Genomic DNA, 64779 nt, shown 5'->3' with positions numbered 1-64779 from the left:
GATGGTTTTATATAGTTAAAAATTTACCACACAAACGACATCATGATAAATTATGAATCCTCACTGTTGGGATAATTGTGAAATGAGTCTCTTCTGCTCACCAAGGCTTTTTTTTTTTTCTTTTTTTTTTTCTTACCAAAAATACAGTAAAATCAATCATTTTGTGCCATTTTAATACAGTTTAACTGGTAAACTGCTCTCTTTTGTAATGCAGTTTATAATGTAGTTTATTCCTGTGATGGTAAACCTTGTTTAGTTGTGTTTATTGTTTTTAGAATGAAACAGTCTCTTTATTTCGTTGTCTTGACTAACGTGTGCTCTCGATCAGAACTGGACTGATGTTCTCCTGAACTGAGAACTGATCAGAGCAGCAGATGGACGAGGCAGGTGTGTGTGTGTGTGTTTCTGGATATCTGTCCACATCTGCTGCTGGACCATGAGCTGAGTCTCATTAACATATGCTAATGAGCTTGCAGAGGCCACAGCAGGAAGCCCATCAGTCACTGTTTGTCTGGATGAGATTGAACAAGAGCAGAGCAGATCTGCCACCTGTGTGTGTGTGTGTGTGTGTGTGTGTGTGTGTGTGTTCTCTCCTCAGTTCACTCCATGCAAATGAGCAGTGAGCAGTGGTCAGTTATTATGCTGCAGAAACACCCACGAAGGCCATCCTCACAGCCCTCAACTCTCCAGAAATAACATCACGGTCAGTGTCTGTTCCTCCAGTGTGTGTGTGTGTGTGTGTGTGTGTGTGCTGCAGGTCCATCAGCTGTAGATGGTCAGAGTCTGATTCGGTCTGTCTGTCTCGATTTACTGTGACATGATAATGGTTCAGTGTGAGTGTGGTCGACTCTGCAGTCATTTATCTCTAATGGTCTCGTCCTCTCTCTCTCTCTCTGTGTGTGTGTGTGTGTGTGTGTGTTCATCTGACCTTAAGCTGATCGATCGATTGTATGTCAGAGTTACTGGAGTTTTGATTCTGAGATTTATCTCAGTACAGATGACTCATGGAGTCTCAACAAGGTAATATTGAGTTTTACAGACATTTACAATAAGAGCTCAGTTAACTTCTATAATTACAGATCTCTGCCGAGCGCTTTAATTAGACGCTGGCATGATGGCGCTCAAACCCGCTGGAAGCCGACAGCTCATAACACTCACATACACCAGTCCACAGATTCACAATTAATATTGTTGCATGCAATGTCTGCACTTATAAGAGAGTTATTATTTTAACACGGCAGAACGGCATCCCTGAACCAGGAGAGAATGAAGGAGCTGATTGGTTTCTGCGACAGTCCAAATTCAGATGTTCAGATTGATGTTTTGTTGAAGAGGTTGTTAGAAAAACACAAAAACAGCTCATCGCACACACATGATTCATGATGAATGAGACGATCTGCCCAAAACCACACTATAATTACTGCAGTTCAGTGAAGTCGAGCAGTGGATCAACATCAGTCTTTTAGTAAGTTGTGACAGAAAATGTGATGATGCCAAATTAAACTAATTTAAAATAGTACTGCAGGGGGAAATTAAATAAGACATTTTGCAGAATGTTCACACTTTTTAAAATCTAAAATGCACAAAAGTACCATTTAAAGTTGAAAAAAGTCCTTTAGATTATTAAAATGTTCTCTTCTGTTAAGAACTGATCACTGACCGGTTCTTTGAGGAACCTTAAATGGTTCTTCTATGACATTGCTTTGAAAACCCATAAAATCCTAAATGTCGAATCCTGATCTTCCAGTGAAATATCTATTAATATAAAATCCTTCTTATTTTGTTCTACTATTCACTCGTATCGGCTTTGTTACAATACAGAAGATCTGCTGCTTCTTACACTGTATTCACGTGATTAAGAGTCTTCCTGAAGTCTTGTGATGTTTATGTGAGGATAAGACCCAAACATGAGATATTAGCTGGTAATCTTCCTCTCCGAGGTGGTCATCTCTACATATCTTTATGCTGTTTGATAATGCTGACATAAAAGCTGAACATGAGCCACCTTTATTTTGCAGGATTGGAAAGTTATGAAAGTTGCAAATTGCGACTAAAGTTTAGTGTTGTTCCTCTCACAAAACATCATTACACAGCCACTTTCCACTTCATACAATTCTAAAGCCAATCAAACTCAAATCGTCTTGAATTAGTGTCTTTGAAATGTGAGTTTATGATTTATTGTTTGAGCTTCTTTAAATATTCTCTCTGTGCCTCTGAGGTCTGTGTTAATCCATGAAGTGTCTGCCCTGTCACGTGTGTGTGTGTGTGTGTGTGTGTAGATGAGTGATTGATATGCACGTTGTGAGTCAGTAGAAAGTGTGTCGTGTCAGTTCGTGATAAAAGAAAGAAACACAAAGAAAGTCTGTTTGATCTCCTGTCAGTTCCTCTCAGGAGCGGGTCATTATTTGCTTGTTGTCACTGTCAGCCGTCAACACACCAACATCATCAGCTTTCCTCGTGTTGTCAGCTCACGTCCCGTCTGTTTGAGGTTTACAGATTGTGGGTTGTGTTGGATGTGTGTGTGTGTGTGTGTGTGTGTGTGCAAAGTTGCATATCATCAGTGACAACTAGAGATTCACCAGTAGTCTACACGTAATGCTAATACACACTACATGAACTTAGTCACACAATGCTGTTGTTTGTTAACATGAACATTTTGAGAAAAAAAGTATATTATGTGATATGAGATAAGCGCTCGTTAGATTTAATCATCATTTGTAGCATAATGTATTCTAATGTTTTGTTTTTCTCTCAGTTGGTCAGAACAAAAGCGTCAGACGTGATTCTTGTTCTGATGACACTATCAGGTGAAAATTCTTATTCGGGTCATACAAGATGAGAAGGAAATTTTATTCAACGATTTGTTTTCTTCCGTGTCAGAATTCTGTGCGCATTTACATTTCTGAATATTTCTGCGGAAACTGTGATTCATTTTTATTTTTCCGGATTGACAGATGAATGGAAAGTTCACAAAAACAGCATTTATTTAAAATTGTAATATTTTACAACATTGTTTACTCTTAATCAATATTTTACTGCTTTCAAAACAACCCCAAAGTTTAATCATTGTTTAATCATAATTGTATTTCAGGATTTCTGAGATGATCTATTAACCAATCAGCATCCATCCTTTTTGTAATAAATGTTCAGTCCCCCATTTTCTTGTGCACTGGCTGTAAAGGTTTCTAGTTTATTCTGCTTAAATCTCCTTCATCCGTCCTCTGCTGCTCTGATGATGTCGGCCGTGTGTTTGCGTGTGATGATTGAATGAGTTGATTACATGAGGCAGATATTAATTGTGTTCAGGTCACGGTGAATCGTGTCGTTCACTGATACAGATAACTGGATCTGAACAAAAGCCTCCGTCTGATTTTCTTCCCAAAACACAATTTGTCTGTCAGCGTTTGAGTAAAAACAAACCACAATCCGGTTTCGTTGTTCGTGCAGTTAAACCTCACGACGGGCCGCCGGCGGCTGTTTGAGGAGTGTGAAATTGAAAAGTGTCTCGGGCCGTTGTTGATTTTAGCCTCAGTAATTGAAAGTGTTTGGGAGGACAGGTGTGCTTTCCTTCAGTGTTCGGTGGGACGTCCTCATTATCCGTCCTGTGACTACGCAGTGTGTGAACGTCAAGGTCGTTTAAGAGTTTTAGTTTGATATGAAATGCACTGCGCCATCGGTAGTGTAAAAAGTGATAGTCCAAACCTTTCTTTTTGCAAAGCACACATGCAAATATTTTTTTTGAATTGTGAATAAATTTTAGTAAAAGTTGACTTTGACTGCATCCTTATTTTCAATCTCTGTGAAAAAGTGTTTATTCAGTTTAAAGGTGCTTTTTTTATAACGTGGTACCTCTGGGTTTAGTGCTGGGCCCGATCCTCTTCTCAATATACACAGCAAAGCTGTGACCAAGCATCCAGGTACATTGGTTTTTCTACCTTTACAGCTTGACACACAGCTCTGCTTCTCATGTGTGTGGATATGTACTGATTTTTATTAGCATTGCTCACATTGCAGCAAAAACTCTCATATGTGTAAATATCAAGAACCTTTGAATCTCCATTTCATGATCCCTTTAATGCTTTCATAACACTTCAATAGCAGATGTATGAAAAGTGATACAAGTGCACCATTGTATGAGCTTTAAATGCTGGTGTGTGAATTTCATGTGTCACTGAATATAAAGTGAACACACTCTCCATCATCATCATCATCCTCCTTACGAAGGGTTACAGTCCATCTCTTGTTCTCTGTGTTTTGAGTCAGCATCACTGTGCAGAGCGTGACAGAAACACTTATTATAGTAAAGACTGATCTCCTCCTGTGATCCATCATTCATAAACCTCAAAAGGTAAATTCAAACAAGGCAGTTCATGGTTCACAGCTGAAGTTCAGCAGCTTAATCGCGTCACCCTGAATCTTTGGCTAATTGGTGCCTCGCTGTCTCTCGTCGATCTCTTAAACTCGGGGCTGATTTCTGTGGTTTCAGGTGAGATTGTGATTTCAGCTGGCAGCAGTGCAGCTGTGAGCGATGCTGGAGAGTTTCCCCTCATCAATATTAAAGCAGCCACTGCTCAAACACTCAGTTTGGTATCAGGACTGAGCAGAGAAACAATTATAGAAAATATTACAACAGTAGAGAGACGATGATCAGCAGCACCACATGAGCTCACCAACACACTGAAACTGCTGCAGTGCTCAGTTAGACACGTGTATACTTCTGAGGGAAATTAATACTTTTAGTCATCAAGGATGCATTAAGTTGATGAGAAGTGAGAGTAGAGACATTTATCATGTTACGAAAGATTACGAAAAAAATATCAAAATATATAAAAATATTGTGCAGCACTGTGTTCAACTTTGATAATAATGAGAAATGTTTCTTGAGCAGTAAATCATCATATTATTCTGATTTCTGAAGATCATGTGACACTGAAGACTGGAGGAATGATGCTGGAAATACAGCGGAGCATCACAGAAATACATTACTGTTTAACATTCACAACAGCTTTTTTTTTTACTGTAATGTTATTTCATAATTTATAATGTATTTGTGATCAAATAAATGCAGCCTTGGTGAGTTTCATTAAAAACATTTTAAAATCATAAACCATTTCTAAACTGCTGTGGACTTTATATTCATGAATTATGGTTGCATATGATTTATTGCTCTTAATAATGTTGATTTCATTATTATTGTTATGTTTCAATTGTATCTGAACAGGACAGTTTATTTTATTATAATACAGTAAAGAAATACCCAAAAAGGACACCTGGACTTTTCTAAGTAATGCAAACCATCTTAAGAATTCTAAAATAGATGTTCTTCATAAACAAATAAAATAATAATAATAAAATAAATTAATAAATATAAATTATGAAAACAAATTTGGGATGAAATTCGCCTGATTTTATAAGAGTAACCCATGTATTCCACTGAAAACAACACTTTCATTCATACAACTACATTTTTGGGAACAAAAAGTTTAAGTTGATGGTGAGAATTGGCCCTCAAAGTAATGCGTCATTCAACTTTGTTGTGCATCATGTTATATTGTGTTCATATATTAGAGTATAGTTATATTGTGTCATGTGTCCACTGTCAGTAACCTGTATATCGAGGACTAGAAGCAGGAACCAGGGTCAAAATCAAATTTTCCCCGTAATATCAGACAGATTATTCATATCACACCTTTGCAGACTTTCTCCAACAGGTGCATCAGGAGCATCTCCTCAAAGATTCACAGTTTCCTATTCATCAGCTGAACTCCTGGTGCTCAGATCGGCTCTGTGACGTGTGTGTGTGTGTGTGTGTGTGTGTGTGTTTGCCCAGAGCGGCTCGTGCGGTGAACGTCGGGCACCGTTTCAGCAAACAGCCGCCCTCCGACTCAGATCAAACGCCTCCACTGCGACGGCAAGCGGCCGTTAGGACCAGAGAGCGCAGCCGAGACTAAATCTGCCAAGACGAGACAATCCACAGCCACACTGAAGAACTACAATGTGATGGGGATTATGGGAGAATTCACTCCCAATTCCTTCATTGACTTTTAAAGCGTTAATGACAAGTGTTGATGTTCATCTGTGTGACACCAGAAAGCTGCAAACAAGTCCTTTCTGCAGTTTAGTGCATGTTAATACACTCAAAATAAAGGTTCTGTGTTATCATTGATGGTTCCAGAAGAACTGTTAACATCCATGGAATCTTTCTGTTCAATGACTGGTTCTCCTGTGCATGGCTTCACTGTGAAAACCTGCTTTTGAAACTTGAATTTTTGAGAGTGCACGTGCATAACAGACTGAGGAAGGTTTACCTTTTTAAAGTTGCAGGATGTTTTAGTATAATGGAGTTTTTATTTGTGAAGATCAAGTAGATCTTTGGTCGTGATGAAGGCAAAGTGAATCCAAGAAATAAACAAAGCACATACAGAGTGAAGCTTCAGGTGTGTGTGTGTGTGTGTGTGTGTCTTCAGCTGATAAGTAATGATGAATTACAGTCTAAAGGTCAGGATGTGAAGCTGCTGGTTAATGTGCTGATTTCTTGAAGCATCATCTCGTGGCCTCTTCTCACTCTTTCTATTCGTCAGTTCTTCCTCAATCTTGTTTCTCACATGCGTGTTTGCTGAATCTCTTCCTCTATTTGTTCAGTGGTTCAGGTTCCTTTCTGTGAGTGAATCAACAAAAATCTGCTAAATCAAAATGATTTTTTGAATTAACTTGGGGGGAACATAACGGACTGTATTTAAACATGGTACAATGTGTTAAAGGCAGCTGAGAGTTTACTGAGCCATTTTCAAGTTGCTATATTTGAGAGAACTTCAATAGTGGTGAACAGAATCTAGAACAAATAATAAAAAATGCTGTCTTTCACTTTTGCTCTAAAAAAAAAATAAATAAATCACACATTACCATTCTAAACATTTAGCAAGTTTTCAGTTTGTAAACTGTCATGCATTTTTGTTTAATCTAATGTTTATCTTCAACAAAAGACAACAATGATTTCATTCTAAATATGGTGATTATCTCTTATATAGACACCTGGCATAATATGTGATATTTACCATCTGAATGCAACCATTTCATGTCAATAAATGGAAAGGTCAGCCATCTGATAATTAACATGTTAATTACTGTGCCTTTAACCCCAACAACAGGGGCACTTTTTCCCCAAATACCATTCTTTTACACATTCTTTTGTTCAGAGGCTCACAAACCATCGCATCATCCCTGCTTTCGTTATTCAAGGCTGTTGCTTTAATTTAATCTTAAAACTGAAAATCATTGAGATCGTTGTCTCAACATATGTGCATTAAATTGAGCATTGTGCTACTTAAATCTACAACATTTTAGAAAACATCAAATGTTAGAACAAGTAAGCACAGACTCAACCAAATTTGCACATGCATGTTGTAAAGCGAATGTTTTGGAAAGTGTTTTTATACCATCTAGTGGTATAGAGGAAATGAATGGAGATTAAAATAAGATTAAAATGAATCATTGTGTGAATGTGATTTCAGAGGAAGACTGCAGGTGTCTGACACAAACTGATGAAATGTGATGTGTGAGGTCAGGCTGATGAGCTGGACCGTCACCACTCTGGACACACAACACATCTTAATGGACCGTGTCACTTCTTTAATCATTCATTCAGACACACAGAGCTTCAGTCTGCCAGCCTTCATCTGCACAAATGATGAGTGAGCAGTGAGAGTCTGCTTCATTATCCTTCGATCTGCTGGGATGTCTTCGAGGAAGCCTGCGTGTTCTTTATTTATTCGAGCTATTTCGGTGGTCGTTGTGGCAGCATCATTTGGGGTTGCCATGGAGACAGTGTTACAGTCACATCACATCTGATGTACTGTATCAGTGCGATCGGCCAATCAGATGCAGCGCTGCTGAACTCAGAGGACTGATGCTCTGTTAGACTCATCTCACAAACACAGATCCACCTGCAGCTCCAGCGAAGAGTGTTCGGTGACTTCACTGAGAACCTGTTATAATACCTGATATAATAAAGCAACATTCTTCAGAATTCATAAACTGTGAGGAATCCGACTGCAGATTCAGAGCCTCCTGTATCTCTCTGTTGTGATGAGTACAGATGATTATTTCAGCTGATCAGATGCTTGTCTGGTCTGTTTCAGTGAAGAGCTGATTCACAGTGAGCTGCCTCCACTGTGTGGACAGATAGTGACAGTGAAACATGTGAGTCGTGTATGATTATTAAAGCCTTTTATGCATTTTATTTTTGCATTAAAATTAAAATTCTCTTTTCACCTGTGCTCTAATCTTTTCCCTCCATCGCAGTTCTCTAATTAACGGTGTCTCATTACTCATGAATATTGGTGTGTCCTTGTGAAGAATTGCTCCTCTATTGTTAGCCACTTTGGATAAGTGTGCACTGAATGCATGAATAGAAAAATCTAAGTTATATACATTTTTATATGAAGCTGAGATAAGCTTACTGGGTGGTTTCTCACATCTGCTAAATAAATGTTTGGTATGTGTTTATGGAGAGTTTCCAGGTTGGAGCAAACTGTCAGGATTTTTATTTTTATTTGCTGTTTAAATGTAACCAAAATGACATTAAACGTATAGATTGATTGCCCTAATAAAAATGAAGGGAAATAATAAATAAATTGGTAAAAAGTACAAAATAACTAAATAATTAAATTAAAAGTCCTTTCAGTCATTCTTTTTTTTTTCAGATTTGGTCTTCCTAGCTGTTACTATTCTATGATTATTTTATGTTAGTAGGGTATCTTTCAGCTGGAGTAAGTTTTGTGTCCAGTACATCTGCGTTATTTTTATGTAGGTTCTACATTATAACGTGTAGTAAATAATAGGGGTTTAATCATATGTGAGAAATCATGAGAGTTTGAAATGTATTTGATGTGGTGTGGCTTTGGAGCGCGCGCACACACACACACACACACACACACACACACACGCAAGCACACACGCACGCACACACACACACGCAAGCACACACGCACGCACACTGTGGCGTTTATGATGCGGAACAACAAGTCTGAACAAACTCTGCCACTCCACTTCCGAATGTTTGAAGCACCTCCATCAGACGAGCGCCTCCTCCTGCTCCTCCTGCTGCTCCCGGGGAGACACAGATCCGCTGCACCGGACCGATGACGGAGAACGAGCGAGCCGCCAGAAGCCTCAAACACGTCCTGCAGAAACCGGGGAACCGCAGCTGCGCGGACTGCGGCGCCGACAGTAAGTTACTGCTCTTTACACGCATCGAACATTCACCGATCGACCGGAACCGAACCTGCGCGAGCGGAGGACAACTCACCTGACTCACCTGAGACACTGCGTCACGACGGCTGTTTCACAAAACATAGTACAACCTTATTTTACTGTTCATAAAGTCAGATGGGAAAGTCCCTGTTTTAAATCTGAAAAGAAGCGCGTGCATGCGTTTCCAGACATATGATACACATTGGGTAGGATTAGGGTAGTAGGTGTGTATCATATTGTATTATATGAACCTCAAAGTCCATTTCTGCATATCAAAAGCAGGGTTTTCTGTCTGTATTTGGCATACTATTTATTCTCATGGTGTTTTTGTGCTCGTGTAAGGCAGGGTTTGATTTCAGGAACTCTACAGCAGAACATGTTCCTCATGATTCAGGATGATTCACTCAGGAGTTTAGAGATGATACTCCAGAGCTCAGGACTGAGTTTATCTGGAGAGGAGCTGCTGCTGCTGGACACGGCTCAGATATTATAGACTGAAGGTGTGCCTCTGTGTGAGCTCTGCATATTTCTAGAGAGAGAGAAAGTGTGTGTGTGTGTGTGTGTGTGTGTGTGTGTGTGTGTGTGTGTGTGTGTGAGAGAGAGAGGGGGAGAGAGAGAGAGGGATGTGGGAGCGGTTGAGGAGACTGATGAAGAAACAGGAAGTGTGTTTCTCCACACTGTCCACTGTAACACACGAAGAAAGACAGAAAGAGTCATTCTATAATGGCACTTTCAGCCAAAGTCCCTTTTAAGGAAAGTCCGTTCACTCATTTGTAATGCCTCTGGGCAGCTATTTTCAGGCATGCAAGACCAAAGCTGTGCCTACTTACACTACACCCTAAAATACTTGTTGTTTAGAAAAGGTGTATACGTTTGAGTGTGCAGCAGAAGATAGGCAAGCTTTGAGGCACACTTCTTTCTTATAATTTCATCTGTCATTTAGTTACGTGCATCCCATCACCATTTAAACTAACATTCATTTTTAAGATGTTATTTTTATTCTTTCTATACAGGTTATCTTAAGGGTTTTCCATTGTTTTAATTGCAGTTTTAGTATAATATTCTAAAACAATTTATTATTATTATTATTTAAAGAAGAAACCAGTTCAGTATATGTTTGACATTTGAGGCTACTATAGAAACTACTACTATAGAAAAGCAAAAATACATTTTTCATGGAGAGTGTTTTCAGCGTGTTAATTTTTTCATCTAAAATATGGCACAGGGTTGCTTCAAACAATGGTATGAACATCATTCAATGTAAATTTTGATAATCGTAATTAATGAGCACAATTACAGGTGCTGGTCATATAATTAGAATATCATCAAAAAGTTGATTTATTTCACTAATTCCATGCAAAAAGGGAAACTTGTATATCACATTCATTACACACAGACTGATATATTTCAATTTTTTATTATTTATTTTAATTTTAATGTTTATAACTGACAGCTAAGGACAATCCCAAATTCAGTATCTCAGAAAATTAGAATATTGTGAAAAGGTTCAGTATTGAAGTCAAGTCAAGTCAAGTCATCTTTATTTATATAGCGCTTTAAACAAAATACATTGCGTCAAAGCAACTGAACAACATGGATTAGCAAAACAATGTGTCATAAATGCATGGATTAACATTTCTGCATTTGACATTGAGAGCATAGGCCGTAATTTAGATATATTTTTGAGATGGAAAAATGCAGTTTTACAAATGCTAGAAACGTGGCTTTCTAAGGAAAGATTGCGATCAAATAGCACACCTAGGTTCCTAACTGATGACGAAGAATTGACAGAGCAGCCATCAAGACTTAGACAGTGTTCTATGTTAATACAAGCAGAGTTTTTAGGTCCTATAATTAACACCTCTGTTTTTTTTTTTTCAGAATTTAGCAGTAAGAAATCAGTCGTCATCCAGTTTTTTATATCGACTATGTATTCCATAAGTCTTTCAAATTGGTGTGTTTCACCGGGCCACGAAGAAATATAGAGCTGAGTATCATCAGCATAACAGTGAAAGCTAACACCATGTTTCCTGATGATATCTCCCAAGGGTAACATGTAAAGCATGAAGAGTAGCGTTCCTAGTACAGATCCTTGAGGTACTCCATACTGCACTTGTGATCGATATGATACATCTTCATTCACTGCTGCGAACTGATGGCAGTCATATAAGTATGATTTAAACCATAATGCACTTCCATTAATGCCAACAAAGTATTCAAGTCTGTGCTTAAGAATGCTGTGGTCAATTGTGTAAAACACAGCACTTAGATCCAATAAAACTAATAGAGAAATAGAACCACAATCAGATGATAAGAGCAGGTCATTTGTAACCCTAAGGAGAGCAGTCTCAGTACTATGATACGGTCTAAATCCTGACTGGAAAGAGGCAAGACATAAAAGGTCATTGCAAAAGAGGCTGGCTGTTTACAGAGTTCTGTGTCCAAGCACATTAATAGAGAGGAGAAGGGAAGGAAAAGATTTGGTAGAAAAAAGTGTTACAAGCAATAGGGATAACCTCACCCTGGAGAGGACTGTGAAACAAAACCCATTCAAAAATGTGGGGGAGATTCACAAAGAGTGGACTGCAGCTGGAGCCAGTGCTTCAAGAACCACTACACACAGACGTATACAAGACATGGGTTTCAGCTTCGCATTCCTTGTGTCAAACCAGTCTTGAACAGCGTCAGAAATGTCTTGCCTGGGCTAAAGACAAAATGGACTGGACTTCTGCTGAGTGGTGCACAGTTATGTTCTCTGATGAAAGAAAATTTTTCACTTCCTTTGGAAATCAGGGTCCCAGAGTCTGGAGGAAGAGAGGAGGCACATGATCCACGTTGCTTGAGCTCCAGTGTAAAGTTTCCACAGTCAGTGATGGTTTGCGGTGCCATGTCATCTGCTGGTGTTGGTTCACTGAGGTCAAAGGTCAGCGCAGCCATATACCAGGAAGTTTTAGAGCACTTCATGCTTCCTGCTGCTGACCAACTTTATGGAGATGCAGATTTCAATTTTCCAACAGGACTCTGCACCTGCACACAGTGCCAAAGCTTCCAGTACCTGGTTTAAGGACCATGGTATCCCTGTTCTTAATTGGCCAGCAAACTCGCCTGACCTTAACCTTATAGAAAATCTATGGAGTATTGTGAAGAGGAGGATGTGATATACCAGACCCAAGAATGCAGAAGAGCTGAAGGCCACTATCAGAGACACCTGGTCTCTCATAACATCTGAGCAGTGCCACAGACTGATCGACTCCATGCCACGCCGCATTGCTGCAGTCATTCAGACAAAAGAGACACAACTAAGCACTGAGTGCTGTACATAATCATACTTTTCATGGTCATACTTTCCAGTTGGCCACGATTTCTAAAAATTCTTTCTTTGTATTGGTCTTAAATAATATTCTAATTTTCTGAGATACTGTATTTGGGATTTTCATCAGTCCTAAATCATAAAATAAATAAACATTTGAAATATATCAGTCTGTGTGTAATGAATAAATATAATATACAAGTTTCACTTTTTGAATGGGATTAGTGAAATAAATCTACTTTTTGATGATATTCTAATTATATGACCAGCACCTCTACAGTTTCAAGGGAATAATCAGTAATTATACTTTTTGTCAAAATGTCAGACTCAGACATGTTGATGTGTCTGGAGCAGCTAAATGTACAGAAAACATATCTATGCAGTGACCTCATGACTCTTTTATTCAGAAGGCAGTGTATGTGGCGTAAGTTATAGCTCTCAGAAAATTCCCAGTTTACTAAAGCTGTGTTTATGAGGATGTGAATGCTTTTACAAGTCGTAATCTTGTAAGTACGGTAATTGCAACATTGCATGAATGCACATTTCATCCCTTTGATAAGCAATACACCATCCTTGTATATCCAAAGCCTTTGCTTCAGCTTTATTGTCATGTTTGATATATCATGACTTTACTTTATTTAAATCACATGAGGAACATGTTCAGGTTGATTGTTTTTACAGTAAACAAGAGTTTGCGGTCGTGATGCTGAAGATAGTTTGAAGAATGTTATGACCAAATTTACTTTCATTGTATTTTCAGTGGAATCTAAACAATCTGGTTGCAGTCAAACGCCTTCCAAAGTAATACATGGCAAAACTATAATATATAATTATAAATGTGTCACCCAGCTCTGCACACATACATATGAGCATTTACTTCCTTCCCATCAGAAACTGACACACGTCTATATTTGTGATTAATATAAATGAATGCGGTGCAGTGGATGAAGTATTTGTGAAGTGCGTGATGAGCTCTATCTTTAGTGTTGGGGTCTGAATCTTCTTTCCTGTGCAGAAGTCGATCTGTGAGTCAGATAACGCAGGAATGTCCTCGCTGTGTTTCTGTAGCTTCAGGCAGATGTTAATGATTCTTTATCTGGGTTTCTTAATAAACTCATGTGTGTGTTTAGACTAGAAGAGCCAGACCATGTGTTCATATCTGATATTAATAAAAATATCTGATTTATTTCTGTATGGTCTCTCTGTCTCAGATCCGGAATGGGGCTCCTGTTCTCTGGGCATCTTCGTCTGTCTGGACTGCTCCGGAATCCATCGCAGTATTCCCGACCTCGGAAAAGTCAAATCGCTCCGACTCTCACGCTGGGAGGATTCAGAAGTTCAGGTGTTCATTACGATTTCTGTTCAGGAAATAATCACACTCTGTCCTTTCTTTACGCTTCTTCAAACACGTAGACTGAACTCTGACCTGTGATGTTATATATTAGATTTATTATATTTATTATTGCATATTTTCTGTTTTCGTTTGCTTTAGTAATTTTATTGTGTGGTTTTCTAATGTTTATTCGTTTTTTATAATATTTCTTATAATATTTTTTATATTTTTTTTTTTAGTAATTCACTTTATATAACATTTTTATAATACTATTTTAGCTTTTTTATATATTATTATTATTATTTTAATTGTGAAGCTAAGGTGTTTCATCAAATAGTTATACTTTATTTCAGCTTTATTTAAATTATGAAAAATGATTTTTTTATAGTTTTAGTTTAACAACAATGCTGATCTGTTTGGTGTAATTTTTATTTGTAATTTTTTTTTTATGTTAAAATCATGCAGCTCTTTTCCAGATTGAAACAGTTTATAGTTCCTGTGACTATCAAGCTGAACTTCATTCATTCAGAACTTAATTTTCAGTCTGTTCCTCAAACAAATCATCATATGACTTCTGAAGAATATAGCGCATATGATTCATATAAACCTCTATGACACTGTTATTTCTCTCTGGAACATGTTGACAGTGAAGTGTACAGAAAGACTCATGGTTTCTCGTCCACTGTTGGAAGCAGCACCAGGTGTAAATCATACAGAGCTTTGTGTTTTCTGATGTCTGTGTTTGTAGTTCATGTCTGAGCGAGGGAATGATGCCATGAACGCCGTCTATGAAGCTGCACTTCCTGTTTACTACTACAAACCCACACACAGAGACTGCCAGTGAGTTTCCATCACATTAACACTCATCATATCAGGCCGTGGTTATATTTAGGGTGAGATCAGGGTCACTTAATTGAGTTGATTTAGCTGATCTGAAATCTGTCTTTGAGGCTCTTAGTAAACTGGATATCTCTGGACCTATGTAGTATTATTACACTGTTCGTAATATCTACTATTTATTCATATTAAGGATTAGCTTTCAATTCTATATTTTAGTTTTCATTTACTATATATATATATATATATATATATATATATTTAAAACAAAACTTATTTTGTTCTTATTTAATATCAGTGTTAATTTTTTTTAGTAACTTTTAGTTTTATATTATTTCATATCATTACAGTTTTAGTAATATTATTATTATTATTTTTTACTTAAACTCATTACCAAGGAAATATTTCTAGATTTATTTTAGGTTAAGCTGTCATCTAATATTAATATTTTATTTCAGCTTATTTTGGTTTACAAAAATATTTTAGTTAATGGTAACCCTTATATGAACAGAACTGTCACTTATGTTTCACTTGTTACACAATAATTTATAGCTTTTTATTTTAATATTTCTGGTTTAATATTAGTTCAGTTTTTTGGTCATTTGATTATATGATTGTTATTTATATTAGGTTTTTGGTCTTTTAAAATAGTATCATTTAAGTGTAGTTCATTTTTATTTCAGTTTTAGTTTTTATTTATATGTGTGTGTGTGTGTGTCCCAGCGTGCTAAGGGAGCAGTGGATTCGGGCGAAGTACGAGAGGCAGGAGTTCATGGAGAATGGAAAGAAGCTGATCTATGAGGACGGTGTGTGTGAATCTCAGAATACTCCCAGAATACTTTCTGTGTTCTGCCTGATGATTGACATGCTTGTTTGACCAATCACAGAGACGAGAGATGGCATGCTAATGAAGAGGGGGCGGGACAATGGACAGTTCCTGAGCAGACGATTCGTCCTGTCGCTGAGAGACGGCACACTAAAGTACTTCACTAAACTAGATGTGAGTGTCAGCCCAAACATCACTGACAGAACGATAGAGTTTTAAGATTAGAGTTTTAGATATTTTCTAAGAATAATTGTATATACAAGTTTGATGTGTTTTTGTCCTTTTAATTTGTGGCTATATAGTCTTTATTAATTTTATTAGCACTTATGATACTTTGATACTCTTTAAATCCTTATAATACATTGTGTGTAACAAAATTAACAACAGAATAGCGGGAAATAATGTAGGACTTTCCTTGATTTATTCATCGAGATTAGATTTTATTAAGTTATATCATATACTGTTCATTACATCCTTTTTTAATGGTTTTAGTTTCAGTTTTAGCCTGATGTGATTTTATTTACTACTACCCTACTAAAGTAACAGAGAAACACACCCCAAAGCACTGAGCTCAGACATTATCTGTCAGTGGGGATACACAAATGTGGAAGTACAGTCTGTGGTTTTCACAAAAGACTTTTAATGAAAAACAACCTGGCTGAAAAGAATACACATTGCTCATTTGTTGATAATGGGCAAACTCACCCTTTAACACAGTATCTGCTGCGTCTCTGTAGGCTAAGCTACCCAAAGCTGTTCTAAAGGTGGACACCATCAACGCCTGCTTCCAGCCGGACAAGATCGGAAACCCCAACGGCCTCCAGATCACCTACCTGAGAGACAACATCACACGAAACATCTTCATCTACCACGACAGCAGCAGAGTGAGATATAACACACACACACACACACTGCAAGTCTGTTTCTTTGTCTGTCTGTCTATCTATCTATCTATCTATCTGTTTGTGTGTCTGTCTCTGTGTCTGTCTCTATCTGTCTCTGTCTGTCTCTGTCTGACATCTCTCTGTCTGTCTGTCTCTTCTCCATCAGGAGGTGGTGGAGTGGTTTAACTCCATCCGTGCGGCACAGTTGCACTATCTGAAGGTGGCGTTCCCTGGAGCCACGGACGCTGAGGTGAGTCCTGAAACACCGGCACTCGTTTCACTTCCATGTGTGAGTATGTGACGTCACTAACAGATTCTCTTTCTGCTCAGCTGAAGCCCAAACTCACACGCAGCTTTCGGAAAGAGGGCTACATGGAGAAAACTGGCCCACGGGTGAGACAAGCTCTCAGACTTCACAACGGAACAAAATACAACACTTTATTTAATACTGTAATGAGTATTTATAAGTATGAGTGATATTAATTAGCTACATGTACGTACTGTATAGTTAGGGTTAAGATGCAGGTTTGGCTTAGGGTTACTTGCATTTAATTATATATAATTTATTATTATTATAATAGTAAACACATGCAACATGTGTAAAGTACACAATTAGGTAATAACAATTTCGATCAACCAATTACCAAGTGATGCTTCATTCTGTTCAGTCTGTGCTGTTAAAAGAATGCATTTGCGATTAAAGAAAAAACACTTAAGCAAAACATGGTCAGGTCAAAGTGTCTGAATCATTTTTGGTTTTACTGGTAGTCCACTGTATGAAAAATCTTTGGGTATAAAGAATATATATATATTATTTATTTTGATTTCCTCTCTTACATGAATGAACTAGTGTCCTGCACCCACTAGTTAAAAAAAAAATGGTTTGACTAATATTTAACAACAGCAGGAAAGAGCATTCATAATGCTTTGTGACATTGCACGGCCTGTTCTGATTGACATTGAGCTGGTTTGTGTTTCTGCAGCAAACAGAAGGCTTTAAGAAGCGCTGGTTCACGCTGGATCACCGGCGGCTCATGTACTTCAAAGATCCTCTGGTGAGACGTCCCTCGTCTGCTCATGACGCTCCTGTATCCCACTTAAGACCACTTTAAATAAATGAGTGAAGACAAAATATCATTATAGATCAAAAACTACACACTTTCAGAGTCAATTACTCTTACATAAAATAATTAACATTAAATTAAGAAATTGCATTAAGAAAGGAGAAAAGTATACACAATACAGCCCATTTCATGTGTTATGTGTCACGGTGTCCTTTATCGTAAGAAATAACTCGCTTCTGTTTTTGCCAAAATATCCGTTTGCTGTAAATACACTTACAGACATCTAGAACTGATCTGAAAGTTAAACCACAGAACTAAGTTATGATAGTAATCTAGTACAAAGATAAATGTCTATCAGAGACAGCATCTGCAGAACAAGTGATGCAACAGTTCAAATACAGCTTCAGCCTGAAAGAGGAACGAGAACTTGTCAAATCTGAAAGCAGCAGTGTCATAAACTTGAGTTTGTCTCGTGTGTGTCAGGATGCGTTTGCTAAAGGCGAGGTGTTCCTGGGACACAGAGATCACGGATACCGCATTACGATCGGTCTCCCCGCCGGGACCCACTACAACGGGTCGTGGCAGTACGGCATCACCATAGAAACACCCGACCGCAGCTTCCTGTTCACCTGTGAAACTGATACGGAGCAAAAGGATTGGATGAGCCATTTCAATGCAGTCATCAGCACTCCCATGAGCCCACAGGAGTACACAGGTAACAACACACACACACACACACAGACACACAACACACAACACACTTGCACGCATGCACACACACATACACACATACAGACACACACACATGCATGCACATGAACACACACACACACACACACACACACACACACACACAAGCATGCACGTGAACACACACTCGCACACATGCACAAACACACACACACTTACATGCATGCGCGTGCACACACACTCGCACACATACACAAACACACACACTCACATGCATGCACAAACACACAAACACACACACTCGCAAATATGCACAAACACACACACACGCGTGCACACACACTCGCACACATACACAAACACACACACTCGCATGCATGCACAAACACACACACACATGCATACACACACACATTCGCAGGCATGCACAAACACAAACACACTAACACACATGCACACACACAACCACACACACAAGTGTGAACACCACAACATGAGTGCTGCTGTGTTTTTCAGTGGAGGCCTACTTCAAACAGAAACACTGATGGCCTACGGAACCCTCGGTGTGACCCCTGACCTTTCACCTGTGACCTCTGCAGCTGACCGGCCACAGATCTCACCGCTTGTGCCTCCGATGTTTGTGCTTTTAAGTTGTTTTACACTAAGTATTTGTTTGTATACTGTAATATGATTCTGTATCATTACATCTTTTAAGAATTGTATCCCCATAACGTTACAGTTTATCCCCATATATTATATTTTATCCCCATGACGTTATATTTGCATGTCTGCATTTTCCACAAACTGTTCGCTACCAAATCTTGTTTTTTTTAATCTTATTATTATTATTTTTATATTTTTTAGGATTAGCCGCTCCATCTAGTGGGGAGATTAAGTTATTTAACCACTGACCCTTCACATGAGCATGAATAATTATAATGATTTGCAACACATTTTAAGTGAAAGTCAGCTCTCTAATTCTAAACCTCCTTTTATTCACATATTAAGAGACAGTTCAGTCAAAAAATATAAAAAAAAAATATAATCCTGTCATTATTTATTCAACCAAATGTTATTCCAAACCTCTATGAGTTTCTATCTTCTATGGATTACAAAAGGAGATGTTTAGCAGAATGTTCGCGCTGCTTTTAATCATATAATGACAGGTTATGGTGACCACGTTTAAATTAAAAAAAGCCCAAAAACATTATAAGTGTCATAAAACTATCAATCATGTCTTGCTAAAATGTCTTTAGTTTTTTAGCACATCTTGTCATGTTACTGTTATATATACTGATATGACAAAAAAATAAAGCATTATAGCATAATGTTACATGGTAACGGTAAAAAAAAAAAAAAAAAAAAAGAACTTTTGCAAGACTGTATTTTTGAGGTTTTCCATCATATGATGAACAGATATAAGTCACTGTAAATCTACTGCAGCTTTCAAATCTCATTGGTACTCGTGTGTCACATGACCGTTCAATCATAATATTTCAACACACATGGCCACAAATGAGATTTCAGAGCTACACTGGAAGAGAAGATTCTGAAGCAACATGAGGGGGACTAAACCTTGACAGAACTATCTTTTCCTGTAGTATTACGATCCCTCAGGGTTTGGTGCAGCTTTTCAATAAAGTACTGATCTAACCATGTGTTTGAGGTCTGGTTTTGACTGGTCATGTGAGCTGGAGGAGGATATTAGTGGACATGTGTGTGCTGTGTGTTTGAACGTGAGTGTGAATGGAAGATTATTGACTGCTGCTCATGACCGGGATGTGTGAAACGCTGAACGTCACATCACACTCACCTGAGAGAAAGAGAGAGAAGAGACGGACATCAGAGAAACCTGCAGACACGACAGAAACAAAGACGCATACAGCAACCAAACACAAAGAGCTGAAGACACACGCTCAGAGCTGCATGGATACAGTGAAGAACATCAGAGGAACATCTGCATGGTCCTGAACGGAGGTTTATTTTACCACAGTGCTGAGTCGGATCATGGGTATGTTTAGGACTTGTTACAGAAGGACTTGTCAGTCTGTTGCTCCGTGTTCATTTGGTGCTGTGATGTTTGAAGAAGCTTCTCGGTCTCTTTTCCGTCATAAAACCAATCTTCTAACTAAACGTTCCAAAAGGTGTTTTTCACAGGAGTTCCACAGAAGGACCATTTTGGGAACTTTTCAGTGAACAGTTCTTTATTTAATTTTTTTTTTTCATTTGAAGAACATTATCTAAAGGACCTTTTTCCACTATAAAGTACATTCCATGGATGTTAAAGGATCTTCATGGAACCATCTGTGCCAATAAAGAAGTGAAACAAAGAGCTCAGTTTTACAGGAAACATTTGAATTTATTTCTTCTAGATCCTCGCCAAATAGCAATGATGCCAGAAAAGAATGATTTTGGGAAGCTTTCAGTGATCAGTTCTTAAAAGAACCATTTTTGTCTTCATGTAAAGAACACTTAATAACCTTTATCCGCTATAAAGAACATTTTGATCAATGGAGAAGTTAAATGGATGTTAAAGGTTCTTCTTTGAACCATTGATTCCAGTAAAGAACAAGGTTCAGTTTTATTAGGAACCACTTGAATTGATGTATTTCTCTCGGATCTTCTCACGATAAGTAACTTACCCAACAGCAGAAGAATGATTTTGGGAAGATTTCAGTGATCAATTATGTTTGTCTTCATGTGAAGAGCATCTTTTTCTCTTTTTTTCCACTATAGAGAACATTGGTGCAGTGGAGAGGTTCTTCTTGAAACCATTGAAAACAATACAGCTCTGTTTTATAGGAAACATTTGAATTGATATATTTCCCCCAGATCTTCTTATGATGAGTAACTCGCCCAACAGCAGCACCGCAGCCGGAAGTGTGGGAGTAGTTTGGGTCACTCCGCTCATGGGCGCCACCCTTGTCACCATGTGTGTTTTGGGCATGACGGGAAACCTGTACACCCTCGCCATCATGCGATCGGCCACGTTGCGGCGCGCCGGCTCCATGTATGTCTTCATCCTCAACCTGGCGGCGGCGGATCTGCTCTATCTGGGCACCATCCCATTCGTGGTCTGCACCTACTTCGCCCACGACTGGTTCTTTGGGGAAATGGGCTGCAGGTTGCTGTTGAGTCTGGATCTGCTCACCATGCATGCCAGCGTGTTTGTGCTGGTGGCCATGAGTCTGGAGCGCTACCGTGCCGTGGCCGCTCCCTTCCGAGCCCGCCGCTCGACCACACGTAATCACTGGCTGATGGCGTTGGGAATCTGGGCGGCAGCGTTCGTGTTGACGCTCCCAATGATGGTGATGATCCGTCTCCGCGAGGGACGTCCCAGTATGGTGGGCCTCGTCAAACGCATCTGCTTCCCAACATGGACACCCGAGGCTTTCAAGGCATATCTGACCGCACTGTTCTTCACCAGCATGCTCCTGCCCGGCCTGCTGATGGTGGGACTCTACACTGGTCTCGCCCGGCATTACTGGGCCGCCCAGGCCAACCTGACCCACGGATCCTCGTCGTCCGCTTGCAGGCGCCGACTGAAGCACAAGGTGGTGGGAATGATCTTCTGCATCGTGGTGGCGTACTGGGCGTGTTTCCTGCCGTTCTGGGGTTGGCAGATGGCAAAGCTGTTCTCGTCCGAGTCGCTTCGCTCGCTGTCAGCCGCTGCCCACACCTACGTCAACTTCTTCGTCACCTGCCTGACGTACGGAAACAGCTGCGTCAATCCACTGCTCTATACACTGCTGACACGCAACTACCAGGACTACCTGGCCCAGAGAGGTCAGTCATCAGGGGCGAGTCGAGGGGACCAGGGGTCGGCCGCCGGGGTCAACGCCATCGAAGATCAAATAGGATGAGTTCAGGAGAGAGTTACAAATTCTGGGTCCAGTTGCGTAAACATAGCCACTATGCTAAGACTGAGTCTTTGGGCCTCTCTGGTCACTCTTGACCGAAGAAATTTACGATTTGAATTTTTGCTTCAATGGAATGTGATGATACTTGTGGACTTTTGTCGCATTAGCTATGTGAACATGATATGGATGTGTTAAAGAGTCAAAAAATACAAAGTAACACTTGGTAACCACTTGATATCTTCATGGTCAAAAATGAATGACAGAGGAAACGAATGGTGGAAAATATTGTTTTATCGTAGTGGTATGAAACTTAGGTACTTATTTTCTCACATTAGCTTCTGCATGTGAACCCATAAAAAATAATTAATCAATAAATGTAAGTATGGGCACTATTTGGACAAAGGGTAAAAAAATAAGTAACATTTACCTTCACTGTCAAAAAATGCCCAACATAGGAAAAGAATGGGAAATATGCTCATAAAGAAATTATTAATATTGAATCATAAAATACTCCCAACATAAAAAATAATAATAATACATTTTGATTTTCCTGAAATAGCGGGTAGGACCCACAGATAAAGAGGGTTCAGAGGTTTTTAGGAAATCCTGTCCATCTACAAGTTAGTCCAGTGATTCAAATTAACCCACTCTACATTATATGTAACTGATTTAAAGTTTTGTCCAGTCTTAAAGTTTACATGACTAACTTGTAAAACCAGTTTAAGCGGTTTATGCAACTGGCCACTGTTTTGAGATTTTAACTGGTGTTGCTTCAGTTCTGTATTTAACACATTACTTTACACATTACCAAAACAGTTTTCGTACAAAAATGTGTCCTTTCTGCATCACAAGTGCAACATAATTGCAAAGATAATGACTGTTTTCTGACAGGTTTCTCAAACACTCCACACTGGCTTGTCATTGGCCAGCCAGAGAGATTGGCTTACATGATTGGTTAATACAGCAGTCAACATGATGGGCCGCTAAAACAATCAGATCAATGTTGTGACAGCTTCTCAGAGTCAGTGTTTGAAGTTTAACCAACAAATGAATTATTGTGACTTAATGTTACTTTTTGTATATTAATGCTGATATGTTAAAATTGACCATATAGTCAAGTAACAGAAGTACTGTAGCTGTTTGGACACACACCTTTGACATCAACAGCAGAAGCTATGGGAAGTGTTTCTCTTCCCTTTGAAAAGTTGATCAGGTGCTATATTAGTATATATATATATATTACTGTGTGTGTGTGGAATCTGGTTTCTGTCCGTTACATTCCTCAGCTCCTGCTCTGGTCTTTTCGAGTCGCTCTGTAAATGATTATGAAGATCCTGTAACTCTGAACTGAACTCGTATGTATATCACACGGAGGAGAAATACATTGCTGAATGATTCTCTGAATCGAGGAGTTCTCCGACTGATGTGAAATCACACACTGTGCTCAGACTGAGAGCGTTCAGCTTTCTCATCCGCTAAAACTACAGATTGTTTTCGCAGGAATTCTTTTTATTCAACTTTTTATTCATTTGTAGTCACTGTAAACCAAATAGTGATTTTATGTCACTGTGTATTACAAGTATGTATTTTGCTGTTGATGGTGATAAAGCCTACTTTTGACTTTTTCCATGCATTTATTTTATTTTATTGTATTATTATTTTAAGGCTGCAGCTTCATCATCACTGCACGAGAACCTTCTCAATCCCCAAGAACACACAGAAGAACAGCGAGACACATTCTGTCAGTGCATTTATTTGACTCTCTGGTTTTCTTTGGTACATTCAGTGGAGTGAGGTCTGACACATGAGGAACCACGGGATGACGTCACTTCCTGCTCAGTTGATCTTAATGCTGGTGATCTTCACGTTTCCCATCACGTGGATGTGTTTGAAGACGTCGTCGCCGAAGCGGTTGGGGAAGCTCATCATGGTGCCCCCCGGGAGCTTGATGTTGAAGGTGTCGTTGTTGAAGGTGATGCTCAGCTGTTGGAGGAGAGAGGCGGTGAGATCAGCTTCAGCTGCACTTAGAAACATCTGAACGTCACTGTATCAGATCAAGAGTCTGTGTGAAGGCAGGTGTTGAGAATCACAGTAACTAGCAACTTCATCCACTAACTAAAAACAGACAAACTCAATACAGAACAGAACGCTTTTCACATCTACGAACGTCAGTCTGGAAGATCTGGAAGATTTTTCTACTGTGGGATAAAATAAAAACGAAAAAATAAATAATTGTGACCTTTGATTTATGACTAGATGCAAACTCATAATTGTGAGGAAAATTTACATCTCACTTTTTATTCCCCTCAGAATTCCACCAAAGGTGAAACATTTTTATTTCTCAATTTCAAGGCAAAAATGTGTTTTATATTCCACAGTGCTGTTAATTTCGGATAGGATAAAAAGCTAAAAAAAAAAAAAGATACAAAAGGCAATTACAACTTGTAATACGTCATATAAGAGATAAAACGAATTGCAAGAAAAAAAAAAATCAGATTTGTACATCTTTATGTGTTATAAATGTGTGATCTAATGCAGTGGCATTTATAAATGTGTATTTTGAGACATGAGAAGCTGCAAGTGATTGCAGTGTATTCATCCTCAAACCTCTGACCGGTGGGCGGTTTATTGCTCGAGTGGTCGATACGTCTAAAGAGTGACGCTTTATGGGTCTTTGTGTCATGAGTTACTGTAATCTGTCAAAAGACCAAAGCTGGGAACTAACCCAGATACAGGAATCACTGGAGAACCGGATCAAAGAACACAGATAAAGAACAACTGATGTTTGAAGCTTCATCTGAAGCAGCATAAATGACAACAGCTTAGTGTGTGGATGCCAGATTCAGACCTTAAATATGAAAGTAAATAAGCTTGTGAAAGTCAAATAAAGAGAACACTAGAATTTCTAACGAATGCATGACCGTGCTGCTGGTTTGAGCGGTTCGCGCCGTGGGCAAGGTCAAAGGTCAGAGGTCACCGACGCTCACCTTGAACCCCTCGCCCTGTTGAAAGGGGAAACAGGGTTCCCGATGTTCGGCGCCCCAGTCGCCCTGCTTGGAGTTGCACACGATGACGTTGCTGTTAAAGCGAGGGCTGAAGTGAAGAGCGATTGTGTCTGCGTCGTGACCGATGTTGATGGAGAACCTGAGGACAGAGAGACGTGCGTGGACAGTTTCTATCATGATATAGAAAAGTGCTTTCTTGACACTTTTGGTCTGCTCAGTTAATTTATATTTGCTAATCTTATTGATTTAACTGCACTGCACGAGACATTATAACACTGCACGTGAATTGCATACAATCTATATGCAATATATATGATCCACACAAACGGATTTAAAACAGACTTTCTCAAGGTCTAAAAGCAGATGTACGCACGTGTCACAGCCTGGTTTAATCTTTCCAGAGACCTTCATCTCCATCCCGGCCTTAAAGCTCATGTCCTTTACGGTGAACACCTGAAAGAGACATCAGACCCAATCACATTTCTCAGTCTGAGATCATAAGAGAGTTGATGTGAGAGCTGTGAGGTTCAGATGGTCTTTTATTCTTCAGTGATGATGTATCGGTCACATTACTGTCACACCTGTGATTCTGTGGATAAGAGGAACGGTTGGACAGGATCTGAGCAGCCGAACCCAAGCTTATGATAAACCTCGGATGATAAAGTCATAAAGAGGTGAACAGGAAGACCCAGTGAGCAAATATTGATCGATATACAGACCCTGAAAATCCTGATATTAAAATGTGCTGGCACGTCCAAGTCACAGGTGTATTTTTCATCTTAAGATCTGTTAGCCAGCACAGGAACGCAGGACGCCCCTAAACTCGCACGTGTCAGTGATTATGAATAGATTAAATGAAATGGGACAAATTTAATCTTGACAAACTATGTATCATTATAAAGATCTAAGCCTCCAGCATCGACGACAGATCGCTGTTTTTCAATGGAAAGCTTATAAAGACTATATTTGTTACATTTGTGTAAGCAGTACACATAAAAACATGAACATTAGAAACGCTGTACATACCAGATCCGTGGTAATAATGAGTCATAAACACATCCACAGCTGTAAATCATGGTTTAGTTCGGAAGGTAAGGGTTCACTGAACGACATCTCATGAAGCACGTTTAGTCCAACGAAGCAATCACGTTGTAATATGGATCATAATTCCTTTGTTCACATTTCATTTCTTCAGCGACAGAACTGTTTGTGTCCGTTATGGAATAACTCACGGTCGGAAACTGCGTCTTGGTAGTAAAAACACGGCATGGTTTTGCAACGTACAGTGTCACAAACAGAATGAGACAACCCACCTGAATAAACAATGAATGAAACATAGGCGGAAGATAGTTTATTTGAATTTGGCGCTCTCTCCTGGGATCATATGACGCGCTCTGACGCACCTGTCAGCTGATGGAGGCGGAGCTTACAGCGATCGCATATTCCTTTGATTCGTTTATTTTTAAACAGTTTATATATATGTGAGAGTGTGTTTTATGTTGAATGTGAATGTATCTGCATGATTACCATCTGTTTGAGCGCAAAACAGCCCAAATCAGCTCGCTATTACTGAATGATCACGGCTATCGTTATTATCATCTGTATAAATGGCCATCAGCACATCAGCACTTATTTGCATCGCAATTCATTGTAAATGCTGCATTTCTAGCAATCTCAGGGATCTTCTGTGATTGGCAAAGTTAAATCTTTTTTAATTTTATTTATTATTCTTTTTTTTTCTTACTCTTTCTTAATCTTATTGTATTTTTTCTAGTGATAAAATAAATCACTTATACGATGTCTAGGGTTCTGCCTAGTGTTTTATAACTGAAAAAAAAAAAAAAAAACTATGCAGCGGTATGTTTACTGACTTAATAGTTTGTAGAAGCCTTCAATACTATTGGGAAATATGTTTTATTATTTATTTTTTATGGGGGGGGGGGGGGTGTAGACAGTCTCATAAAAATATTTGAAGGAGTCTCTTATTCAGATTATATCTTATTCAGATTATTCATGAGACATGTGAATTTCAAACCATTACTATATATATATATATATCAAATAAAAAAAAATACTTAAGTTTGGTAAAAAAAAAACCTTCATTCAAGGCACTTCAATGTCTAACTTTACATTTTTTGAGCATTATCTAATCTGGTTGATAAAAAGTAAAGCCCAAAGGATCTTCTTTCCAAAGACACCCAAATTATGTTTGTAACAAACTGAAGTAGGAAACGGTTACATTTATAACTTAGGTAGAGCACTTTCAGCTGTGAATCCCATAATGACTAACAGGTTAATTGGTAATAATTAACCAGTCATATTAAGTCTTTAAAATGAAGCTCATTCTGGATTGCTTCATGTTATTTCTAAATAATACCAAAATTCGCCTGGAGAGTAATTTCTTAATTCATTTTACATTTCATTTTGCAATCACGGTGTTGCTGTGGTCAGATTCTTCAGAAGAAACACTGATTTCATCATTTCATGCTGTTGATTCAACACAACACACAGCTAAAAGTGACTGTGACTCACTCTGAGCAACTGTGACACTGAATAGAGTAGAGTAGAGTTAGTGAAAGGAAGTGGTGTCACTCACCATCTTGTGGAGCTGCAGTTGTGTGTCTCGTTCACCTGCCGCCCCTCATTATAAACTCAGGAGGCGGGGCCAGACCCTCCAGCCAATAGGAGCAGAGCAGTAAGAGTGAGCCAATCACACTTATCTTCCATCATGAATAGACTGATTGATTTAACATAACATGATCACACAAAGCACTGTTTGACACTCCAGACGTCTTTAAAGAGCTTGTCTCCATATTAACAGATGTGCAGAATGTTTATGGCAATCAGCACAATAAAATGCCAGCTTTGATTCAGAACCGTAAAATAACTGAACATTCAAGAGAAGCTGAATTCAGAGGTTTGTAGCAGACAGTAATGTGACTGTAGGCCAAAAACAAAAGACATTACAAACAACAAAACCAGTCTGAGGTCCAGCGGGGGTCACGTTAGACATATTTTTAGATTTACTCTGAAAGCAGAAGTGTGTCCATGTGCAGAGGAAGAATGCAATGATTTCATCATGATCTGAAGCACCAGGAAGTGTGTGTGTGTGTGTGTGTGTGTGTTCAGGAAGCCATGCAGAACTCTAGAAATCATTAGCTCAGGTCTGATGTGTTTGCTCAGGGGTCAAAGTTCAGAGTTAAAGAGTGTCACCCCGAGCGTCTGGGTCTCTGTTCACCTGTGCCAGGAGTTCCTCAACCCCAAAATATGAGACCTGGCTCCATGAGAGTGAGGCTTTATGAGCTGACATCGATCACAGCGTGACGTATGTCTCAGATGAGATCAGCATGATGGAGCGCTCGCTCAGATTCATCCTCTGATTTCTGCTCGGGTGTTAGTGCATTTGTCACTTGTGGTCGGTTCTGAGGATGGGTTTATTGAGCTGGGAATTAACTGGGTCTCCAGCCGAAAAACACCAAAGAATACAAGGAAGAAGAGCTGGAGAGACGCAATGTGAGTCGTCTGTCTCGATTCATCAGCTGATAAATGCTGAAAAATATAACATTAATATCAAATCAAAAATACTGTGAAAATGTCTCAGGCTTTAGGATGTCATTTTGGTGACTGTATTTTTGTCGTTTTGTTTTGCTTCTTAAATGCTTAATTTATATACCTTTATATATATGCTTTAATTTATATGTTTTATTATATATAATACAATGTATTTTCTAAATCATAATATAATTTAAATTTACATTTATATTACTTATTATATATTATATTTACTATTTATATTTCAGGCTTCAGGATGCTATTTCGGTGAATGTATTTTTCTTTCTTATTAGGAGAAATAAATGTATTTATTGTTTTACTAAAACATTTAAATTTACTTATGGTTTAGAATAGAAATATGTTTTTATTATGTATTTCATTTTCTATTTAATTTTTTTCTATTAAAAAACTGTTTTTCCATGCATTTTGATTATTAGAAGCTTGTTTTCTATATTTATTATTTGATTTCATTTTCACACCAGAAAAATGTGTTCACTGGGAAAAGAGTTTGTTTGTTACTGAATGTTTATTTTATTTTATGTGTATTTATGTATTTATTTTGCCATGACAAGCACTGTTAAGAATGAATTAGATACAATAACAGAAATGCTATGAAGGAAATCCCATAATAATGCAATGACTGTAATCACTTGTTGTTTCCATGGATACCTGAAGGGGTCACGACCTTGGGCCTGGGCCGAGGAGACTCTGGAGAGTTGAAAATAAGCAGACAGTTTCTGGTAAATGTGTGTGTGTGTGTGTGTGTGTGTGTGAGAGAGAGATAGTGTGTGTGTGTGTGTGTGTGTGTGAGTGTTGAGGGCTCGTGGAGCTCATGGCCTGCTCTCTGCTGACATCCTGTGGACACACATGTAGTTGCATTACACTCTGCTCTAGAGTGTAAAGCTCTATATGTTGTAGATGCTTTTCATTAGAGATTTTTGTAATAAATCAGTCCCAGTATATCTGCTATATTAAAATATATATAATAATAATAATCAAACTGCGGCTGGTTTCTGTGGTGCAATGTAAACATGTTTTTGTGTATAAAGATCATTAACTGTGTTTGTTGAGCAGGTTTTATTGTCTTGTAATGCAGTAACTTTGACACATTGATGCATTAACCATGTCTGTCTCTCCGGATGCCACCAAGTTTATATTTGATTTGATTCTGACTTCCCACTAAATCTGCTGCACTCTTTACAGATTCCCAAGAGGAACTCAAACACACGAGCAGAATTGTGATGCTTGGTTTTATCATTTTCAATTCAGTCACTTTTTTGTGCTGCGATTAGTTTTGACTTCCCTGCATTATAAAACAGCTGGTGGAGACAGTACAGATCAATTACTGCATGATCACAAATACACACACAAAAAAAAACCTATGCAGCCAAAATATTTGTTATGCATATATATATATATATATATATATATATATATATATATATATATATATATATATATATATATATATATATATATATATATATATATATATATATATAATGCTAATAATTTTACATGAAATTTAAAACAAGTAGCTATCTGTATGAAGTAATCATTAGTTTTTATTTATTTATTTATTTATTTATTTATTTATCATCATTATTATTATTATAGTTAACTAAGACCAAAACCATAAAAAATATAAAAAAATTCATAAAATTAAAATGCATTTTTTACTGAAATATCAAGTACTTTTGTTATTATGAAAATTTTTGTTCCAAAATGTTTCATTTTCATTATTATTTCTCATTATCATTTAGTTTTTCTTGATGTACATACTAAAATAACTAAAACTGAAATAAAATTTACAAAAAACGACATGCACATATTAATGTCAAATGCATAATTTTTTTTTTATTGTTAATACAAAATTCTAAGGCTTATTGTCAAAAAATTTAAAACAACAAAATAATTAAAAGTTTAACTAAAATGAAAAAAAAAAGAATAAAAATAAACAAATGAAGACAGATTTTAAATAAATGTAAAAAACCTACTAGTATCTCAATGATTCTAAAATACACATTCATTCATTTATTTTAACTTGTACTAAAATTACAAAAAAGACTTAAATATAAAAAAATAAATAAAATAAAATGCAAAATAAAATAAAAATGAAAGGGGAAAGATATATATATATATATTCTAATTCAACCTATTAATAAAAAGCATAAGAGTATCTCAATAATACTGAGAGCAGAAGTGTCTGGGGTTTGTCTGCGCTTCATTCACTGATCCAGCTGCTTCCAGACAGAATACTGCAGACCGAATATTACTCTGCGCCCGTCCTGTCCCATCCTCTCCCTCCCGCTCAGACGAGGCCCAGCATGGGGAGGTGAGGTGCATTATGGGATGCTCTGTTGACGGATGTGTCTGGTCTGGAGTGGCACACCTCACTGCTCTGACCCAATTAGAAGAGACGATCTTACACGTGTTCCCCACACTCTCTCTGCACGATTACCCTGACGGATGCCTCCTCCTCAGTTAGATGTAATCAGCACATCAGGAGTTAAACAGATTAACCTTCTTTAGAGAGACGAGCAGCCTCCTCCATCTGCTCCATACAGGGATCAATGTGTTAATGTGTATGTTAGGAAATATGATTGAGCTTTTCTGGATCCCTCAAACGCCGTCGAGTTACTGAGAAGATCCCCAAACCTCAAAGAGACGAGATAGCAGAACACACACACACACTGCTAGTCTCACTTTCTTCATTCGTTTTTGAAGGAAGGCTTTTTTGCTCACCAAGGCTGCATTTATTTGTTTAAAAATACAGTAAAAATTTAGAAAATTTGAAATATTATTTCTATTTAAAATCACTGTTTTCTGTGTGAATCTGTGTTAAAGTGTAATGTATTTCTGTGATGCTCCACTGTATTTCCAGCATCATTCCTCCAGTCTTCAGTGTCACATGATCTTCAGAAATCAGAATAATATGATGATTTACTGCTCAAGAAACATTTCTGATTATTATCAATGTTGAACACAGTTGTGCTGCTCAACATTTCTGTGGAAACTGTGATACATTGTATTTTTCAGGATTCACAGATGAACATAAAGTTCAGAAGATCAGCGTTTATTTGAAATAGAAATCTTTCGTAACATTATAAATGTCTTTAATGGCACTTTTGTAATGCATCCTTGGTGAATAAAAATGTATTCTTAAAAACTAAAAATGTACTGACCCTAAACTTTTGAACTGTGCTGTATGTAAATCCAGAGAGAGAGAGAGAGAGAGAGAGAGAGAGAGAGAGAGACCAAAAAGTGAATTAATTTTAGGCTCATGTAATGTAGGCTGCACAGGCTACTAGTTAAAGGGGGGGTGAAATGCTATTTCATGCATACTGAGTTTTTACACTGTTAAAGAGTTGGATTCCCATGCTAAACATGGACAAAGTTTCAAAAATTAAGTTGTACGTTGGAAGGAGTATTTTTGTTCCAAAAATACTCCTTTCTGGTTTGTCACAAGTTTCAGAAAGTGTTTTTCGAGTATGGCTCTGTGTGACGTTAGATGGAGCGGAATTTCCTTATATGGGTCCTGAGGCACTTCTGCCGGAAGAGTGCGCTCCCGTATAGCAGAGCAGAGAGAGCACAACAGACTTCACTGATCAGAGCGAGAGCGTCGCGAAATGTCACAAAAGAAGTGTGTTTTTGGTTGCCAGGGCAAGACAACCCTGCACAGATTACCAAAAGAGAAACAGCATTAAGGGACCAGTGGATGGAGTTTATTTTTACAGAGCATCAACGGAGTTGTGCAAGTGTTTGTGTTTGTTCCCCTGCATTTCGAAGATGCTTGTTTTACAAACAAAGCCCAGTTTGACGCCGGATTTGCACATCGTTTATAATGCAATCCCAACGAAAAAGGGTCACGATCGTGTGTTGGAACCGCAGGCGGTGAGTAAAACTGCTTCAAATATCTCTGTGTTGTTAACTTAGCTATCGCAGTGTAAGCACATCAAGTAAACAACATGCGATGTTGTCATCAAACTGCACTTTCCACGTGTACAGCTAAAAAAAAAAAAAAAAAAAGACGACATAAAGTGGAACTTAGTCATTTTCCAAAACCACTAAGCAAATATATACAGTTTCAGTACATACCACATAGAGATATCATTGCTGATGCTGCTCTTGTTAAATTTCAGTCTCTGGATCTGATTCTGGATCATAAATATACGCTGAATCTGACTGTTAGCCATGGTTTGTTTTGGATGATGGTTTTTTTTCCTCACGGTAATGTCACAACTTCCAAACGCTCTCAACGCAAAAGCCTACTGGCGCTCGTGATTCTTTAGCTCCGCCCACACGTCACGCCTCCAGCCGGTCGTGTTTTTCCGGGAAAAATCGGTACAGACTATCTTTCTCTTATGAATATAATAAAACTAAAGACTTTTTGGAGTTATGAAGGATGCAGTACTACTCTATAGGTACTCAAGATTAACAGGAGATTGAGTGAAAACAAGCATTTCACCCCCCCCCCCCCCTTTAATGTTCAGGTTAACCCATAGTGAAATAGCGATTTTGTCCGTGATTTGTAGGTTATCCAGATTTTTTTTCTTTTTGTTGCATTTTTTATTGTTTTATGCGGATTCATACTTTATTCTAACATTGGTTAACTTGTTAATGAAGGCCTAAATGATAATTATAATATCAAATAATGATATTCTGACAAAGAGGCATCAGTACTGGAACACATGGCCATCAAATCCCCATCAGTCACTCAGAAAGACTTCACATTAAGACAGACTGTGAATGTGGTTTCATGTGGATACATCAGGATAGTTCTGAGCTTTGTGGACAAAGAAAAAGAAAGAAAGAGTGACCTGTTAATGTTCTCCAGTGATGTGTCCCAAATCAGACAGACAAGAGCTCGCTAGCATGTGAACAACTCTTCTGAACCTTCAAAGAAATGAATCATTGAGAACAAATGAAGTGTTTGGAGCATGTTGAATGTTTCATATGTTCCTCTCTTCGGCTAATGACAGGCGTCTGTGGTCAGCGTGATGAGGTCAGCAGTAATTAATGTTTGTTTGTTGATGTTGAGTCGTTGGAGCAGAATGACCTGCTGTCTGCGGACACACGCCTGATCTGCTTTAAAGGAATTAAACACACTCATTAAACACACTCGTCCCAAGATCTTCATTTCACACTGAAAGTTCAGAAGAATCTTCATGAAGATGTTTTACTTGTGTCTCCGGCTCCACAGAGTCACCAGGAGGTTCTTCATTGTCATCAATGATACTAGAACCCTTAAACATCCTCGGAACCTTACAAACGCAGAACACGTTCTTTAGAGTCGAAAAAGGTTCTTAAGGTTTCTTCAGAATGGTTCATTCAGGAAGTGTTCACTGAAAGGTTCTTCTATGGCATCACTGCAAAAACACCCGTATGGAACCTAGTATTTACATAATCTCAGATCAGGGTTTTTATTCATTTATTAATTCATTCATTTAGTTTTAGTTTTACGTGTACGTGTATTTTTATAGTGCTTTTCACGACACACATCATTGCAAAGCAGCTTTACAGAACATGACACATTATATTTAGCAGTTGATTTTCAGCGGTGATCTCAAGTTGATGTCTATATGGCAGAAATGTACAGTATAAATCATAAATGTAGAGTATAAATCATAAATGTACAGTAGAAATCATAAATTTACAGTAGAAATCATAAAAGTACAGAAGAAAATCATAAATGTACAGTAGAAATCATTAATTTACAGTAGAAATCATAAAAGTACAGAAGAAAACCATAAATGTAAAGTAATCATAAATGTACAGAAGAAAATCATAATTGTACATTAGAAATAATAAATTTAGAATAGAAATCATAAATGTACAGAAGGAATCATAAATGTACAAAAGAAATCATAAATGTACAGTAGAAATCATGAATTTACAGAAGAAAATTATAAATGTACAGAAGAAATCATAAATGTACATAAGAAATCATAAATGTACAGTAGAAATCATGAATTTACAGAAGAAAATTATAAATGTACAGAAGAAAATCATAAATGTACAGTAGAAATCATAAATGTACAGTAGAAATCATAAAATGTACAGAAGAAAATCATAAACGTACTGAACAAATTATAAATGCACAGAAGAAAATCATAAATGTACAGAAGAAAATCATAAACGTACTGAACAAATTATAAATGCACAGAAGAAAATCATAAATGTACAGTATAAAATCATAAAGGTACAGAAGAAAATCATAAATGTACAGAAGAAAATCATAAATGTACAGAAGAAATCATAAATAGAGTATAAAATCATAAATGTACAGAAGAAAATCACAAATATAAAGTATGAAATCATAAATGTACAGTAGAAATCATAAAGGTACAGAAGAAAATCATAAATGTACAGTATGAAATTATAAATGTACAGAAGAAAATAATAAATGTACAGAGGAAATCATAAATAGAGTATAAAATCATAAATGTACAGAAGAAAATCACAAATATACAGTATGAAATCATAAATGTACAGTAGAAATCATAAATGTACAGTAGAAATCATGCAGTTAGTTGATGACACAGTGAACACTATTAACAGCGATGATTTTATGTTGCAATCAAAATTGTATGAAGTTTTCTACATTTGTAGACATTTTATAATGACACATTTGTATAATTAAAAGGAACAGTAGCATTTAATAGTCTCTTATTGGTCTGTTTCTTTATCTGGCACTTCAAATATCACATATGATACAAACACTTCATACATAATAGCAGTGCTGGGCGTAACGCATTACAAGATACGTGAAGTACTTTTTTTTTTAATTTAGAAGGAAATATCTGAGTTACTTTTTCAAATTGGTAACGCCAGCTGCTTTTGACTTTTTGGTGTGAAAAGACTTTAACATTTGTAAAAAAATAAGTTTTAATAAAAAAAATAAAATAAACAAGCAAGCCCTGCCTACAGTAACTTAAAAGTAACATAATTCGTTACTTTTTTAGGGAGTAACACAATATTGTAATGCATTACTTTACCAAACACTGCTTAATAGTATTTGATGATTAGTTAATTGCATTTAATAGATTACACTTGCAATAAAATATTTACAATTGGTTTGTAAAAGGTTTGACCAGCAGGCTTTGAAATAGTGAATCATTCAACAATTGATTCAAATTATTAAGCATTTCGAATGTTTCAAATCTTTCTACAGTGTGTTTTGTTTCCCTCCAGAAGTTATGACGTAAAAAAAAAAAAAGAAAAGAAAGCTATCTTACTTAACTAGAACATTTATATTTTAATTTCCTCACAAGCTCCATGCTTTTTTTTTTTTTTTTTTGGACTTGAATCAACAGTTTGGGCCAGTGTCGCCACCTTGTGGACTAAGTAATTAGTGCAAAAAAAAAAAAACAAACAAAAAAAAACAAAACCAAGGCGCATGAGCTGAGCATACAGCGTAAACGCGGTAGATCTTTCTTTCTTTCTTTCTTTTTGAAAAGAAAAATGAAAATATTAATATGTGCATGAATTAACAACAAATGCAAATGTAAACACTTAATAGTACATATATTATCCACCTTATTACTAAGGTAATTAAAAGTCAGTCAGTGAATTGAATGTGCAAGACCTCTGGTGTTTTTGGCTTTCAGTGATTTTAAAATCAGTCAGTTATGCTACTTGATATTGCAACGTTTTTATTGTTATTTTATTTTTATGTCGTTATCACAAAACACTGGTTGGGAGGTGAAATATGTTTATTGTTTACTGCACTTTTTTATTTTCATGGGCCTAGCAGCTAATGAATTCAGTCTTGCACAATTGCAATAAATTAACATAAGATGGATAAAGGGATATATTTTAAGTGAATGTCTTCCACTTGGTTCTGTCTGTCACACAGATCATCACACAGCTTCACAGGATTAGTGCACGAGGTGTGTGTTCATATGCTTTTATGATGTTTTTGGGACAGTTGTGGTGATTGTGTGGAAAACATTCTTATCTGGACTAATAAGCTACGGCAGGTTTGTGTGGCTGAGTGTTTTCTCGGTGTTGGAGTTGTCCTGAAGCCGCTGCTGTGATGGTCATGTGATGTGATGGGGGTCGTGGCCAGGTGTCTGACAGACTGACACATTGTTGACACTGACACCGAAAAATCTCAAACTATTTTTATCTGCCCCTGTGTTTGGCTCCAAGCGACTTCAGATTGACCGATCACAAAAAACATCCGGAGCTCAAACGCCTGCTGAGCAGAAGGTGTGTGTGTGTGTGTGTGTGTGTGTCACCGGAGGCCTTATTCTCTGTTTATTTCCTGCTACATGTGTGTGCTGTGTTTGATCAGCGCATTTGTGTGTGTTTGTGTGTTTTACCTTGTCATCCTGAGACACAGATCAAAAAACAGACATGCTGGAAATAAAACCAGCCATGACCTTGAGCTCTCTCTCTCTCTCTCTCTCTCACACACACACACACACACACACTGATCAAAGGTGTCTAAATTAACCTCCACACACTCAGTGAAGTGCAGTGCAGTGAGTGTCCAGCAGGGGTCAGAGCAGCACCATCAAAACAATGCTCTGCTCCAGTTCTGAGATCTTCAACATGATTCATGTTCATATGGCAGATGTTCTGGAATCATCCATCTATCAGTAGATCTACTCGTGTCAAATCATCTACTTTCTCTAGCAGAACTCAGCTGTTCTGGAAATCTGCATTCACATATTTTCTGGTGTTTGTAGGACAACTTGTGCTGGATCATATTAAAGCAGAGCGGGGCTAGTTGTCACACATTACACTCAAGTGCTGTGTTTATTTTTCAAAGTCACTTTCTGTACAGACACAAAACATTAAACTCTACAATTCTTAAATTGTTTTGTTCTTTTGTCAACTGCTTTGCATAAAGCGACTGAATGCATAAATGAAACTGCACAGAGCTGCATACTGTTGTAATATGGGTACACTGTTAAATTAAACCGCATATTATTGGCTTTACAGCTCAATTAAATCTTAATATTATTGTCTTTATACGGTGGCTGTTGTCTGAATATATGTCTTTCTGGTTTGTGTTCACATGTGAAAGATACAAAACTCTGATGCAATGGCCTAAAATGTTCTAAATCAATGCTATCTTAATTTAGATATATAAAGACCCAGTAACAATTTCTCCCATATTTCATAAGATACAGATGTGCATCACCAGTTGATTTTAGTTTGAAGCTCCTGAATGTCAAAACTGCAGCGCTCATAAAAACATATTTAACACTTTGAGTTTAAAGATGTAATCTAATTACAATTACTTAATTTTTGTAATCTGATTACTTATTCCAGATTACATGTAATCAGTTGTGCACCTAACATGCATGAAATCGTCTCACAGCAGATCTATACAGGTGGAGCTGGGGAGGTGGAGGGCTGCAGCGAGCTCATTGGCTGCTGATGTGTAAAGTAACCAATCAGCTGCGCCATGTGAGTAATGATGTGATTATATCAGACTGATTGTGTAATCCACAGTATTATTTCTGATCTGGGTCTGGACTCTGTCCGTCTCTCTTTATCCAGTTAGACAGTTTCAGTGCTGTCACATGTCCAAGCCTGCCAGCCAATCCGTGACCCCGGAGCCGCTCTGACATCACGCATCAGCCCGTGGAGCGGCCGGCGGAGACGCATGTGTTTGTGACCCATATCACAGAGGTATCTGTGACCGGCCGTGTGCGGCGTTTAATACCCGGAGACAGATCCTCCTCCTGCAGTGCTGTGTAAAAGAGCTTTCAGAAGAAATATCCTAATCTTGAGCGCAGGCCGCTGAAGGGGAGGAGGGATTGTCAGAGTTCATCTCTGTTTCTCCTCGGGAGAAACGCCCACCGTCCGGATCCGGCCACCTCCGGCTCTTCTGGAATGAGGGGATTTTTCTCGTGCGTGGCTCTGTCACCTTGCTTTAAACACACAGGGAGCGAGAGCAGCGGACGAGAGAGGAACAGGATGATGATGACACTGAGATGCTTCTAGATGTTTGTGTTTTCAGTACATTTCCCACTAAGAATCGGCTTGAGTTGCAGATTCAGTATTTCTAAGAAATTAAAAAACATACATTTGTCAGAAAATTGTAATACTTGATTCTTTACGCAAACAGGATGATGGATGAATTGATGTCAAAATGAAATCAAAATCAGCTTGAAGTTCATTTTCATATTTTCCATCTTATGTATATATATTATATATATATATATATATATATATATATATATATATATATATATATCAGCAAACTGATTTGTGCAATTTGAAAAAAAAAAGAATACAAATGAAGAGACGCAAAATGACCAACAACATAAGAACTCACAAATGATGTGTGCTTTTGTTTTCCCTCCAAAATGATGTCACTTCCTGTGGGAAGATGTAATTTGGTCTTTTGTTAATTAAAGGGTTTTTACAAAAAAATTGACTTGTCAAAGAAAACCCTATTAATTGATCATCAGTTTAAATGATGTTCACAAGAAAACATGTTTAATTTCAAACATTTTCATTAGAGAAGGTAAAAAAGAAAATTTAAAAAAATCTTATTTCTTAAAGAGACAGTTCACCCAAAATGATCTTCATTTACTCTCCCTCATGTGTTTCTTCTGCAAAACATAAAAAAAGATATTTAGAAAATTGAAATATGTTAATACTGTGGAAGTCGATGTGGTCTGAAGGTGTTTGGACACTAATGTTCTTCAAAACATATTTTGTGTTCTGCAGCAGAAATAAAGTAGTGCAGGTTCAGAATGACTTGAGGGAGCATAAATGATAGCAGATTGATCATTTTAAGGTAACTGTTCCTTTATTAAACTGAATAAAATCTAAAGGTCAGATGTTTCATCCAGTATAGTCCATAAACGCTGGTGAAAATGTTGTGCTTATCCAAACACCACGTCCAAAAATCTGCACCAGTACATATACATCTTATATGTGGGCTGTTGCTCATTTGAATTTATTAAATATTTAACATGAAATCACTCATGAGATGACAATGCACTAGTAAGATTACGATAAAACAAAACAGTGATTATATTATATTGTCAGTATGAATAATAGAGAGTGTGTAAAAGTGGCTGCCTGCAGGAGGGCTCTCTCTCTCTCTCTCTCTCATTCTCTCTCTCTCTCTCTCTCTCTCTCTCTTTCTCTCTCTCTCTCTCGATCCGCAGCGCTCTGAAAATTGGGGTCATGTTTATATGAGACGGGTGTTTGTGATCAACATGAACTAAGCTGAAATAACCTGCTAATGACTGTCTGATTGATCTGATCAAACACTGCATTATTGTGCTGACAGTTCATGAGGTTTTGTATTTAATATTTATAAAACACATCAAAATCCACAGAAGATCCAAACCATAAAGTAGGTGCCGAAAATGATGATGAGCTTTCCTTGTTCTTCTGAGAAACCTATAATCTATATGATAAAAATTGTAAAATAACCAAAGCAAATGCTCGTATCAAGAAAAATACAATCCACGGATGACAAATGGAGTGAAAAATGCCTGTAAGAAAAACAAAACAAAAAGTATTTGTACCGATTGTTTTCAAGATCAAGAAGTAAAGATGATGAAGTTAGGTATAAAAAATATAAAAAACAAATTAGTTGGAATAATAAGAAGGCTAAAAAGGATTACTACACTAAATTGTTAGACAAAAATAAAAATAGTACAAAAGACACATTATAAATTATGTTATGCAAAAAGGCAAGGTAATCAAAACATTTCCAAATAAGTTTACAAAGAACAATGTTGATCTTCGCATTAAAACTGAAATTGTAAATTAATTCAATAATTATTTTGTAAATATTGGCTCTACTTTGTCACAAAAAATTCTAGATGGAAACATCAATGGTGGCACAGTACCAGATAATGCTGGCAGTGTCTTTCTTGAAAGTGTACAAGCGAGGGACATATTGACAATTGTCCAGAAGTGTGCCAATAAAAAATTAAATGATTATACTGATATGGATATGGAATTGATATGAATTTTCTAATTCTAGACCAATATCATTACTTCCACAGTTCTCTAAAATTCTAGAGAAGTTTTTTTTTAGATTAGACTGAATACATTTCTAAATGAATTTAAGTTTTTAAGTATCAGCAAATATGGGTTTCGTCCTAATCACTCAACTGCTACAGCAATTATGGAACTAATTGAAGAAATGACCAATGCTATAAATAAAAAGCACAAATTAGTAAGCATCTTTGTGGATCTTCAAAAAGCGCTTGATATGCTGGACCACAATTTATTGTTGCATAAATTATATAAATATGGTATCAGAGGTGTGGCACACCAATGGGTTACCAGCTATTTAAAAAAACAGAAGTCAGTTTGTTGAAATTGACAACATATAGTCTAATAATTGTAACATAACTTGTGGGGTACCACAAGGATCGGTCCTAGGACCTATACTTTTTCGTCTATATGTAAATTACATTGTGTCTGTGTCTCAGATACTGAGGTGCATTCTGTTTGTGGATGACACCACTATTCTATTCAGGAAAAAAATATAAAAGATGTTCTACAAATCATAGGGAATGATTATACGTTTTTTTTTTTACTTCTTTCTGCTCCTTTTCATTATTGTTAAATGCTGTTGTTGCATTTGTTTTTAATGAATGAAATAAACTAAAATTAAAAAAAAAAAATCCTGTAACTCTTCATTTAAAAGACTTGTGTAATCCAGGGATCTTATAGTTAGTGAAAACTAAAACAAGAACTAAAAACGAACCATTTCCTTTTCTTTAAATAAAATAAACGTTATCTGAAAGTAAATATTAAAAACATGTTTTACATTTAATGTTTATTTCCAATTCTATTAACTTGATTTAATAACATAACTAAAAATAAATATAAAAATAATAAAACTGACATAGAGGTAACACATTATAATAAACCTTAGTTAACTACATTAACATTAAATAAAAATGAAAAATTCTCATTAAGCATTAATTAACCATAGCTAATATTAATTTCAGCGCATATACATTTTAAATCAAAACTATGTACTTGAGCTAACATGACCAACTGTAGCAATCAACAGGTGCATTTTTTTGACTAATATTAACAAAGATTCATGAACACTGTTAAATGTATTTCTTGCTAGTTAATGCATTAACTAAAGTTAACTCCGGAAGGCTTGAGAAACTTCTAGACGACGTTATAATGAAATGGTGTGGAGAGGTTGGTGTTTCCAGATAAGTGCAGTAAACACTATTACGGCTCTGTCTTAGGGCCGTGGGGTCTCGTCACCCCCAGCGGAGCTGATCGGATCCGTTCCAGCTCAATACATCAGCCGTTCAGGTCGGGACCAGCCCAATCTCTCATCCTGACACGCCTTCATCCTTCAGTGTCCCGCCGCCGACACACTTCCTCCGTCTGTCTGCCGTGTGATTGGACAATAAGTGTTTGGAGCAATAAAGCTCATCTGATAAGAGTAAAGACGAATGTGCTGGATTTGATTTTATTGTTCAGTGATATTTGCAGTGTAAAAGGTCTCGTCGAGTTATAAAAGTGGATGTTACCTCCTGATAACAGCACATTGGAGCTGGAACGACTGGACCGTATGACTGAAAGCCAAAGTTTGTGATCGAATGTGTTTCTCTCAGTTAGATTTGACTTATTTGATCAGTTTTATCAAGCATTCTGCATTGTTTTCATTTTAGTTTCTATAATAAAGTACTTCCAGCTCATTTCATGTGTGTGTCCTGGGCCATATCATCAGGTTTGTGCTGGTCGTGGTGTTTGTGCAGCTGTTCATGTGGTAGTTGGAGCTGCGGGGTCGTGTGGAGGTCACCGCTCCTGATATCCTGAAGGCTGTGTTACAGTGTGATGTCACTTGCATATCCAAAGCACATCTGCATCACAATCACAGATTAATATTCATTTCCTGCTGCATTTACATGGGTCATGTGAATAATGTGTGTTTTATGGGCTGCTGACGGTGTGTGCGTGGGTTTATTGGGTTGGGTTTAGTGTTTTTAGCATTAACAATGGGTTGTGAAAATTCACTGTGTGCTGTTAGAAACCAGAATATGTGTAGAGATTGTGTATAGTAGAGAGTTAAAATAGTGCAGTGTTGTGTGATAGAGTGTGTAGTTTGATTTGTTGAAGTTTGCATATGTTTGGACCTGTGTGTGTGTGTGTGTGTGTGTGTGTGTGTGTGTGTGTGTGTGTGTGTGTGTTTGAGAGAGAGTCGTAGTGGAGGAAGCACGCTGATGTGTATCAGATGTGAATGGGTTCAGAGTCTCTTCAGGACGTGATGAATGAGTTCTGATAGAGGCTTTATTGTGTGAGCCCCTCACCAGACCCTCGGTGTTATTACTGACCATCAGTTTACACAACGCCTGATGCACATATTGACTCTTTTTGACTCTTACCAACAAGCCCTGACTGTATATTGCACATTTTTTGTTTTAAAGTAAATTCAGATAAAAGCATAAAGTTTTTTTGAAAACATAACAATATTTCAGAATTTTAAAATGGTTTTCTACACTGTATTGTTTTCCCCAAATTCTGTCATTTGTGTTTAGTTTTTACTACTTCACTTATTTTACTCAAAGCTTAATTGCATATACTGAGGCTCATATACTGTAATTCTCCTTGATGTTGTATGTGTGTGTTTTGACTTGTGTTGATGAGTTTGTGCACGAGCTGCTGATGCAGTTTACATTTCTGTCTTTGTCCATAGAAGAAAAAAGCTTATTTTGAAGAAATGGCAAATATAAACCGGATCAATACATGTTTTTTTTTTTTTTTTTTTTTTCTCATCTTTCTAATTTGTACGCTATTGACTTTCATGGATAAACCAGTCAAAATATATTGTGTGTGTGTGTGTGTGTGTGTTTTGCAGAGGTCAAATCATACATGTTTGGAACTTCATGATGGTGAATTATTTTAGGCAGAATGACCATATTTCACTGAACTGTCCCTTTAAGGTCAGTATACATCAACAAAACATAACTACAGTCATTATGCATAACTTTGTTTTACATTTACACTACTGCTGAAAAAACGGGTCAGTATGATTTTTTTTCTTTTACTTTTATTCATCATGGACACATTAAAACTGATCAAAAGTAAAGACATTTATAAGGTTACAAAATATTTAGATTTAAAATAAATACTGTTCTTTTGAACTTTCTATTCGTCAGAGAATCCTTAAAAATTAAATGCATAACAGTTTCCAAAAAATATTGTGCAGCACAACTGTGTTCAACATTGATAATAATCAGGAATGTTTCTTGAGCAGTAAATCATCATATTATTCTGATTTCTGAAGATCATGTGACACTGAAGACTGGAGGAATGAGGCTGAAAATACAGCGGAGCATCACAGAAATAAATTAACAGAGATTCACACAGATAAAATTTGATTTTAAATAAAAACAATTTTTTCACAGTTTTAACTCTGTTTGTGATCAAATAAATGTAGCCTTTGTGAACAGAAGATTCTTCTTTCAGAAACATTAAAACAATCTTCCTGGCCCTTATATCTTCTTTTTAAGCACAAATCCATGACAGAAGGTTTTTTAGTTTAAAATGTCCTCAAGATGACGTTTAGTCTGTTCCTGGTGCCAAATACAAGATAAACCTCAACAGAAAATCCCTGACAGAAAAAGAAGTCATGAATCATTTCCACACTGCTGTTAAACTCTTCATGCCCTCATTTACCTGAAGACCGGGGACTTCTGAATCACTGTAATGTTAAAGTACACACATCGCATGCACTAGTAATTATTGGGGCATGTTTGAATGAATGAATGCTGCATTTATAGCACTGTATTGTGTATTGCTGTACACCCAAAGCACTGTACAATCATGTGGGGGGTCTCTCCTTAACCACCACCACGTTTGATTCTGCGTGGTCTGTTACTGCGGTTCACCTGGGTTCACTGTAAAACAAGAGGTTTTAAACCGTATTAAAGTGACCACACACACACACACACACACACTCAGGGCAAGTGTGTGACTGTGTGTAGGGCATCAGTGAGCAGGGAAATGTTTCTCACCTCAGAGGAGGAAAGCCCTGGGGAATATTTGCAAACTCAGGCAGTCAGTAAACATTTACCAGCGCACACAAGCGCTTACCTGAGAGAGATGGAGATCCGCTGCAGGCTGGAGCACACCATCTGCTCTCACTCGCTAGAACGTGCCTCTTTAGTGAAGGTGTGTGTGGTAAACTGAGAGGAAAACCACCTGCAAGATAGCAGACTCGTGTGTGTGTGTCTGTGTGTGTACGTGCGTGTGTGTGTGTGTGTGTGTGTGTGTATCATATCAGGACACAGCTCTGTATAATGTCATGGGTATGACACAGGTATTACAAGGAGAGGGTGACTTATGAGCACATAACCCATGTCCCCATTTTTCAAAACACTTATAAATCATACAGAATGAGTTTTTTTGAGAAAGTAAAACTGCACAAAGTTTCCTGTGAGGGTTAGGGTTAGGTGTAGGGTTGGTGAAGGGCCATAGAATATACAGTTTCTACAGAATAAAAACCATTACACCTATGGGATGAACACACTTTACACAAAAACAAACATGTGTGTGTGTGTGTGTGTGTGTGTGTGTGTGTATGTGGGTGTGTGTGTGTGTGTGTATGTGGGTGTGTGCGTGTGTGTGTGTGTGACAGGGACAGCACGCCAGCATGCCAGACCTGCGAAAGCTCAAAGAGAGAATGACTCGTGGCGGCAGCTGAAACTCACCTTGTAGCGACATCAGACGCGCGAGTGTCGCTCACCTCCGCGACATTGCGGTCCAGGCAAAGAGAGCCGCGCTTTCAGGCGACTGACAGCGTGTTCCCCTGGACCTGCCAGGTCGCATTGAGCTGACAGTGAACTGGGAAGGTGCACTCCAAGCACGCGTCACTGCAAATCACCTCTAACTGTGCGAGACGCGCGGGGACAACGCGCGCTCCGAGGCGAGGAGAGCGGCCCCGCGGCGCGCGCACGGACACAGATGCGCGCTTAGTTACAGCGAGAGAGAGAGAAAGAGGGGGGCGCTTTGGACGAGAGACAGAGAGACGTGTGCTTGAGTTCACTTACGGCTGTTTCTGAAGTCAACAAGGAAGTGCACTGCACTCTGGTTACTTTCTGAACTCATCCAAACAAAGTTACAAAGTTCAATGCTGGTGCGTTTGTGAAAGTCCTTAACTATCTTTAAAAATCAGTTATTAAAGTGATTATGATTTATTTCTGTTGGTCAGAATGTGGAGCACAGCACTTGCAACGCCAAAGTCGGGGGTTCGATTCCAGTCGAGTGCATGATCTGAAACAAACACTTTAAATGCAATGCGCGTCACTTTGGATGACATTGTCTTCCAAGTGCATAAATATAAAAGGTGGATTTTTATTTTTATAAAATTGCTTTGAATGGTAAATAGTCCACACAATTAAAGGGTCAAATAATGCTGCTAAAACGAACATTATTTTGTGTATTTGGTGTAATAAAATGTGTTTATGCAGTTTAAGGTTGAAAAAAAAAAAAAAAACAAAAAAAAAAAAAAACATGATTTTCCACATATCCACAAACGCATCAATTTTTTCAAAGCTCATCGCTCTGAAAAGTGAGGTGTGCTCTGATTGGCCAGCTATCCAGTGCATTGTGATTGGCCGAATGCCTCAAGCGTGTGAGGGAAATGTCATGCCTCTTAACATATTGTTATGCCTTGTCCGGCCAGAGCAACAAAACACAAATATAAAACCCATTATAAAGGTGATATAAACATGATTTCTAGTGGTGTCCTCTTTTCGAAGGCAAAACCAAAGTAATTTCGGTTTCTCAACGAAACAGCGTCAAACACCGTGGCCTTGAGTGAGCAGAGGTGGGCGACTTGAGGCGGATTCTATGAAGGAGCGTATCTTGAGGCCTGCAGCAACCACATGTGACGACCCCGGGCTGGACTTTGCTTCGTCCACGGTGAAAACCGATCCGGTAAAAGCTGATGTATTTCCTCAGCGACCAGCACTGATCAGCTCCAGGCATGAAGAAGCAGATATCGTCCTCATCTGGAAGGCCAAACAAAGTAGTTTTGCTTTCACAGTCAAACACACAGTGTCTATATGACATGGCATCGGCGACAACAATACTACAACGAGAAAAAAAGGTACACCTTCTTTCTTTGCCCGAACATCTGAGCGGCGTTATGCAAATGTTCCCACATCATGACGTTGATATGTGTTAGAACGAGCTGTTTTTGGGGGGCTTGGATGACATTCAACTTTTATAAAGAATATCTAGAATATCTCTTTGGATTTGAGACTTTAGTCTTTGCAACTTCACAGATCTTCTTTATTCACCAAGAGCTTTTAACACTCCAAAGAGAAAGGAACAATTTTAATCACATCATATGACTGCTTTAAAACTGTTGAGAGAACAATCATGGAAACACAGAATGGACAAAACTCTTCTTTAGATTCCAATAATACAAAGGGGTAAACAGGAGCACAGGACACACACGGTTAAACGAATCTCCGACAAATATGAACTCAATAGACTGGGGTTTAAACTCAGGATAATTGGGGAAACACAGGTGTATGGAATGACTAAATTAATGAGGACATGGAACACATGGGGAAGAAACTAGACACACCTGGAAACCAATGAACAAATCATGAAAGACAGAAACTGGGTCACGGGGCAAAACCACACATAGACAAGTCCATAGTTCTGACATAATGAGCCCATAAAACATGGAAAACCATGTGTGTGTGTGTTATTTCACTTGTTTTCAATAACAGTCATGCTGCTAAATGTTAATCATTGGCTATATTTGTAGCAAACAAATGTGGTTATAAAATGAATTTGATTTCTGAATTAATTAATTTAAGATCTCCCAGCGGTTCTATTTCCAGAAACATGTGGATTATTTTCATGCATGTCCTGCTTCCCAGAAAGTGAAAAGAAATTCCCAGCACATCTCTGGCTGAAGGTACAACACACACACACACACACACACACACACACACACACACACACACACACAAACACACACACACACACACACACACACACACACACACACACACACACACACACACACACACACAAACACACACACACACACACTGCTGTAAGGGAAGAGAATGTCAATGACTGCAGCCACGGATCAATCAGTGGCGATCAATACGTGACATTTACCCTCCCAGATCTCCACACTGACCCCGTCATAAATAACAAGCCCGTCTCACGCGAGTCACCGATGATGAGTTTCACCCTGCGATTCAGAAGCCTTTAAAAGTATTAGGTTGCTCAAAAACCATCTGAACTTTAAGTGATGAAACATGGTATTACACTTTAATATGCAATTTAAATTCAAGATTTAAATTGCATATTTTTCCCCCTTTAAACTGTTGAATGACTGATGCAACCAATTACTTCTGCCGGTGTCGGGCGCGACGCGTCCCGTGGCTTTGGGCGTAAATGGCCCCTTTAAACAATATTGTCTTAAGCACCTTTGCAGAGATGAATCTAAATATGATCCTCAGCATATATTGTTTAAGTTGACACTGAGATACTGCGTCCCGTCTGTCAGCCACCAAAGGGCCAAATTAACCGTCTCTGAGTCTGATCCCTTTAGAAGCTCATCAGCGTGTTTACGAGCCGCGAGAGACTTTAACAGAGCGATTTTAATCCAGGGCTTTCAGCGGCTCAGTGTGCGACGACTGACCACTGCATGTCTTTATATCGCGAGCGCTTTAATTACTGCTGTTTAATGACTGACTGCACACAAGGTGAGAGACTGAGTGTCAATGTTGTGTCTGTATCTCACAATGCTGAGTTATATTTCAGAATTCTGAGGGTTTCCCTCTTGCAATTCTGACTGAATGTTCTGAATATCTCACATTTCTGACTCTATCCCACGATTCTGAGTTTATATATCTTTATTATGCAAAAAGATGTCACTTCCTGGAGGATGATGTCATTCAGGAACTGCTGGAGATATGGAGGGCACAGGATCTATTGATTATGAATTTAAACGATGTTCTTAGGAAAACATGTTTAGTTTAAAGTGAAGTGAACTTTAAACTAGTAAGACTGACATTTTATTCAGAAATATTCCATATATTATTTAATTGAAGTGTTTCAATTAAATTCATAATCAATAGATCCTGTGCCCTCCATATCTCCAGCAGTTCCTGAATGACATCATCCTCCAGGAAGTGACATCATTTTGGAGGGAAAACAGCAGCACACGCATCAGATCAGTATGAATATGAATTCCGATGAATGTTTTGTGGTGTTATTTGGAAAAGTTCATCCTGTTTGATCAAATCACACAAATTTAATGCCAACATTTCAAGAGATTGAGCTACAGCAGAGCAGCAACGTCGATTCCCAGGGAACACTTGAACTGATGCATAAATGCAAATAATAAAGTTGAAGTCCTCATGCACACTGTCAGTCTCTCTATGAGTAAACACCTAATTTAGCCCTTTATCAGCATCCTATTTGTGTAAATAATCAAGTAATCATGAATCAAGTTGAAGAGTCTGTCTGGTCAGTGCAGACTTATGCTTTTATAGAGATTCATCCCAACAGACGAGCAGATTAGTGGTTTAATATTAGTTTAATAAAACTACACACACACACACACACACACACACACACAGAGAGAGAGAGAGAGAGAGAAGTGTGTGTTGTGGGTATTCGGGGTCTTTGTGCTCCAAGCGTGCCATTTCCGTTAATTACAGCCGTTAAAAGAAGAAGTGCAGAAATTCAATCCCAACTCAGCACAAAAGCAGCGTCTTTTGTTCTGGAAATATTTAACGCTGCGAGTAATTAAAGCAATCAGTCTAGTTCTCTCTAACTCATTTAACACGCCTTTGTTATTGTTTGATTAATACTCACACTATCACATTTGTTTCCAAACACGGCCTCCTAAAATGCACAATTTTCTCAATTGACAATATAAGAAATTGTGGGGGGTGCTCTTAACGAATCCCGACGCCTGATATACAGTCGGTCTAATAAAACACTGGCTGTGTTCTTTGATTGCGACACGCAGCAGGTAACAAATCAACCCCGGTTTGTGTAAACCCCTGCTTGTGAAGCGCTGGTGAAGTTGAACTAGTTCTCTCTGGAGCTGTTTATGTGTCTCCAGCCTTCAGCGATCACACGGACAAACATCGCCAGAACAATCCTGTAATCTCCTCTCGCCGAGCGACAGATGTAAATATTTTGAGCAAGAGCTTCTTGTGTAAATTCTGCGGGTCAATCATACACAAACACAATGGTTACCTTTATGAAATCGCCTCTTTGTGTTTATGCAGGAATAGAATAATGATCTCGGTGGAAACGCTGTTTGCAATATTAGCCGTTTAAGAGCTGAAGGGAGGCAGCTGACGTCTGCGTACACAGTTTACACGGCCAACCTGTTTATACAGCTAAAGAAGTGTATTTTACAACCTTTCCCAAGCTGTTTATTTTAACTTTGGGAATGTTCTGTGTTTCTCAGCGCGAGTCCACCGCCGAATCAATCACAAAGCACCGGTCGAGGCCTTTCAGCGCCGAGCTGGGATTTATGTGGAGCTGTATGGATTCTGGTTCTGTCCGGTTTGATGTGGTCTGTGTGGAATCCGGCTCGGATCACAGCGCTGATGTTGATGCCAGCTCCAGTTACACCGCTTTATAAACTTTAGACACGCTTGACAGAGAAGGCATGATGTTGGACAATTCTGGGTGCCTGTCCGTCTGTCTGTCTAAGGACAGTTTTCTACACACACACACAGACACACACACACACACACACGCGCGCGCACATGTACATATAATCAAACAAACAAACATGAATTATATTGCTGAATTCCAAAATACTGTCACAAACAATCTTGTGTTAAAGTCATGAATCAGAACGAGATCTCGTTGATTTGATCAAACCCCTCAAACACTCAAAATGACCTGCTCTATACACTGCTAAAAAGACTTTTCCATTATAAAAAAATCAAGATACATTTACTTAAATGACTGTTAGGTCTATTAGATGGTAAGTCTTGTTTTCAGAAAAATCAACCGAGATTAAATGAGTTTACGCTTAAAACAAGACAACACAATTGTTAGTGACAGATCGTCCTAATTCAACGGGAAAACAAGATTACTTGTTCAGAGCCCATTGACAGGCATTGCTCCTTGTTTTAAGTGTAAACTCGCTTCATTTGTATCATTTTTATTTCAGAAAACAAGGCTTATTATCTTAAGTCATTTTAATTCAAATGTATCTGATATTTGTTCTGATCCGCTCTCAGATCGTTCTCTCAAAGTTAGGGTTAGGGTTTCATTCACAGTTTCTGCTCTTTAATAATCTTCTCAAAACTTTAGCAATGCTATATGTACATGATTAATGGAACTGTTTTTCAAAAACCTTTCAGTTAGAATGTTCATAGAATGTTACTTTTTTTTTGTTTAAATGTTGCTACTTTAAGAATGTTCAGAGAAAATGTAAAAGTAATGTTACTATGATGATAAAATGGAATGTTCCGAGAGAGAGAGAGAGAGAGAGAGAGAGAAAAGAGTTGTTTCTGAGCAGCAGGTTTGGCGTGAGGTGGATCTGACAGAGAAACACGATAAACATCTCCTCTGCTGTCGTGAGTTTTCAGAATCCACTGTTTTTAAGAGCGGGATCTCTCTCCAGTAAAGTTTTGTTTAGATCGGTTGACGGAGCGGCGCTGTGTTATGGCATGTGTGTATGAGGTCTGTAAACTCACACACTGTCAACAAACTCTAAATATGTGGCCATTGTTTCCTGCTAGATTCTGAAGTGTTGAAATCGTAGATTAAACAAAGTGGAGACGGCAGAAACATCTCCGTGTTTAGAACCGCGGAGGGTTCTGACCCCTGAGCGCAGTGCATTGTGGGAAGGCACAAACTGAGTGAAACTCGTCCTCAAACTGCCAGAGGAGTGTGTGACGGCTCTCTAGGCATCCGATGCTCTCTGACCGGTGTGTGTGTGTGTGTGTGCTGGAGGCCAGAGGAAGACGACTGACAAGAGCGGGAACACAGCCCAGGTCACGGGGTCACATGTCCTTAAAACAAACTGTAACCTAGTTTCCCTCTGACAACCGATCCTCAAAGACAAGGGCAGCACATGCACAAAGTCACAGCAGATGCTCAGTTGATGCCCGCGTGAGGTCACGTCTGACTAAAGAAGAAGAAAACACCGCATTTTAGATCAACACGCTGTTCCAGTTACAAAATCATATTAAACGCAGAATTATGACGTCTGATAAGCTGTGTAAATCTTGGGTTTGCAGATATTTGGGCTGGCACAAGAATCAAGTACGTATAACAATAAATAGACAAAATAAATATTACATTTTAAATAAAATAAATATAGCATTCATAAGGCCTAATGCATCATAGAAAATAAATGCTCACATTTTGTGTTTCATTAATTTATCTGAAATTTGATAAATACTGTCTCTTCTTGAGAAAACAGGTCAGAAGAATAATTAAAAAAAAAACATCAGATTTTTGAGAGGAAATAAAATATTTCTGTGCTTTGCCATGATTTTATTGCACACACATATTTCTTAAATATTTTTTTTTATTATTATTGAGGGCTGTTATTCTTCTAATTCTACTATCTAGTTTAAAAATACATATATATTTTATTGTATTGTATTTTTACATTAATAATGCATAAAACCAGTGTAAAACATGTCAGAAATAGTCAAGATGGCAAATTTTCGTCTGTAGAACATTGAAAGTGAATGTCCAATTCAGAGTTAAAGATGTCTGAAATTTGATAAAGCAGATAAAAAGAATCAAACACATCTGATTTTTGTAACGAAAGCAAGCATTTTAGGCTTTTATTTATTTATTATATATTTTGTAATAAATTATTTCATGCAAGTTTATATGATGTTGGGGTTAATGTCTTAAATATCCTTTCGTATGTATTTTTTTTTCTGTCTTTTCTCAGAAGTAAACTTTGACGTAATGAGAAGAAGAAATGTGTCCTCAGCAGAGGAAAGCTCTGTGACTCTGAGCGATCAGAAGCAGGTCAGAAACACAGATCAGATGCTGTTGTCCGTGTGTTTGTGTGTAACTCCAGCTCTTGATGAAGACACGCGTGAAGAGCAAGAAAAGAGCATCTGATGCTGATTTATGGGGACATTTGTTTCCTCCTAATCTCTCCGGCCCTCCTGAACAACTGATAAATCAGCCCAGCGCTTGATTCGGTGACAGCAGCGACGTCTCTCCAGAATAAATAATGACATCTCATAACATGCTTAAGACTTCATCAGAGCCCAGCGCTGCTTTACTGCGCTGCATTTGGACATATCTTAATGCAATGAGGATTTATGAGGATTACAACATAATCTCAAATAATCCAAAGTGCCATGGACAGGGAAACGCTTGTAATAACTGCCTAAAGCCGTCCTGTGTTCTGACAAAGTTGTCAGTCAACAGCAGGATTAACTGTTTGCAGGAAAACTGTGGCGGTGAAGGGGTCTGGAGTCCAGACTCTCATGTGAACCGTTCCTGAGCTCTCTGTCCCTCCAGTGACCCCACATTTCAACCGGTGCTCTTCCAGCACACTGCATTTTTGTTTTAGGAAAAAAACTATTAAAATGTTGTTAGTTTTTTTTTTTAAGCAACAACTATCTGCCAATTGGGCGAGAAAAATAATATTCCTAAATAATATACTAAACAATATTCCTTTATTCAAAGGAAGATTAAGATTATTTTTGGCAGGTATTCTTAATTTCACATTTAATTTTTATTTAATTTATTTTTCAAGTTCAACTTAACTAAATTAGAATTATTGTCTTAAATTATTGTATTTATTTTATTTTAATATTGGAACCTTGGTAAATATGAGTAAAGATGGCTTTAAAAATAAATATGTGTGGTTTATCTTTTTGATCTTTAAAAAAAATAAATAATAATAATAATAATAAAATAAATTAATTAATTAATAAAATACAAAATGATTACCTATCATTGAAGTAAAATAATTTAAAGTAGGGGGGATATCTCATTGTGAAATAAATGCTTTATTTTGTTCATGTTGGCAATAGTAACAAGATGTTAAAATAAAATAAAATAAAATAAAATAAAATAAAAAAAATGGTTTACTTTAAGTTAACTATAATAACCCTGGGTTTAAAAAGTGTTTTTTTGTTCTTCAGGAAAGTTGTTGACACTCTGAACTGTGCTGTGAAGCTTGTGTTGGTTTGATTGGCTCTGATTGATCCTCACAGAATCTCTGAATTATTTCTGATTATGTCATTTCCTCTAACAGCTTCTGAGAAGCATTTACCAAAGGCTCATTAAGATTTAAAAAATCTATTTATTGATTGATTGATTGATAGATTTTTCTCCCTCGGGCATGAATATTTAAAGTGATTTGCAGTGATATTATTCGTGTCCCGCTAATGTTGGTGAGCTAATTAGCGGTTGCTCATGTGTTTGGTTAAAGTCTTTCGTTACTGTGCACGGCTAGTCTGAATGCTGCTAATTTGTGACATAATCAGCAGCTACACAATTAAAAAAGCAATTTAAAGCATCATACATTAATGGACTCAATGCAGATTGCATAACATTCATTAGATGTTTGCACAGCTGACTTCCTGTGATTGAATTAATAAGCAGTGTGCCATCTTCCTGTCATGTGTTGTGCAGCAGGTCTGATGCAGTGTTTATTTGCTCAAATAACCTCATAAACCACCAGTTGTCAAATCAAACCGATATGATCATACCCAGCTAACTTGATTCAGATCAAGACACAGCTTGAGCTCAAGACTCAAACTATAACAATAACATCATAATCCTGGGCGAATTATTCAATCTGTCCACTCTGTTACAGGATTTCTACACTGTAGTGTGTAACAGGGTGGACGTTTAACCCACTCAAGCCCATTACCTGATACAAAAGAACTATAGAAACATACAGGAAGCACTTTTTATATCTATAATAGATATATAACATTCTAATTTCCACTGTAAACTGAGTCAACAGGGTGGAAAGTTGATTTATCAGATTTATAAAAAAATGAGTAAAAGAGAGAAAAGCTTATAATGCTTTGTTTGATCCTGGATGCATTGTTTCTTCTAAGGAAATGATGTCACTTCTAGCGGGTCATGTGATGTGTAACGGGGTGGACATACACTCATTCAGTGGTTTTAAACATTAAACAAATATGCATTTCACTAAATTATATTCATGAGAATAAATGCATGCAACAACCTAAAAAATGCTAATTTTGAAATAAACGTAACCTTTATTTCAAAGTGAAGTTGATTAAGGATTTATCGGTTAAGTGCTTTTTTATTATTATAAGTTTAATTATTGATATACTTAAGTACGAATTTTTTAAGTGTCCTTGTTACTATTATAATAACAATAGATAATGTATAATTACATGCAAGTAACCCAAAACCTAACCCTAATCCTAACCATACAGTAAGAACATGGAGTTAATTATTATCACTGTAACACAGGCACCTTAAATTAATGCTTTTTTTTTAATAGGTTACTCTATGCTTGGCATGAAAGCTGCAGTATTGCTTTATAGTGACATACAATCCTCTAAACTGTAGCAGTGAGCCAGAAATCCCAGGGTGTTTAGAGAAGAGCTGTTCTCAGGTCTGCCATCTAGTGCTGAAGCTCAGGAGCACAGAGGAACATCTCTCTCTCACAGGTTGCTTCTGTGTTTCTGCAGGACTTCAGATGGGAATCAAACCCTTGAGAGCGGATCTGAGCCGGACGTCATAAAAGACACCCGGAGCTGTGCATCTGAACGGGAGAAAGGCAGGAAAACTTTGTCAAACAACCCGAGTGAGGAGAATTCCCCAGACGAGGAGAGAGCAAACACGGCCTAGAGAGAGCGGATATCATCGCCGGCCATCAGGAGCTGAAAACAGAGGCTTTTTCCAGAGAGAACGCATGAGAACAGCAGAACAGAGCTGTGAACACGAGCGCTGAACTCTCCTGAAGCTCTCAACACATCATCAACAGGCTTCCTGTCTTCCTGTCCTCCTCCGACAGCTTCCTGTGTCACCCACAGCAGACGGGAATGATCCCAGCACACTGACCTCATCTGGAGCGGATTCTGAGAATTCATCTGAAACTAACACTTGCTGATCAGGGACCATAGAAGCATGTGCAGCACAAGCTGGGGAAACACACACAATCGCATGAATTAGTTAGTTAATTAGTTAATTAATTGATAAAAAAATAAAATAATTCAGTAACCAAATATCACAATTGAGTAAAGAAATGTGCACTACTGAGCTCTAAATGATTTCATAATAATACTTTTTATTTATTTATTACTATTGTTGTTGTTGTTGTTATGTAATGAATTATGCAGTGCAAGTATAATACTAACTAACTTTTTTTTCTTTCTTTTTTTTCTTCTTCTTTTTTTTCCATCAAACATTAAACCATAGAGATTTTATTATGGTGGAAAACAGAGGAAAATGTATACATATAGATTAAATTCTACAAATAAAACAAATCAATAAAGGATTTTTATGTTACAATAACAATTTTAATTGTTATGATAATAACATTATTCTTATTTTTAACATCATCATTAGAATTTTATATAATAACAACACAGTTACAATACTAATATTTATGATTATTGTTGTTTTCATACACTATATAAAGTATAACTGTATTATACATATACCCCCCCCCCCACACACACACACAGACAAAACAAAACAAAACAACAACAACGACAACAACAAGTAATTACCGTATTTTCCGGACTATAAGTCACACTTTTTTTCATAGTTTGGCTGGTCCTGTGACTTATAGTCAGGTGCGACTTATTTATCAAAATTAATTTGACATGAACCAAGAGAAATGAACTAAGAGAAAACATTACTGTCTCCAGCCGCCAGAGGGCGCTGCGGCTCACTGCTCCTGTAGTCTACACTGAAGACATAGAGCGCCCTCCCGCGGCTGTAGACGGTAATGTTTTCTCTTGGTTCTTGGTTCTACATAAATGCAACTTATACTCAGGTGCGACTTATAGTCTGAAAAATATGGTACATGCATTAAATTTAGAATTAAAATTAAATAGAAAGTGCTAGAGTTAGAACTGTGATTCAGTAGTTGTGATAAACATTATTGTATTGTTAGGTGTTGTAAGAATGATTACAAAAGCAAGTAACATGGTTTAATTTACTGACATTTACATTCATGCATTTAGCAGACACTTTTATCCAAAGAGACTTAAAGTGCATTCAGGCTAACATTTTTTTACCTAACATGTGTTCCCTGGGAATCGAACCCACAACCTTGTGCTGTTAACACAATGCTGTCCACTTGAGCCACAGGAACACACACTTGTGTTGCTGTTATACCTCAGTCAGTGTCCGGCTGAGGTGATCTGATGTCCCAGTGATGCTGTATGTGTGTACAGCTCCTCAATGCAAGCGTCCACAGCCGTGGTCTCCTCTGGATCTCAGGGGTCAGCCGTGTTTCTCTCAGCTCTTCCTGAGTCTCACACTGTTCTGTATTGTTCTGCGAGCGACGCTTCCTCGCCGGACGCTGCTGTCACCGAGACACACGAGGGTCACGACCCGCCGCCTCATCTACCTTACTGTCTGAGCCGTCTGTCTTTAGCTTTTGTCCGTCTCCATGCCAGTGTTTTCACATCGTGTGCTGTGTTTGTGATGTTAAAGTGCCCTGAACGATCCTGAGAACACCTCAGAGAGAGAGAAGTGCTGTGTGACCAGATCAGATAGAAATGAGACCGGTGAGTCATCCGAAGGAAATCTGTTCAGTCTTAACATTCCATTTCAAATGAGTTCTGTTGAATTCTCAGTAAATCATAAATCATAGTTTTCACCCTGAGGGAACACACACATAAAGACATTTATAAAATGATTTCTATTTCAAATAAATGCTGTTCTTTTGAACTTTCTATTCATCTGTGAATCCTGAAAAATTAAATGCATCACAGTTTCCACAGAAATATTGATCAGCAACATTGATAATAATCAGAAATGTTTCTTGAGCAGTAATTCATCATATTTTCATGATTTCTGAAGATCATGTGACACTGAAGACTGGAGGAATGATGCTGAAAATACAGATTTGATCGCGTAAATAAATTACACTTTAACAGATATTCACAGAGAAAACAGTGATTTTACATTGTAATAATATTTCATTATTTTTACCTTTTTTTAAATCAAGCAAATGTAACGTTTGTTGAGCAGAAGAGACTAAAATAGGCATTGAAAAACTCTTCGAATGCTGTTGTAACTGGACTAGATATTTTCTGCTAAACACAACACATCATGAAACGTTATTTACTGTATATTTCTGCTCAACGAAATATCATAGAGATATGCAGACTGACCAGTATTCTGATGAAAAACTGATTTTAAAATCAGCCGAATGACAGAGTTCAGTGTCAGTTATATCAACAGGAAGCCGTGAGACTGAAGATGAATACTGTCCGAACATCAGACCAGTGTTTAGATGTGTGAAAGTGTGAGGAGCTGCTCTCATTAGCTCTCGTCTCTCTGTCTCTTCCAGACCTCTGCGGGCTGATTTGTTCGTCTGAACGATCTGTTTTTCTCTCTGATGGCTGTTTTGAGGGCTTTCTCTCTTGTTTTCAGACTGTGAACCCATGATAACACAGCGGCTCACCAGAGGCCGGCCTTTGTTGGCCTGTCTCGCTCGGTCCAGCGGTCTGTCAGTGTTTAGCTGTGGATAAAGACGGAGCGAGCCGGAATTCCCAACCCTGGAGGATTGAGAAACGAGAGTTTGTGACGGACTCTTTCTGTGTGTTTTCTAGCTGACAGACTTAAGTTAGTAGAAAACAGTTGGAGCATGAGAGAGAGACACACACACACACACACACACACTATATTAGAGTGTGTGAGACGTGAGGAATAGAGGCCTTGACAAACACAATTCAATGGTGCTTCCCTTGAGCAAACACACACACACACACACATCACAGGCTAAGACCGCACCAGAGAAACTAGAGATTTTCTTCATATTCCAGAGATAATAAACGACCAGGGACTTTAGTTTGTGAGCAGGTCACTTTAAGACACACTTATGATCAAAACAACTCACATAATCATTAATTCACTCTTGTTTTGCTGCTGTGATTCAGTGCAACTAACTTTTCTCTTCACGGAGCACAAAACCTATTTTATCTGTTCAGTGTTCAAATGGTTTTTTAGTTTAATGTTCAAAGGCAGCAGGGTTGCCAGATCCCAGAAAAGAAATCCAGATTAAAAAGCGTACTCAAAACCCGCCCAGAAGGAACGAAAACGAGACCTTTCCCCGTCCAATCACAGCTGACAGCTGATTTATTACATGCATGTTTTTTTAAATAAACTTTTTGGTTAATTTATTCTATGTTTTGAATTTTAGCAAGACTTGTTTATAATGTAAAGTGTGCATTTATATGTTTTTTTTTTTATTATATTTTATTATGGCTTCAATTATAGCTTGGTGATATGTTCTCTTGTACAATGTAACTCTGTATAATGTCATGGGTATGACACAGGTATTACAAGGAGAGGGTGACTTATGAGAACATAACCCATGTCCCCATTTCTCAAAACACTTATAAATCATACAGAATGAGTTTTTTTGAGAAAGTAAAAATGCACAAAGTTTCCTGTGAGGGTTAGGGTTAGGTGTAGGGTTGGTGAAGGGCCATAGAATATACAGTTTCTACAGAATTAAACCCATTACACCTATGGGATGAACACACTTTACACAAAAACAAACATGTGTGTGTGTGTGTGTGTGTGTGTGTGTGTGTGTGTGTGTCTGTGTGTGTGTGAAAGTAACGTGACATACAGCCAAGTATGGTGACCCATACTCGGAATTCGTGCTCTGTTTTTAACCCATTCAAAGTGCACACACACAGCAGTGAACACACACACACACGCACACACACACACACATACACACACACTCTCTCTCACACACACACACACACACACACACACACACTCAAGTACACACACACACACACACACACACATATACAGACACTCTCTCTAGCACACGCACACACACACACACATGAAGTCGTGGCCTAATGGTTAGAGAGTCTTGCAATCCTAGGGTTGTGAGTTTGAGTTTCAGGCCGGCAGGAATTGTAGGTGCTCTCTCTTCCCTCAATACCACGACTGAGGAGCCCTTGAGCAAGGCACCAAACCCCAGCTGTATGGAGCTAAACCAGTGTCAAAAAAGATTAATGCACACATTACATTCACATATGCACACACAAGATTCATACATGCACACGCTATTCATAAATACAGACACAGGATACACAAATGCATACAGAATTCACAAATGCACACGCTATTCATAAATACACACACAATTCAGAAATGCAAACAACATTTAAAAATGCACTCAAGATTCAGAAATGAAATCTTCTGTGCTTTTTACATTTTGTGTGTGCATTTGTGAATTTTGTGCGCATTTGTATGCATTTGTGTATCCTGTGTGTGTATTTATGAATCATGTGTGTGCATATGTGAATGTAGTGTGTGCATTTATCTTTTTTGAGACTCGTGTAGCTCCATACAACTGCTCCCCGGGCACCGCAGCATAAATGGCTGCCCACTGCTCCGGGTGTGTGTGTGTTCAGTGCTGTGTGTGTGTGTGTGTGTGTGTGTGAGAGAGTGTGTGTGTGTGTACTTGTTTTTCTATTCTGGTGGGGACTTAAACCTGAATACACACAGACTCATGGGGACTCGTGTCACGGTGGGGACCTAAATTGAGGTCCCCACGGGTAAACAAGCTAATAAATTACACAGAATGAAGATTCTTGGAAATCTAAAAATGCAGAAAGTTTCCTGTGAGGGTTAGGGTTAGGTGTAGGGTTGGTGAAGGGCGATAGAAAATACGGTCTGTACAGTATAAAAACCATTACACCTATGGAGAGTCCCCACAAGGATAGCTGACCAGACGGTGTGTGTGTGTGTGTGTGAGTGAGTGTGTGTGTGAGTGTGTATGTGTGTGTGTGTGTGTGTGTGTGTGCACGTGTGTGTGTGTGTGTGTGTGTGTGTGCACGTGTGTGTGTGTGTGTGTGTGTGTGTGTTGGAGTCAGTGGGCTGTGATGGAGGTTTAAGGGTTTGCGGCGGCTGCATGAATGCTCCGGTGTCCGACTGGCTCTAATCCGCTCCGCTGTTTCCTAACTCAGCTAGTTAACGTAATCCGTCTCATTTGGACAGCTGCACTGTCGGGAAACAGCAGAGAAAAGAGGAATCCGTCCACTGACTCTCTGTGCTTCACCTCACGGCTGTCGTTCTCCGAGACCCAAGGAATAATTTGAGCGCAGATCCACAGATTGTTCAGCTCCATTCATGAGCACTGCTAAAATATATTCACAATATTTATTCAATACATAGAAATACATGTATTTGTTTGTTACAAATGCTACTGTTGCAAATTATTTGATCTGTTGTTTATTATTAATAGAAATAATACAAATGGATAATTATATTATATTATATTATATTATATTATATTATATTATATTATATTATATTATATTATAATACATAAGTATTTATTTTTATTATTTCTATTTTATTTCTATATCATTTCTGTTAGTGCTACTATAGTGTTACTTAAAAATTATAAAATAATAATACCATTATTAATAATATTTAAAAATAATAGTATTAATAACAATATTATTCATAGTTATATAAATATAAATATTATTCATAATTTTAAATAAATCATATTTAAATAAACATATTTAGTATAAACACTATTATTAATATAAATAACACAAATAAATGCTGAACCATGCCAGTTTCAATGTGTTTGTAAATTAGAAAATATATTATTAATATAAATAATACTAATAGTATAGTAATCATAAATGCATTTCCATTTAAATATTCAATAAATGTTAACCACATTGAAATGAAAATAATGGTAATATTGTTAATATAGTTAATAATAATGTTAATGCATATGGTAGTCATAATCATTTTATTTTTATTTTTATTAATAATAAATATTAATCAAGTTGTCACAAAAATTTTATTGACATTCATGAATTAGTGCCTAAAACTTCAAAATAGCTTATTGCTGTTGTAAAACTTTGGCAGCAGCAATATGATTTCATATTTCAATAAATAATGATGATTAATAAATTATAATATTTAGAAGAAAAAAATCATTAGTTTTGACTTCAGTTTAAAGTCGCCACTCTGTGCATTAGCATAGCATTTAATGCACGCTCGTTTGTGTTTATTGCCATTTTACCACATGCCTCAGAATCTAGAGACAGAACTGTTTTATAATTGAGGAATAAATGCAGATGAAACTGAAAATAGAGAGGGACAAGCCTCTAAGAGCTGTGTCAGTCATGAGGGAATTCAGGTTAGGAGCGAGCGCAGAGCAGGTCAACAGCGCAGATATTAGAGCCGTTTATGAACATCTGAGGCCTTTATGCATGACATGCTAAACTCTTCAGATGTGTGTGTGTGTGTGTGAAGGTAACACTCTCTCTGTAAGCGGCTGTTATGGTCTTTGATCCGTCCGATGGTAAAATACGAGAGACAGAATGCTTTGGGAGCTTGTCAAGCGGAGGTCAAACAGGCAGAAGAATGTGGAGGAAATTACTCCCCGAGAGCCTCGTCAGTGTCACGTCGAGTGTTTCACGTCCTCTCGCTGAAGGCCCCGCAGCTTTACATGAATCTGGAATCTTCTGTGCTTGACTTCAGGTGCAGCGTCCAAGAAAAATAATTGAACAAACGATTACAGCGAGCGCTCCCACGTCGATCTGGTCGTCCAGCGGTGTGTGTACTCTGGCAGCGATGCGATCGCCAGGAATTTACACAGGAACGCCACATTCACAACCTTTACTCTTGCTCTGCAGAGCTGCAAAAACATCCACGGCTTCCCGGCAGGATCTCCTGAAGTTTCACACACCACTCCAGACACATACTGGGCCAAAAAACAAAAACAAAAGACATTAAAATTACTTTTGCAATTTAATCTAGTGCAAGAAATTACATTTCCAATCTTATAGTGCCCACATGTTATAGACAATAAATATTTTTTCTGTGAATGTGACATGTCTGAATGCATTTTCTTGGATTGAAATAAATAGAGGGTGAAATATATTTTTAAATGCTTAAAAAAAAAGTGATCCTGGACCACAAAATAAGTCATACGGGTCAATTTTTCATAATTATACATCATCTGAAGCTGAATAAATGATCTCTCCATTGATGTGTGGTTTGTTCGGAGGACAATATTTGTCTGAGATACAACTCAAATCTTTAAAGTTGTTCAAATGAAGTCCTTAGCAATGCATATTACTAATCAGAAATGAAGTTTTGATATATTTACTGTAGAAAATGTACAAAATATCTTCATGAACATAATCTTTACTTAATATCCTAATGATTTTTGTCATAAAAGAGAAATGTATAATTGTGACTCGTACAGTGTATTGTTGTCTATTTCTATAAATATACGTCTGTGACACTGATGACTGCTTCTGTGCTGCAGGGACACTGATGTATTTATATTTTTTAAATATATTTTCAAAAATACACTGGTAGAAAACATATTTACAAAAAATATTTTGAGAAGTACTTAGCAAATTTCCATTTTTGTTGATTTGTTTATATTTCAAAATATTTTAACATATTTATTATTATTTTTATTTTTTTACGGTGTGAGGATTGTTGTGTCTCCGTCTCGTCTGTGAACCGTGTCAGTGACCTCTTGACCTTTGAGGTTATACTGAGTTTTTCTGAGGACTGTGACATAAATACAAACAGAAGCTCACAAAGCTTGAGTTTTTTCCCAAATATGTCTAAAATGTATCCAGTTTAGACGTGAATTCTGCTGTTTTTTTCTTTGTTTTCTCCCTTTTGTTAAAGAATTTCATTCCTTGTGTAAAAATGACATTTTAAAGCTGTTTATTTTAATATCACAGCCTTAAAAACACAGTGAAGCGTCATAAAGACCGTGGCCAGTGCTGTCTCTCTGTCTGTCTGTATTGAGTGTGTTTTCTTCTGCTGTCTTTAGCTGAGACACATTGGCAGTGATTATGTAATAACAGATGGGGGATGAAATTAACACGTTCAGTGTGTGTGTGTGTGTTTGAGATTCTTTCTGGTGTCGAGTCTTTCAGAGTCTTGGACCCCAGCAGACCGACTGCACCTGTCAGAAAAGTAACGGCCGGAATATTCCAACGCTAATTAACAGACCAGGAATACTGATCAGGAGAGAGAGAGAGAGAGAGAGAGAGAGGGGGGGGGGGGGGCATATTGGCATTTACACCAAACACACGCACACGCACGCACACACACACACACACACACACACACACACACACACACACACACACACACACACACACACACGCACACACACTCAGTCAGTAATTCTGTTGCTTCCAGTGCAGATATTCAGACAGAGAGTCACATGTTAGATTTGTCTTTCAGACACAAAGCAGCAGAATCAGTTCTATTCTATTTGAATCTATATTTGAATCTATAATTCAAAGAGGACTGATTTCATTTTATTAACATTCAGATTTTTTCCTTTATTCTGTAATGGCTAGCACTGACGTTTCTCCATGGTGTGCTAATGAAATTATTTACACGATTCTTCACATTATTAAACATATTTAACTCTATTCAATGTGTAATGTATCACAAATGTTATCATTAAAGAAAAAAAAAATCAGTTTGCAATCGTCAACAACATTCTGATAGAAAGATTAAAATAATTATACCAAAATTTTGCTTTTGTTAAAATGAAAATGTAATGCTTTCAGTTCCTGCACTTTCTGTTCAACCCTGTTATGATGCCACTTCCTTTTGAAAATGATTGTTTGATCTTTCTGATACAATGTGTTTAGGGAAGTGACATCATCACTCAAAGGTTCAGTCAGAGGTCAGTGTCTATCACTATTCTTTATGATTTCACTTACACCAGCTTATACTTATACTTCACTTATATACATACATACATCACAGATTATATCATCTAAAAGGAAATCTAAAAATGAGTGATTCTGGCAGATATTTTCTATTCCCCTTTTTTTTTTTTTACATTTTTTTATTGAAGTTTATCAATTCAAAATCTACTGAAACAGGGTTGAAATAAGATGTGCTTTAGTGTTATGATGATAAATGATTAATATCTATCAATTACTTACAAGACTGCACACATGTAGGGTTGTGTAACAGTTAAAGAACTGAA

The 64779-nt window shown here is 37.7% G+C and overlaps 3 protein-coding genes across 4 annotated transcripts; 2 read left to right on the top strand and 1 right to left on the bottom strand.

Annotated features, from left to right (window-relative positions):
- Positions 1 to 8984: 8984 nt before the first annotated feature.
- Positions 8985 to 19854, top strand: LOC127960197 (arf-GAP with dual PH domain-containing protein 1-like). The gene is made up of 11 exons (XM_052559790.1): positions 8985 to 9228; positions 13774 to 13904; positions 14644 to 14735; positions 15456 to 15538; positions 15620 to 15732; positions 16296 to 16442; positions 16609 to 16692; positions 16773 to 16835; positions 17426 to 17497; positions 17990 to 18221; positions 18713 to 19854. Exons 1-11 carry the CDS (start codon positions 9141 to 9143, stop codon positions 18739 to 18741), a joined length of 1134 nt encoding a protein of 377 aa, XP_052415750.1. The 5' UTR covers positions 8985 to 9140; the 3' UTR covers positions 18742 to 19854.
- Positions 19855 to 21014: 1160 nt separating this feature from the next.
- Positions 21015 to 22554, top strand: uts2r4 (urotensin-2 receptor 4). The gene has a single exon (XM_052558178.1). It carries the CDS (start codon positions 21037 to 21039, stop codon positions 22057 to 22059), a length of 1023 nt encoding a protein of 340 aa, XP_052414138.1. The 5' UTR covers positions 21015 to 21036; the 3' UTR covers positions 22060 to 22554.
- Positions 22555 to 23789: 1235 nt separating this feature from the next.
- LOC127959173 (galectin-2) lies at positions 23790 to 27739 on the bottom strand. 2 transcript variants are annotated; one of them, XM_052558180.1, is made up of 4 exons: positions 27658 to 27739; positions 25435 to 25514; positions 25044 to 25200; positions 23790 to 24039 (listed from the first exon to the last, which is right to left on the bottom strand). In XM_052558180.1, the coding sequence occupies exons 1-4, from the start codon at positions 27658 to 27660 to the stop codon at positions 23893 to 23895; spliced, it is 387 nt and encodes a 128-aa protein (XP_052414140.1). In that variant the 5' UTR covers positions 27661 to 27739; the 3' UTR covers positions 23790 to 23892. The 2 variants fall into 2 exon arrangements, with proteins under 2 accessions (XP_052414140.1, XP_052414139.1); XM_052558179.1 differs by lacking the exon at positions 27658 to 27739 and adding an exon at positions 25643 to 25744.
- Between the last annotated feature and the right edge of the window lie 37040 nt (positions 27740 to 64779).

This window comes from Carassius gibelio, chromosome B6 (assembly GCF_023724105.1).
Source record: "Carassius gibelio isolate Cgi1373 ecotype wild population from Czech Republic chromosome B6, carGib1.2-hapl.c, whole genome shotgun sequence".
Taxonomy (NCBI): Eukaryota; Metazoa; Chordata; class Actinopteri; order Cypriniformes; family Cyprinidae; genus Carassius; species Carassius gibelio.
The sequence above is the reverse complement of the archived record's forward strand: the minus strand, read 5'-3'. Positions and strand labels throughout refer to the sequence as shown.

What these genes read in the sequence shown, in the direction of transcription:
- LOC127960197 (XM_052559790.1), top strand. Translation starts at nt 9,141, where the DNA reads ATGACGGAGAACGAGCGAGCCGCCAGAAGCCTCAAACACGTCCTGCAG. An exon ending in GGGAGGATTCAGAAGTTCAG is followed by an intron (nt 13,905 to 14,643) that starts GTGTTCATTACG and finishes CTGTGTTTGTAG; the next exon opens with TTCATGTCTGAGCGAGGGAA. An exon ending in AGTACTTCACTAAACTAGAT is followed by an intron (nt 15,733 to 16,295) that starts GTGAGTGTCAGC and finishes GCGTCTCTGTAG; the next exon opens with GCTAAGCTACCCAAAGCTGT.
- uts2r4 (XM_052558178.1), top strand. Translation starts at nt 21,037, where the DNA reads ATGATGAGTAACTCGCCCAACAGCAGCACCGCAGCCGGAAGTGTGGGA.
- LOC127959173 (XM_052558179.1), bottom strand. Translation starts at nt 25,729, where the DNA reads ATGACTTTATCATCCGAGGTTTATCATAAGCTTGGGTTCGGCTGCTCA. An exon ending in TCTTATCCACAGAATCACAG is followed by an intron (nt 25,515 to 25,642) that starts GTGTGACAGTAA and finishes TGTCTCTTTCAG; the next exon opens with GTGTTCACCGTAAAGGACAT. An exon ending in ATTAAACCAGGCTGTGACAC is followed by an intron (nt 25,201 to 25,434) that starts GTGCGTACATCT and finishes CTCTGTCCTCAG; the next exon opens with GTTCTCCATCAACATCGGTC.